Source organism: Puntigrus tetrazona, chromosome 12, assembly GCF_018831695.1.
Source record: "Puntigrus tetrazona isolate hp1 chromosome 12, ASM1883169v1, whole genome shotgun sequence".
In the NCBI taxonomy this organism is placed as follows: domain Eukaryota; kingdom Metazoa; phylum Chordata; class Actinopteri; order Cypriniformes; family Cyprinidae; genus Puntigrus; species Puntigrus tetrazona.
In genome coordinates this window covers 864,394-936,482 of record NC_056710.1, presented here as the reverse complement: position 1 = coordinate 936,482, position 72,089 = coordinate 864,394, and the positions used below count along the sequence as shown (strand labels likewise).

The following is a 72,089-nucleotide window of genomic DNA, read 5'->3' as shown; positions in this document are numbered from 1 at the left end:
CCTGGTTCCTCGGCTCCGCAGTGGGTCTTCAGCCCATCTGGCAGCAAGTCAAGGCCAGCAGATGGGAGTCTTTATCCCTGGTGTTGTGGGTGTCAGGCGGTTGGCCTGTAGAGAGATTGGCCCCTGGTGAGAGACAATGGGCTCCGGTTGTGCCTGTTCAGACACGAGTCCACCAGGTGAGGGGGGTCTCAGCGGCACAGCAGGTATTGAGCCCGACCCTCTGTATGCCTCCTCACATAAAGCCTTCCACCTGGGATGGGAAACAGCGGGTTCCTCGCTCTTCCCACCCTTCTGCTCACAGAAACGTGCGCTCTGGTTCACAGGAACTCCCGCCCTCGCCGGGCACCAGCTGTGTACCTGCTCGCAGTCCTGGGAGTGTCTTGAGGATGAAGACGAGGGACATCTTTCCCACAGTTGTCCTGGTAGATTCGTATGCCGTCGTATTTTGGCAGACCTCTGAGTTGATGCACGAAACCCCGCCATGAGCCAAATGCACTGATCAAACTGAAAGACGTAACTTAGATGAGGCGAATGATACAAATCAAAGACAAACAAACGGTCTGCTGAAGAACACATCTACACTGACTTCGGTGGAAGTTGATCTGAGATGCTCATGTGATGCCACATGTGCACCGACACAAATGCACAAACCACTGCTTCATGTCTTTCTGACGGTTTTGTCAAGAGAGAATCAGACTTTTTATGACGTTTTATCTCATTTTATGTATAATTCTGTGATTTAATACACAAATAATTCAGTTATCATAAAAAGAAACAAATTTAGTAAATAGTAGTACACTACGTATTTATACCATGTTATTTTTATTTTGTAATTTTTTTTTTTGTAATTATGGATTTTTTATTTTTTTATTTTTTTATTTTTTTTACAGATGCCTAAATTATTTTTGTAGCCAATTATTGTTTTTGTTGTGATGAAGTTAACCAAAGGGAACTTTCAATATTTAAAGAATATATACACTAGCATTTACACAACCATGTGTTTTATTTTTTATATTAATGTCAGTTGATGTCGATGTCAATTAATCGCATCCAAAATATTTTTTTTTGTTTGCGTAATATATGTGTGTGTGCTGTGTGTATTTGTTATGTATATGTACAAAATATTTAGTTGTGCTTACATGTATATATTCATATCTATATAATTTATATTTAAATATGTAAATGCCTTTTTCTTAAATATATACATGCATGTGTTTATTATATGTACATAATAAATATACACTGTACACATATACATATGTATATTACATAAACGAAAAAAACCCTTCAAATTGTTTGACAGCAGTAATGTGCGTATATATATAATTATAATATATATATATATATATATATATATATATATATATATATATATATTTTTTTTTTTTTTTTTACAGTTTTAGCTGTTTTAGTACACCAAGTTTACGAAATAAACTGAAATGTTGCATCGATAACTTAATGTTTATTTCATTTGAAGTACCAGCAATGCGTTTATGGTTAACTATAATTGACCAATATATATACAACATTTTTTTTTTTTCAATTCAGCAGAAGTTAGCAGCGACGGCGGCGGCGAAGCTTAGGCAGGTTGAGGAGGAAATGTCTCTGGAGGTCGTTTGGGCTGGGATGATGCTTTTGGCCAGCGTGACTCAGCGGCACATGACATGTCAACATATTTATGAGGCGTTTCCAAAACTCCTGTCTGCTCTGACTCATTCCTCAACAGCTGCATCGCTAGTGTCATGTCAGGCCTCTGTCGTCTTTTTAACTTGAATTACGATAACGTTAAACCCAGGTTTATTACGAACCTTTAGTTGAATGTTTTCCCTGTATTTAGACCGTTGCACCTAAACATTTCCAAAAACCTCAGTGCTTGGCACAGCATTTCTTCTCCTAAATAATGGTGCCCTTGTTTGTGTGCATTGGTTCTTTGCTTGCAGACTCCGCACTAAGTCACCTCCGCTTGTGGTTGTTCGGGGCATCGTTGGCATCCCATGTCAAAGCTGAAGTGTTTGTTGTTTTATATGACTTTTTTTTTAAGACTCTCAAGGATTAGAAGTAAAGAGCTGCTCCCAGTGTGCCGGCAGCCTCAGGCGGGACTGGAGCCTTTACACACACACACCCCAGTCACGCAAGCCGACACAACAGACAAGTACACGCAGTGCCAGAACAGCTCCTCTTGCTAGTTTGTGGTTACTGGCATTCTAATAATATTTGTTGACTGCTATTATAAACTTCTGATCGATAATTGGGTCCTCAGTGACATAATTATATGAACATTACACACATTTATGCTAATTGTTTGTGCTAACATTGCTGTGGCTCCGTGTAACCTTTGATGCTCTTTCTTTTAAAAATAGATTATGTCAGGTTAACCTGACATCAAAATTGACCTATTTACTTATGTAACACATTCCTGATTATAAGTAAGCTCTATTTAAGCACTATAAATAAGCAAATAAAAGTATAGACTTGCTATATATAAATTTTTATCTAGATAAATCTATATATATGTCAAACTTATACATCATGCAAATATATATAATGGTATTAGTTACATATCATATCATATATATATAAAGTGAGCGTGTGTGTGTGTGTTTGTATGTATGTATGTGTATATATAATAATTTTATAATTGTTAGGTTGTGCTGTTTCTATAAAATATTGTGTGTGTATATATTATAAATTATACATTTTTATTATTATTATAAATATGTATTATAAATAATTGTAAAAAAACAATTTTTATTAAATAGTTATATATAATTTAAAAAGTATATATATATGTATATATATATATATATATGTGTGTGTGTGTGTGTGTGTGAATATTTTCAAAATATTAATTGCGTAATGTATTTATAGATACGTAATAAATACACAGAGTACTCATAACCTTTTTTTATTTGATTAATCACATATAGTTATTCGTTAATAGTTTGACAACATATTGCAACAATTAAAGCAATAAATGTTAAAATATTTTAGATAAATAGAGAATATTTTGCATGATTACATAACTGAAATGGTTGTGAATTATGTATATAAAACATATTTATTTATTTAGCACACATTCACACATTACTATTTAAACTACTAATTACTCTCTAAAATGGTAGCCTTTTAGTTTGAATGCTGTATCTGAATCATTCAGTCGGTTGGTTATCAACCCATGCCATCCAAACACTTGTTAAATGCAAACCATATGGATAATATCACATCTGCATTTTTTCCTGGTTAAATTCCCTTTTACTCATGAATAGGTGTCATTACAGAAGTAAAATGAGCTAATATTGACTTGAATGTTGACTTGAAATGAGTGAAAGTTTCGAAAGTGTAGTTTTGTTGTTGGCCTTTTGGCAATGTTTGAGGGGTCTGACCTGTGCCGCCTCATTTAATGGAGTATACTTTGGACACTTTAGATAGATCCACCTAACTGTTGTCTGGTGAAATGATGTTTCTTGTGCTCCAGAATTAGGCTTGTGTTTGTAAACATGTGGGTGGTGCCGCCATAAAAAGAATAAGGGAGTGTTAATGCATTTGTTACTATCCAACAAGTGGCCTGTCAGTTGAAGCAATTACGCTGTCATAGAAACGTATATTCTGTCCAGTTGTGGCACTTACTTACTTTTATATATTGTAGCACTTTTGAAAAATGATATTTTGCAAACAGAATGTAACTGAGCAGGAATGTTTACTCCCATATTTGTGAGTCAATAGAAACTGGGCTGGTCGGGTTCCTGAGACTACAGATCCTAAACGTTCTTTGGAACAGAGCCGGGCTGTGAGTGTGTGCCAGCCGCGCAGTTTGACAGCAAAGAAACAGGCTGGAGGGCATTGCTGAATGAGAAAAATGAAAGGCACCGGCCTTTTCACCACGACTGCCGTGACACGTCGTAGAATAATAAGAGTGTTTCTTCTGTTCTGATCTTGCAGATCTCTCATGCTTGCCACTTTTTCATCTTATTAGCGATTTCAGGAACTGCATAATAACTTTGTGTCTGCTGAAGTCATGGTATGGCAGCATAGTACCTTGATTATTACGCCAGAATGAGAGTATAGTTCCTAGTTATATTGGTCTAGAAAATTGCAACTTTTCAATTTTTATTGGTCTTCGTACACAATGTAAATATGGAAGAGTCCAATTTGAACTCTTTGGTCATTTTTGAGCGTGATGCTAATGGTCTAATTAGATTTAATGTTCTATGCTAAGCTACAGCTAAAAGTGCTTTCGCCAGACATGGAGATTGACTTGGTAAAACTCAACTGTTTAACTCTAGGGGAGTTTGAAAGTGAATCTATTTTCAAAAAAAGTGCAGTGTTTCTTTAATACAGCTTTACTGTAATGATGAGGATATTTTTAATTTCTGACTTAAAATGAATGTTGAAAATAGCAATTATTATTCTTATTATACATCTTATTTTACAGTTGTTTTGCTTGAGAATCATTTTGAAAAAGTTGAAAAAGCAATATTGTTTCATGATTCAGCTGGGAGAGCATTTAGCAACTAAATAAGTGAATTCACATCAGGTCTGTAACATCAGGTCGTCAACACTGCATCACTCATCGCCATGATTCTATCATTGACATTACTAAATGGGCCCAGGAATACTTCCATAAACCACTGTCTGTAAACACAATCTGCTGTGCCATCTGCAGAAGCCAACTAAAGCTCTATCATGCAAAAAAGAAGCCATATGTGATTATGGTCCAGAAGCTCTGTTGTGACCTGTAGGACAAGGCTAATTTAAATAGACTGTTTCAAAGTGTTCCATGATCAGACGAGTCCAAATTTGATGTTCTTGTTGGAAATCTCAGATGTTGTGTCTTCAAGGTTAAAGAGGAGGGGACCCTCCAGTGTGTTATCAAAGTTCAGTTCAAAATCTAGCATCTCTGATGATACGGAGGTGCGTAAGTGCATATGGTTATGGGAAGCTTGCAAAGGTATATAAAGGTTTTAGAGCAACATGTGCTTCCCTCCAGATGATGTTTATTTCACGGAAGGCCTTGTGTATATCAACAGGTCAGTGCAAAACCACATACCGCAGCTATTACTGCAGCATAGCTTCATTGTAGAAGAGTCCGGGTGCTGAATTAGTCTACCTACAGTCCAGATCTTTACAGAGAGATCTTTACAGACAACTCTTAAGCAGCTGGAAACCAATATCAGGCAAGAATCTGTTATCTTTGTTCTATTATGAATAAAAAAAATTATTAGTTTCATTAGTTTTCATTTTATTCAAATTGAAAAACCTCCAAACATTTCCGAAATTTGGCTTGCATTTATTAAACAAACTTGATGCATTTCTTTTAGCAAATTACATACGTCCAAATTAGGCAGAATTTTTTTTTTTTAAGAATAGCCTCCAAATATTGGACGATTGCCATATTTGTTCATCCTAGAACACCCAGAAAGCTGTAATGGGAAACAACAGTTTATGACCCTTGCTAGCAAATGGATTCAGGAACATTCTGTAAATCCTGCCTATGTAAGTCTCGTCACTCACTGAGAAACAAAAGGTTTTCTGTAACACTCATCGGCTACACCCATTGGCTCTAGTGAAGAACATGAGCGCCAACACGCCGTGCCAACTGCCCAGCCATCATCACGCCACTGACAGACTGAATCCTGACCTGAAGTCAAAAGAGCAACAGCGCTATGTGGAATGACATAAGAACTGAGCATAAGGAAGTACAGAGCATAAATCCCCTGAATCGCCGATCCTTCACGGGCGAGCCAACAGGTTGTCCCTGCTTGTGCCTCTCCCAGGTGTGGAGCCAGGTTTATCCCTATTTTAAGGCTTGTGAGAATCTCCTACATGCAATTGGGTTTGCATAGGGTGGTGCCGGTTAACCTGAGGGCTCGAGTTGTATGTAGGGCAGATAGTTCTCCACCGATACCCGAGCGAGACTGTGAGGGGTTGTAAAGACGGCCACTGGCCTCCACTGAGTCACGCTTCCCAGAAACAGCATGTCGCTTGTATGATTGACTGGATTGCCCAGAAAAAAAGTCAAGGTGAGAACCCAACACAGTAGGGGGAGGTTACCCTCAGATCACCTCGAACCTGTCGCGGCATGCACATGCAGTCCTTCCACGGTACTCCATCAGGTTTTATAGTGCTTTGTGAACTTTGGTCTCTATGTGCGCTCAAATAAACGAAGCCTTAGACCAGAGGCGCCTGCAGCCTGAGAAATGTTTTCAATCGTGTGTTCTGTATCATTGACTTAATCTTGCAGACTGAATTAATCCACCTTTTGGAGGCGGTTCTTTATTTCCAGTGGAGTAGCCAAACATCACTTCGCATTCATTCGTCTCTTTATACACCTTCCAAACGTTTTTGTGCGCTGCTTTTCAGTTGTTTACCTGGTCAATAAGGCTGGGTTTTGAGACAAATTTTATGATTCGATTGTGATTCGCAAGCTTGCATTTGCGTTCGATTTACAATTCTTTTAGATTATTTTCTAAGTCTAAAATGTCATTACTCACTTACCCCCATGTCCTTCCAAACCTGTAAAAGCTTTATTCGTAACACTGTTTAAGATATTTTAGATAAAAACAGAGAGGCTTGTGACTATCCCATTGACTGTCAAGTAATAAACACTGTTAAAGACCAGAAAAGACATCATCAGAACAATCCATCTCCCACTAGTGGTTCCATCTGAATATTATGAAGTGACGAGAATACTTTTTGTATACAAAGAAAATGAAACAAACAACTTTATTCAACAATTCATCTCATCCTCATTCTCTCCATGTCACTGTAGTGCCGTTTTTGAGAGTATCTGCACGAACACAAAAAGCGTACACTGTTCTGGATACTCTCCTAATTGATGACACATTATAAGTCAGATCTTTCTTTACAGTAAATTGAACAAAAATTTTGGAATGTTTCCCAACCTTCTTAAAAACTTCTTTTGTGTTCTACAGACGTTGTTAAAGTTGTTGACAATTTAAATCTAGGCCTACATCCTAATTGTTATTGTTTTTTTCAGAAATTAATCTTTACTCTCATCGATTTTTTTTGTCTTACAGACTAGCATAACTACTACTAGTGTGTCAAGAAAAAAAAAAAGTTTAAATAATACGTGCATATTGTGTATATTATGTCTAAATACAAACACATGCATGTATATATATACCTATGAATAATATGTTGTTTAATATGTGTATGTGTGGGTATTTATGTATACTATTTTTAATATGTGCATATATAAAATTTTCACTTTTTAAGTATTGATTTTACCCCAAAATGTCCCTTCTCTGCGTGCCATGCAATAAAATCCTGTAGGCGCCCATGCCTAAGACTGCCATAGAGCAGTAATGTAAAGTTTGGCTCGGGCATCCGTCCGCCCCCATACGGTGAAGTTCCCAGCACTGGAGACGCCAATCGAAGCCAGACAGCAATTAAAGGCTGTCTTGCTCGGTCCTCAGAGATGTTCAGGGAATCAGCCACAACACCCTGAAACCATGGGATTTGTGCACCTTATCGCAGCCTCTATCTAATGACTTGTGGAAGGTAGTGGAGGAGTAACCACATCTAATGGCCTCCCCCTGCTTCCCCTATGTGGCAGTGCAGCAGTTCACGTACAGTGTGCAGGAAGTGATTAAGTGGGCGAGATCAAAGACACTGGACACGATAAACATTCCTCCCCAGGACGAGTCGCTCGGGGCAACAGCTCGCTTCCTCCTCTCGCAGACTTCCACCACAGCGCACACATTGTCACCACATGACCGTAGAGGATGTGTGGAGCGCTGAGTGTTTCAGAGGCAGAGGATGTGTTTTTGTGAATGGGCTTGAATGGAGCGAAAAGGCAAAAATACAGAGCACAGAGAATCTTATCTAAGGGACACGCGTGGGTCATCGATCTCAATACACAACTTATCTGCTAAGAAGATCTAGTGATGCTTAAGAAGACAATATTGTGTCTATTTAATGGTTTACGGTCTTGTAACGAATATACTTCAAGGAAGTATTTCTGTCTGATCGATTACAATTTTTAAAAATGTAACGGGGTGGAAAGCAGTTAAAGTTATATTTATGCTCAAACTCCATTTTATGTTATATTACATTTAAACTACATTGGATTGCTTAGTTTAATCATTTTAATTATTTTTATGGGTATAGGTATTTTGTTGTTATGGTAAAAAAATGGGATTTTGAAGTTTGCGTTTGCAATTTAAATTTCACAAATTTCATATTATTTTTTTCAAGTTACATGTCTTTTTTCTTATTCATATAAATCTTTTTGATGGGTTATCATGAAAACCTTTGTGTTTCTGATATGTATCTTTTTTTGATAATGTCATACAGATTTCTGCAATTGCGTAAAACAGAATGGAATGCTTTAAAGAAAAAAAGGAAAGGCGAGTAATAGCATAGATATCACCGAATATCAGATCCATAATATTTAAGCTGTTATTTCCTGTAAAAAATGTTGCCACTTCCTGGAGAACGATGGCATTAAAGGAACATGCTTCATTCATTAAAACGATTCAGTTGAGGATATCACGAAAGACTAACAGGATGGAAATGAAAATGTCACATTTGAAAAGATTTTGAATTGATTACAAATATATACAATATTCCTATTTTTCCTATCATATTTCTCCATTAAGTTTAGCACCTAGGATATAGCAATAAGTAAATCAAAATAAAGTAAATCAATAAAAAGGCCACTCAAACCAAAGTATTAAAGTCGTTTAAAATTCAACCCTTTTCCTTCTTGCAACTACTTTATTCGTTCAGTATTCAATGATAGCAATGAATGTCCCCTCTAGTCTAAATAAAGCAGACTTGGTCTTGGTTTATAGGGATATGTGTTAGTGTGTGAGTAATGGTCGTGTTAGGCACATAACAGGACCTGTAGCATGCTAATTTCACACATGGTTCTGTTGCTGTTCTACAGCTGGCCTGTTAACGGACTGCCATTGGGAGTTTATTAATCAGACCAGCTGCAGGTGTGTGTGTGTGTGTGTGTGTGTGAGCAGCTGAAGGAATTGCAATGAGGGAAAACCTACCTATTCGGATGACGTCAAACGTTCGGAGGTAAACGTTATCACAAGTTGGAACTGGAATCATTTGTAGGCGCAGTGCCGTTGGTTAGTATGGGTGTTAAACCGTAACTTCTGTGCATTTTTAAAACGATAGGAATATTTATTAACTATATATGGCATAATAAAATTAATAAGTACCATTCATAATTGAATGTACTGTTTTGGTGTATAAAACATCAAAATATATTTTCAAATAAATTCCACTTCTTGTAAAATACTATTATAGTGGTGTAAAATGTTGCAATATGTGGCGCTTAATATTAAATATTTACACCATGCAATTGAATATATTAAAACAACAAATTGTTAAAATAGTAAAAATGCTGCATCCGTAAAACATGCTGTATATAACCTCGAGGCTGAAAAAAACGGTCTGTGATTCCTTATTGGTTTGTGTTATGTGAAGTGGAACTCCATCCATCCACATGCGAAAAGAACCCGTCATTCCTTCAACTTCAATGGATGGAGGATCACACAAGCCCTCGGTGATCTGAAAGAGACAATTATCTACAATTGAGCTCTGTCAGGAAGAACAAACCTGCCCTTAATAAGCTGTGTGTGGGGGTGCTTCGCTGTTTCAGATAGTCGAGTGTCCTGTCCAAAGACAACGGCCCAGGTGAGTGACGAGCTTGCCCCTCGGCTAGGGTCCTGAAGCCCTCCCTCTCTCTCTCTTCTCTCCTCACGCTTGGGTGATCACAGGTAGAGGCTGGTTTTACTGGGCCCAGATCCAGACTGTCATCTCACCTGAGTCTGTTTAATGAAGAAACGCCAACGGAGGACAGTGTCTGTCTGATCTAAATGACCCCCAGCTCTTTGTTGGAGCATCACTTGACCTTTCCGCAGCTTTTCAAAAGCCTCTTTTGTGCTGCACTGATGATCACTGGGAGCTTGTCGGGCCGCAGGATCACTTCATTTGCCTTTTTTATGCATATAAAAGATTTAATGATTCATGAAAGGATAGAAGCAATTTAATATAATTATGGCCCACAAACGTTAATATATTTTACTAAGTTAAAAAAAGGGAAAAAACATTTAAAATAAATAGTTTTTTATTTTCTATTTGTTAAACAAATGCTGAAAAAAAAATACAGTTTCCACAAAAATGATAAACAGTTTTCAGCATTATATGAAAGAATAATATATAAATATATAATGATATAAAAATAATAATATAAATCAGCATATTTTTCGCAAAACTTAAGTGTTGTTTTCTTAAAATTGAGATTTATACATCATCTGAAAGCTGCATAAATAAATAATATTTGGCCGAGATACAACTATTTGAAAATCTGGAATCTGAGGGTGCAAAAAAATTCAAACATAGTCCTTATCAGTTTTGATATAATATTTTCATGGAATCGTTACTTAATATCCTAATCATTTTTGGCATGAAAGAAAAATGTATAATTTGACCCAAACAATGTATTTTTGGCTATTGCTATAAATATACCCGTGCTGTATGACCGGTGTTGTGCTCCAGGTTCACATATTATGATTTCTGGAGGATATGCGACAATGCATAAAACTGTAATAATGCAGAAAATTCACCTTTGAGTGACAGGAATGAATTCATTTAACTCGTAATGTTTAATTCATTGACATCATTCATCACAAATGGTGTTTTTGTACATTTTAAAGTGTGTTAATATTTTACAAATTACTATATTCCGATAAAAAAGAACATAAATGCAGTTTTGCATTATTTTTAAAACCTATACAAGCAATAATAAATCTGTTAATTTTGGAAAACAATAGTATACCTTAACAAGGAATATGATTCATGTCACATAGCACGATCATCTCAAGACTAATTATGTGCTAAAGCGTAATACTTAAGATCAGGGGTTCTTTTGCTTAACAAACATTGCTACTTATACGCAAGAGCCTCTGTTTTTGACTTTGTCTAATAGCATTAACACCTCCATCGGTGCAGACTGGATTTGATATTGTGCAGTACGATTCAGAAAAACCTGGCTGTAGACTTTCCAAAGCAGAACAATTAGTTGTGGACATTGTCTCGCAGGAGACACAAGATTTCAATATTTCATAATAATATATGTCTTTTCGCGAGCTTCCCATTATCAGTCCAGTTTAATTAAGTGTGACGTGATTTGGAGCCTGTAATTCTCACGTGGTCTCTGTTTCTTTTTGGAAGGATAGCACCATGACTTTTGTGTCTTACATCCAGCTTGCCTTTCCTTGACATTTTCAAATGTATTCATTGGCTTCAGATGGAATAAATGACTTGGCCCTGGGCAAAAACACTAAGAGTTGGACTTTGTCTAACACTACAAAGCTCCGCTGTCATTATACACAGTGCATCTGGAGAAACAAACAACACAGATTGCACACGGGGCCCTGTGAGGCAGAGCGGATTACAAATTAGAGCTCATTTTGAATGATTATCAGAACAAATCCACATATGGCTTCTAGCCGGGTCCTCACGGACTTTCTCCGTATGCCATTAAAAAACATTTAATCTGATAGATTCATTTGTCTTTGTGTCTGGGCCGACAAAGTCAAGGGCAGGCCGGAGCGCTCCGATTGGCCGAAGGATGCATTGACATCAGCAGGGGTGAAAGGTTGAGCCAGGACAAGCCTACGGCTTCTGGGGTGCCAAGTTTTGCGTTGAGACTTGCCAGGTGTGAAGGGTTCTCCGTGTTGTTCTTGGGCTTATTTGAACATCTGTGCCGGACTACCGGTCAGGCCCGGCTCTCTGGAACGAATTCAGCCCGAATCTGGCTGCAAATTCCACTTAAACAAGAGGGTAATTTAGAAGAAGAACGTTTGAGGGCGGACATGGAAGGTGATTTAGGGATTGGCTATCGGAGTCCCAAGCGCAGTGGGTTTCCTCTTCACACCCCATCAAACCCTAGATAGAGATCTGGAACCGGGCTTAGAGCATTACGCCTAGAAATCTAGCATAATTGCTATGGAAAAACAAACATACCTACAAGGAGTCATTGTATTTTTGTTTAGAAAATGTTACGTACAGCTTGGTGAGCTCTTAAAATGCAAGTTCCTCTTTGGCTTTTGTGGTTCCAGAACCTTTAAAGAGATCATTCGCTCAAAAATGAAAATGACCCCATGATTTACTCCTCCTCAAGCCATTCTAGGTATATATGACTTTCTTATGTCACAAATACAAATGGATTTATATTACAGTGACCCTATAATGGATAATAAGAGGTTCATATTTAATTTTTTTGAGTCCTAAACAACAGGATGACATGCATACAAGGACAAAAAACACATTTTTTTATAATATGCATTTTTTTTTACTTCATTTGTTCAACGAATGGCAAACAATTAATTCAACAAACATCTCCAGTGATTGGTCAGTTTCATTTAAAGCAGCGTTCAGCTCTTAACGTTCCAAAACGACACCTCGTGGCAAAGAATGAATCAACATTTTCATTCAGACCAAGTGAACGCTTTTATTTCATGTTTTCAACATAAAGCTTCGGAAGGTTTTAAAAACAACTCATTTCAATGATTCAGGGTCAACTCTTTCTTTTGAGAGATAACTTTACAAACAGTGCGCTTTCAGATTTAAACTTTGCAGGATGTTTTCATTCAGGATGTGTTACACTGCATGAAAGCTCATTTCCAAAAATCCATAATAAGGGCACTGTATAAAGATTGGAAGAGCAGTACGGTTTTAATCACAATGGGTAGTGGTCCAGAACAAAAAATAAAGTGCATAAATCCATAAAATGTGCTCTGCACTAGAGGCCTTCTGAAGTGAACTAATATCCATATCCATATTTACTACGTTATAAACTGTAATCTCTAGCTTCTGCTAACTGTACGGTCAATTATGTGTTACGTAGTTGACAAAAATCAGCCACAGAATACAAAATGTGGATTTGTAAATGCAATTGTTGGAGGATTTTGATGTAAACCAAGAGGAGACTGCTTTTCCTTTGCTGTAAACAAAACTTGTGAGACTAGCAAATTCTCACTGGAGTTTATGCTGTGACTGCATGCCGCTTGTGTATGCGAAAAGCTAGAGGTTTATTGTAAATATGGATATTTTATTACAAAAACTAATTTCTTCGCTTACCCCCTGGAGCCATCTGGAAGCTTGGAAGAGCAGTAATTTTTTAGCAGAAATAAGAAAGTCATATATACCTAGGATGACCCGAGAGTGATAAAATTTTCATTTGTGAGTAAACTATCTCTTCAACCCCCATAGAACCTTCTAAAAGTTCTTCATAGCAGAAAAAGGTTATATTACATTTTTTTAAAAGAATGAAGAACTTTTCAATGAAAAGTTATTTGGGAAACCTACATTTTTGGTATATATTTATCTTATCTTTTGACCCATTGTCTGTATTTTCCCCAGGTTTCCAAGGGCAGTTTTTCCTCCTCAAAAGCTTTGATTCTTTATTGGTATCTATAGAGGAACCTTTAACATTCACAATACTTTTCAATAGCAAAAAAATGTGCCCAAACACTAGGTAAAGTGTATTTATATTTATATTAAAATATCCTTCACACTAGGAAAAATGGGTTTTACGAACGGTTCTTAAGGGCAGCAATATTTTGAATTGGAATTGAAACCTTTATTTGTTTTGTAGTGTACAAATTGTGAGGTCTGTTGCGGTGATGTGAATCTTCAGGGTTCGAGGGGATGTGGTTTTGTGCCACGAACGCTACGCTCCATCTGGACATTCAGTTTTGGCCAAGGTCAGAGTTCACGCTCCTGAAATGACAGTCCCCACAGCCCTAAATTGCCCCATTTATTTTTAGTCTAAACAGGGCAATCCAAGCTATTAAAAGAAAGGCCAACATGAGGCAGCGTGCTAATTGCAGCTGGTCAGACAGCGCTTTCTCTCTTCAATTGCTGCCATATGTTCTCATCGAGACGTCTTTTCGCGTTCTCTGTGTCCAATTCACTTTCGCTAGGGATTATTTGAAATATTGTCAAGCTGTAAAAAAGAAAATCTAGATGTAATTCATGAAGTAAATGATATGATGGTAGAGTAAGAAAAAGCCTTTTGAGATGTTTTTTATTATTTATTAGAACTTGATTATTTCAAAAAATAGTCTGGCATTGTCAATATATAATAAAAATTATAATACAGACATTACATTTTGCAATTAAAATTCATAATTAGTTTTGTTAGAATATGAACCCAGCATGTGCGCATTTCTAAGGACTCGGCATGTGTGTTTTTTTCTTTTCTTTCTTAATTTCTATTTCTTTAACTCATTTGCATTTCATTCAGCCTTTTGCTCATTTGGTTTGTACTCGCTCGTCTATGTAAATGAGAAAGCCTTGTTATTTCTACGCTGGCTTTGAAGCGGAACATACAAATAAACCAGTTATCACGGTTTTAGCGCTGGAAAGTATCAAAGGATTGGGACCGTCTGTGTTGGACAAGTAAAGTAATTGGTTCGATTAGAGCCTGGTTTTGGACAGACTAAGTAAGTGGTTTGATTGGTTTTCGATTTGGTCAAAGTTAAAGCGGAGCAGCGTTATCAATAACGGCGGTGGTTGTTCAAACACAAGGTGCGCTCCGTTAAATATGAACTGATTATTAGGAGGTTTTAGGCTTGGAGTTCAAATGGATTTCCACAAAAGTGGAGCTGTTGCTCTTCAAGTTCTAAGCATCGCCCTGTCCCTTTTGTGGTTGTTTATTAAGTGTCTTGACTAATTTGATTGCTGTTTGAGATATTTTCCACAGAAATCAACATAAAAGGACTTTAAATGGAGCTTTTATCAGAAAATTTGAGATCTTCTGACCTGGAGACATGAAAAAGAAAGTTTACACTTGGTTTAGTGGTTTTTGAACTCGCGCAGCTGATGTTATCTTCTGCTTTAACTGCTTAATGACCTTTATTTTACGCAATGTAATCACAGGTTGACTTTAACAGCCAGGCTTTCTTTCAAAACTTGGCTTTCCTCCAGCTGGCCAGACGTCCTCGCTTTTCCGTTTCTGTTCACTTTTCGACCCGTTTTTTTATATGAAACGATAACGTCGGTTGCGTACCATGCTTGCTTCAGGAACATCTATTTTGAGTGTTAGCATGAGAGAGAATGTGACTTAAACTACAAGCTCTGAGGTGCTCTGGTTTGCATCAGGCCGGTGATGGGTGGACACCTCCAGCCCACCCGCCTTGAACCCACCTGATTTGACTGATTTTCCACCTTACTTCCTCATTAGCTGTTTTCATCTGGAAAGCAGCCGTTCCAGACATGATATTTATCATTGCCAAGTTAGCCTGGCCTACGTTTCGTAATGGTTGCCTTCGCACATTCAAAATAAATGGTGCTGGTTTGTTTCACAGATTTTGAGATATACAAAAAGCGCACCTGCAAGAGCTACACCTCTCATTCAAGTGTGCTTAGTCTGTTTTAGTACAAATAATATCTTTAATAATAAAACAAAACGTTCGTATTAGAGATGGCAAGGACTAATGAAGTGTGTACCTTGAATGCAACGAAAATTAATTTCAGCTAACGTGAGAAAACCTCCATTCATCCAGCATGATTTGAAAATGATAACACGGTCAGTGTCACAAATTTGCTTAAATTTGATTGGTGACCTAGAAAAAGTGCAGAACCTAATTTGTATGCTTTTTTTCCAGGTTATTTTAGATTTTAAATGCCGTATTTTCAGTGTAGTCTCATACTCTTGGACTTCACTGTATATGGTGCATTATGGAAATTCTTTCCATCTACGTGCAATGAACTATGGATCACTGAACACTGGACTTACATAATTGCTGAATTGCTTAGTAATTAATTAGTGCTATTAATTCAGAGGCCCGTGGGAATTGCACGGTAGTGTTGCGCAAAGGCATAAAAGTGTGGTGAGTAATGTAATATTTTATGAATAAATATCTAAATATATGTGACCACGGTATACGAAACCAGTCATTTTTTCGTTTTTATTGAGATACGTCATCTGAATGCAAATAAATAAGCTTTCCATTGATGTATGGTTTGTTAGGATAGGACAATATTTGACAAAGAAAAAAAAAAATACTGAGAAAATCACATTTAAGTTTGTCCAAATTAAGTTCTAATGCATATTTCTAATAAGAAATAAGCTTTTAATATATATTTATGGCAGGAAATGTATAGATATCTTCATGCAACACGATTCTTACGATTTTTGGCATAAAATAACAAATTGCTAAATTTGACGCATATAATGTTTAGTTGGCTATTGCTCCAGATATACCCAGTATGACTGGTTTTGTGCTTCAGGGTCACATATTTGATCATTATTATTTCATGTCTTCACTAAAACCAAAAAATATATATAATTTATTCCTTAAAATAAAATGGAAAAAATGTCAAAAAATGTTTTTTTTCCAGCTTTCAATAAAAATGAATAAAAACAAATTTAAAAATAAATAAAAACTTAACGTAACGCATTTTTATTTCAAATGTTTAAGAATTTAAGAATTTGTCATCATAGTCAAATAAACTTGCCACGAATTAATGACGGATATTTTGTACAGCAATACGCAAACTTCAATATTACAAACAATATCTCACTCATCGCCTGTCTAAAATCCTAAATCCAAAAATAGCTCTTGATTCCGGAACCTTTTTCCCTCATTAACCCTTTTCCTGAGAGTATAATATAGGTGTTTCAAGATGGTGGTTTTGGGCAGGGTCAGGTGGGTGGGCTAAGGGTCTGCTATTAAATTGCCAGAGGCTGTGCCCCCACCCGGCTGTCAGTCAGAGTGATAAAGCCCAGACACCCCGTGTGCTCCCTCTCCCTGCACAGCCCTATGACTGTCACATTCAGTCAGGTTATCTCAAAGAAACAGGTTTCTTCTTTCTTGACTGGGATCTAATTTCCTGTTTGTTTATGTGGTCCTCGGTCTACGGAGTCATTTTTGTTGTTTTCTTTTGTTCTTGCTGTTGTTTTGTTATTTCCTCTGTAACACAGTTTGATTTTACTGGAGGGCGATGCTTGAAATGTGGCGTGCACATGTACCTACAGTAAAGACACGGATCCGAGATGCTTTCCCACCAGCTCAGTCTGCACAGTCTCACTTACTTCCCAGTAGAAAATACTTCAAAAAAATACCTTTGAATGATTTTGACTGCTAAAATTCGAATTTTGAAGCCATTGTTCCATGTGCTAAGGTTAGCAGCACACCAAATCTCGGTCTAGAAAGCCACAGTTATGATCACGATGTTATTTTTCAGCACAATGACTTTGTAACTGACAGCTGGACATATAATATCACTGGAATATACATATTTGATTAGAGAAATGCAGCATGAACAATGTTTTAAATCATGTGCATGATTTAAACTACGGTCTACACAACACAATAAACTTATTTGTCTGATTTGTCAAATAATCCTCCAGAAATAATTTAATATGATGATTTGGTACTCAGGTTCTTGCTAATTTAGTGGTATTTTCATAATTTTATTTTGACAAATAAAACAGAAGTCTTTTGTAACATTAAAATATCTTTATTGTCATTTTAAAAATTGAATGCATCCTTGCTGAACAAAAGTATTGTTATTAGTAGTGTTATTACTATTTAAAATGTCTTAGTTGTGCCTATATTTGGAATGGTAGTGTATGAAAAATCTGAAAAATGTATATTAATGGTGAAAATGTCGTATTCAAATGATTAATGATGGATCATGTGATTGCTGATCTATATATATATATATATATATATATATATTTCAGTCCAATAAATGCAAAGAAAAATCCATTTATGAATAAATAAGAAATGAATCAATTGGTCAATTAATTTTTGTTAGATAAAAAATTATAATTTTCCTGTGTAAAATAAATGAATAAATTTTTTTAGCTTATCAAGAGTTCGTTATAGTTAAAAAATATATATTTTAAATAAATAAATATTAATTATTTAAAGTGGATGTCACTAATGAGGGTTTAAATTTGGCTCACCCCTCATATTTACTTAAGAAACAGCTGGAGTGTTTGATAGGAGACTAGCACCCCTCCAGTTTTATAGCTAATCTCCCTGAGAACTCAAGGAGTGGCAAAAACACAAAAATCAGGCGGCTCTTCAAGCATTCCCGAGTCGGCAGGGGTCCACGGGCTGGGTTAGAATGACTGGCAGGCCTAGATTGGTGACTCGGAGGCAGCATTGTTTGAGAAGGGGCGGGTGCACAGGTGGGCAAGCCCCAGTTTTGTTGTCGTCGTCATTGTTGACAAAGCTCAATAAACATTCCAGCCCTCAAAGCTGGAAGGTAACAAGATGGCCGAGCGGGGGAGGAGTGGAAGAAGCGGGAGAAAAAGTCAGGTTTTTCCAATCTTAGAAGCTCAAAAAACAATAGAGGATGAACCTCCGAGCCATGTGACCCCATGGGCCCTCGCACTCATTGATGCATGACAATGAGAAGGCCACTGTGCGGTCCGTTGCCCCGGGCTAAGCCACCGACTGAGGTCCAGGCCAGGTTTCCGTCGAATATTTGAATGCGCTGTACAAAGATTGGCGAGATCTGTGTCATTCGGGCCTATCCCCGTCCCTGGTGTTACTGGAGCATGGCAAGGCCAGTGTACAAACATCTATGATGTCACGGATGCAAAATGATGGAGGGTTATGATACTGAGATTTTAGGGAGTTTATTTGCTTCGGTTGCAGGCCACGGCAACCCCACCCTTCCTGCCCACAGCTCCGAGGCCCGATGGAGATTTTTCTGTAATCCCTAAAGCCTCGTGCTTTGTATCGGATATTTAGTTGAAGGGGCAGATCAGACCTATTCATGTGCTTTACCTGCAGTTGCTGGACTAAAGCCTTACCTGAGGATAGCTGAAGAAAGACGAGCTATTGTTTTTTCAAATCTACCGCTTTAACACCTGCAGGCTGAAAAACACACATCTCGGTTCCTGATTTCCAGTAAAGCAGTTTCTTACCACAAACGATTTTCATTCTGAACTCGCTAGTAAAATCAGCAAGTAACATATGAAAATAAAACTGACAATTTTAAGACCGAAATGAAATAAATGAAATCTAACTCAGCATTAAATGCAATGACAAAATATTTAAACTCAAAAATTGTGTTTTATACTAATTGTTAATAACTCATTCAAAAGTAAAACTACTTAAAAACTCCATGCTGATGAATAGAGATACATTGGATTTGGTATTGTATGTAGTCAGGATCAAAAAAATCCCATTTCATTAGTTGAATCCTGCTAAAATCGGGCATCTGAATGTGAAAGAACATTTTTTTAATCCCAAAAAATTAAGTTAAATAAAAGTACTTTTAATTGGTAACTTACAAGTAAACTGGGAAAACTTGAAGTATGCGGTGTAGTACACAGGCTAAATAAAAAGTCCAGACTCTCAGGCATTTCCTTTGCTCAAGGATCAGCATTTCTCATCAGTTCTTTCAAGGTTTTGAATTTGTGTGATGGATGTATTTGAAACACAGATGCTTATATGGAAGATAGAAAGCTTCAGAATCTCAAAAGAAGCTCATCCGACTCTCGGCAGTTCATTTCTGACAAAGCTCAGACCTGAATTCCTCAGCCTATATTGCCTTGGGCTATACAATGCTCGAGGTTCAAAAGCATTGTTCTTCCTACTACTCTCTAGTGTCATTTATGAACTCTCTCTGGCACAGTCACCTTTATTTGCGTGGGATTTTGAATTATTAAAACTGCTAACATAACTAAACATAACTACTAACGTAACTAAAACATTATGTTTGCGTAATACGCGTTGCATTGCGGCACTCATTGCAGAATACTTTATTATGTTTATTTCTGCAGGGACTTGCTCATTTGGGAGGTACGATCGCTGTAGAATTGAATTTCCAGAGGTCATAATCACCTGCAATGTGGGTTGAAACACAACCGTTCTGCATCATTTAACTCTTTTTTTTCTTCACTCTGCCAAGTTCAAGGTTTTAATGCGTTAAAAAGGCCCCCTTCTCGAATAAGGAACTGCTATAGTAAGGTCAATCAGATAAGAGTTTCCTTGAGAATTATAGACATAGAAGGTTTTTTCCGGCAGATTTTAAGCTACCCCTCTGTTGTTTTCAAGTTCGGCCCTTGGGAGCCGATAATGGGTTACGGGGCCGTGTTAACGTGACCGAGAGCAGACGCCGTCAAAAGGGAAGGCCGAATGCTTATCAAGCAATCTCGCTCTAGCCCGACTCAGAAAGAGGAAAAAGACGAACCCTCCGGTCACATCAGGGATGTATCTAGATGGTAAACACAGGGGACGTTAGGAAAGGGAGCTAAGACCCTGATACCACACACATACTTGTTTATTTGCCATTACAAAGATCTCAGCCCGCACCTCAAAAAACAGAAGCAAAATTGACATTTGCACCTTGAAATAAACCAGCTTACCTGAAAGTACTGATATGAAAACATTACATTCGCAGACCCAGCCGTTGCTGGTCAACTTTTTTCGTTTGCCAGAAGCATCTGTGTTTATTTCTTTGTGTTAACCGCTGAATTAGCCCTCGTGAGATTGAGAGGTGACATATGTCAAGGGGCTAACAGCCTACATGTGGGAGAGGAGAGCAGCAAACAGGTGTTGGGTTTGATTGGAATAATTATCATGGGCAGAACACACCTGTCAACTTCTTTGTTGGGCGTATGGGTAAGCAGTGTACTGTATCTTTGTGTTGAAGACGCGCAGTTGTAAGGGGATAAAAATCTTTCATTCAAAGAAAGAGCGGCAGGACTGTAGGTTGGTTAAAGACTTACCTGGATTCAATACATATTAACATTAGGCAAAGTGTAAATACATTTTTTTAAAAGAAAATGTAAAAAGTATACTACTCGAAGTTTAAATATTACGACTACAAGTATATAAGCATATTAGTACTTTTATAAATTTATAAGGTTCACATATGTGACCCTGGACCACAAAACCAGTCAAAAGGGTCTTGTTGTTTAATTGAGATTTTTGCATCATTTTGAAAGCTGAATAAATGTCCATTGATGTATTTTTTGTTAAGATTGGATGATATTTAGCTGATATACATCTAGTTGAAAATCTGTAAACTGAGAGTGCAAAAGAATTGCCTTTAAAGTAGTCCAAATGAAGTTCTTAGCTATTCTTATTTAATAAGCAAAAATTAAGTTTTGATATATTGGCAGCAGGAAATTTACAAAATATTTTCATTGTACATTATACATAATATCCTAATGATTTCTGGCATAAAAGAAGAATCAATAATTTTGTTCAATACGATGTATATTTGGCTATTGCTACAGGTTGCATTTCTGCTTTAAATCTTCAAAAAAAAATTGTTAATAAAAAGTTAATATTTCATTTTTTAAACAATAGTGATGAGGGACGAGTTGAAATTCTTTTTGTGAAACTCAAGGTTACGCCACAAGTGCTGTCACTTGTGCTTACTTTGCATTCCTTCAAGACTATATATATGTTTATTTTTGTAAGGATGCACAACTAGTTTTTCCATCCCATGCACATGGGAAAAAAATGTGCCAGAAAGTTTGAGCTCTCTTACTGCTACGTTTTTACTTTTACCGTTACTCACACTTACCAGGTGTGCTACCGATCAAGTTTACAGCTTTATAAAAGTCATACATAGTTAGCTAGCTAAACATCTACATTTGTTTGTTTACAAATCATGACATAACATTAAAAAAAAAATGTGAGAAGTAAAATCCGGTAGGGTTTTAAATTCTGCATACGTATCTTTTCCAAGGTAGAGTATGCACATTTTCCTTGGTTTTTCTCAGTCCAAAATTCAGATTAGTGTCTTTCTGATTTGGTAGCTTGTGCCTTTCCATCGTTTTTTAAAACGGCACCCTTGGGATTTTCTTGACGCTTTTTCTCTTCAATCTAGAGAGGACTCAGGTACCTTGTTAGCTAGCAAACGTATTATCTCATTAGTCTTGTTTGTGGTTTGTGGCTCACTCTCTCTCATTGTCTCCACCACATCCTTTTGTGATCTCAACAGATCTTCCCTCTTGGTAGATCATTAAGGCTAATCAAAAGCCACAAAGTCTAGCCGCATTCCTCACATCTTCAGATGTTCAGGATTTGGTTATTGCCGAAGACAATGAAAGACAGCTTCCTTTATTTTGAATATAAAGCATTAGATATATAATCCGGACTGTGCTGGCTTCTGTCCCTCCGTGCTAGACCCATGAGGTTATGTTTATGAATTAAGCGCACTATTGTGTGCGATAATGGTTTCTTGATCTACCACAAATAATTGTGTTGACTCAAGAGGAACAGACAACAACAGGTCCCACAACCCAAGATCATTTGTCTCGCTAGTTTCCCCAGTCGGCATCACAGAGAGACCATTCACAAGAACTTGTGGGAAAAACAGGTGTTGGAATGATGTAAACATATCCCAGTTTGCATTGCTTGTATCGCCGAGCTCTTTAAGAGACAGCCCACTTTGTCTGACTAACAGCAGAGCTGCACGATTATGGCATTAACACTCGGTGGTTGCACAGTAAATACAGCGCAACTATTGAGACCGGGCGAATATGGATCTTTGACGACTTTTTCCCACAGGAAATTAATCCAGCTCAGCGAGATGAGGTCTCAGTGGCTCTTCTGATGTTTGTTTCATACAGTGGACGTTCTCAGGAGAGCCTCTGAGCTATTTTCTCAAAATGCCTCTTTGTTGACTAGGATTATATCCCAGTGCACGTTTGAGGAGCTATTATTCCGAATGAGTGCTTTATCTTTGCCCGCTGAAAGCCGGTGATTGGCAGGCAATGGCGAGGCACACCAAATTATGTTCGTCAGCTTTTGGTTCTGCTAAATGAATCAGACAGTCTACTGAATCTTGGCATAATTCCTCAGCCCAACTCCCTTAGCTGTTATACGGCCAAGGTGGCACCAAAAAAGTTTTGCTTATTCTGCTTAAAATTAGAGCTATTTTTCTTAAATCGCATTTGAAGAAAAACAGGGAACTTTGATTTTTGAATATTCGAAATTTTAAATTCTGTGGGGTTTAGGCCATGTTTGTGACCAAAAAAATTTGTATATCTTAAGTGTCCTCGATGAAGACGAGATGATTGAATCTGAATAGTCGAAATTGTGCATTTTACATGTATATACTATAATTATTCAGTACAACACTAGATACATTCCTGGTTCATGAAGCTTAGGCTAACGTCTTACTAAATGTGAAAACATTACAAACAACAACCTTAAAAAACTTTTTAAAATCAATAACATGAATGAAACAGAAATCTCTTGTTCACACTCTAATTTATCCAGTTGTTACAAATGGAGGCTTTTTCATTTTTTCTTTTTCTTTTTATGCTTTTCAGAGTCTTTTTCATATATGATGCTTCAAATGCAGAATTGTTTTTCAATATTTCTTTAAAGTCTTTTTTTTTTATGTCGGACTGAAATCAAAAATAATTCATCTGTGCTTCTATGTTTTATACTTTAAAATGTTTGCCAAATTGTTGCAATCAACTGCAAGCTTTTTACCAATCAATTTCCTGTCATACTTTTTCCCCTCCTTTCTCCATAATATATTACACTTTGACGAGCATCAAAAATCCTTCATTTCATTTCAGCCTTGTGGTTTTGACCATTGTGTCATTGTGGGCAACTTATTTTTTTGTAAGGTAGGATTTCTAATGCAATCACACCTAAAACCAATAATTACCTAGCGTTCAGATACTAGCTTTTAGTTGTAAGGTGATACTTTAATACTATAGTTGTTATTAATAATTCTTTATTATGCTTTTTTAATTCCAAAAATCGGCAAGCCAATCCTCTCCGGATTAAAGAATCCGTTCTTCATTACAGTAGCTTAATGTGCATTTTGACCGCAGCCATTTTTCATAATGAGTGATCTCAGTGCATGAACGTAATCATATCTACAGCGTTCACCGTGAAACCTGACTCTAGAGGGATACGAGGTTCTCTGCATTCCTGGTGATGTGTGGGACAGTGTATCACCTCAACTGGCTGCATGCCTCAACTTCACCTGAGGTGCAGGCAATAAGAGAAACATGCTTTGATCTGCTGCCCCACCCATGAACAGCCTCCACCGATGGACTAATTCATTACTGGGCCGGTCGATGGCTCTGGCCCACCAGACTTTTAAACGCTTGCCATCCCTTGGGCTATTGGACTGGTATTTAGCGTGAAAGGTTAAAGTGAAACACCTACAGTTCCTCAGGTTGTGGAGTTATTGTTGTAAGAACAGACTTTACGTCGTTCCCACGGGTAATAAACTTCAATCAGCTGACCTTCCAGTTTCAGAACAGCTTTATTTTTATTTTCTGTCGAGCCTGCGTGGCTTATTGGTTGCTCGTTTTTACCCTTGCAAATATGCACTCAATATCTAGATGCATGTGCAACTAAGTGTGAGCTTACATTGAGATTTGCCTCAAATTTTGTGTGGTAAAACATAGTCCAATAGTCCAATAATTACATTGGCATCACTCAATATTGTAGAAACAAGACACCTAACAGGACTTCAGAATGAATAAAAATGGTTATAAATTCAACAAAACAAGCAAAGATTTGCCACAGTACTTGAAAATCTAGTGTTGAGATGTGTCTCCATTTAATAGTGTGTGTATATATACTTCACATCTATGGCTAATTGTTTCTTTTTCATACCTTTTTCAATCCAGTTGCTCACTTTTCAGGCTCTGAAGTTGGATTTCATTCAATATACGTTCAATAGGATTTCTCCAAATTCAAAACCTTTAAAAATTGCAAACCTTTAAAAAACTTAGTAATCATTGATAGTGTTTCCTGCAAATGACAACTAAAACTGAGTTATGTTTGATTCATGAACAAATAATTATTTTTTCAAAACAATTTATGAAACAGTGCTTGCGTCAGGTTGAATCAGACTCTGTCGCTGAATCATTCAAAGACATTACTCACAAATATAAATCAGGAAAATAAAAATATTAAGTTTCAGGGGAACATTCTTACTATAAAGTAACTTTTAACTGTGACTTTTGCCTAAATAAACTTTAATTTGTTGTTTATTAATAGATACTAAAACCTTAGATGCGGAGTAGGATTAAGAGATCTTATATTTGGTCATGCAAAATTAGGCATTACTGTGTGCTTTATAAATCATAAACGGCCAATATGCCAGTAATATGTATTCTGAAGTAATTAGTTAATTGATTTGGTCTATAAACTTAAGTGTTACCAATATTATGAAATAAAGCGCTTTGGAACAGTTCTGTAATATGCCAACTGAATACAGTCATTCGAGTCCACTTTGAACATTTCCACTGCATGAAAGGTTCTTGAAAAAGGTTCTTTAGATTTCTAAATGTTCTTTACACTACGAAAAAGCTGTTCTGTTGCCTGAAATGTTCTTTGGGAAACCAAAATGTGTTGTTCAAATGAGAATGCTGCCTTAACCCCGTTTGGAAACGAGCCAGTGGCACCTTGGTGATTCTTTTACTCTGGAGTGGTGCCATAGTGATACCGCTTTTTCATCTTGCAGTTACTAATAGATCTTGTCTTCTAGTTTTTTGCCCCAATTGCCTATAGGAAGACACAGAACAAATGGTATTCTCAAACATGGATCAAGTTGTGCGGAATGTCTTGACCTCAGGCTTCTGGACCACAATTCGGCACCCCCTCAATCTCACCCACGCAGACCCACATCGCCCATAACACTCGGCAAGTCTGATGTCAACCCGCTGCACACAAGTCCCCAGGCTCATGTTCCATTTCTGTTTTGACACCAGGCCCTAATTACTGATGTAAATGATTGATCACCTAGATTACGCTGCAAGGGTGGATGGAAGTCTTCTGCCTATCAAGTGAGACTGAGTCTGCTGAACTAGTACAGAGGTAAACAGATACCCGGCCCATCCTAAGAGATGGGAGATTAGGTTCTGAGCACCTGCAAATTGGACCAAAGGCTTTTCCCATTAGTAGACACTCCACTGGCCACAGGTGTTGGAGGATATCTGTGGCTCTTTTGTTCACTCTAATCCCACTCCTTTCTGCTCTCTGGTTCTCTCCTCCAGGTCTAAGCCTTCTTTTTGAAACCAGAAGGATTTGACCATTGGCAGGTAAACTCAAGCACTTTTGAAATGTGATTTGGCTAATTGGGTTTGGAGTGGAAGGCTAAAGTGCCTTTGGGGAAATGCTCCAGATGGCTGAATGTCTGCAGACCACAGTGCCTAAAGAAACGTGGGGATTCAAAGTTCACTTCTTCTTACGTGAAATCACTGCCTTAGCTTTAAAAATGCAACATCGCTACACATTTTGATGAAGCTCCTAGCTATCTTTATGAATCGTTTACTAATCATGGCAAGTTAACTGGGTTACTATTCATGTAAAGTTTTGTGATACCTGACATTTGTTAAAGGTTTTGCAGTAAAATGGCTTTCATATATGGTTCCCATTCCTGTAACATTAGTATACGCTTCCCCTTTGGTTACATCTTTTGGAACCAATTCCTAATGCTATGGGAGCATTCTTTTTAAAATCATAAATTAGAAGAATGCTTTGGTAACCAAAATTGTTAACTGGATATGAATGTAAAATTCAGTGCCGTATTTTCCAAAGCATTGTAAGCATAAGTGCAACCTAGGTCCATTAAAACCAATGTAGCTACTATCAACTACGGCTTACCATGCTTTTGGGAAAGCAGCCAACCTCATTGCCTGAAGATATCTTGCATATGAGCTGATCTCATACTTGAATTCAGTATGATTTTTACATTTGGATTTGTCATTATTAATTGAACGAATTGCACAATATGCCAATAAATTAATAAAATAGTGCTTTAATTCACTGGGTGCATTTATAACCAATTACCTCCAAGATCATTCATGTAGTGAGTGAATAAATTATTGAATTTGCAAAAAGTGTCTTTAAAAAAAGTGTCAACACATTCAAGTTTATGTATTTAGCGCACTTTTATTTGGTGCATCCCTTTCGCAAACTATTAAAAAAAAAAAGTAATATATTTTCAAGATAGCGATCTTCATTACTCTTTCCAGCACAGTCAAACATTTACGTGCTTCATAATTTAATAGCCTAATTTTATTGCATAATTTCCATACTTGAGAAGGTAAGGAATAGAACAAATATGAAAAGCTAGCAAATATAATGGCATGTTCTGGATTATGACAAATCTATACTGTACTGACCCACACCCCATCCTTATCCCAACTTATCGCGCACACACACGCCCTTAAGACAGCCGGACTTCAAACCCCCATTCATCTGAAACAGGTATGAAGACAATCTTGCCAGTCTTTCTCCTAGGGGCCAGGCGAGGTTTACCTCAATCTTCTCATTTTCCCAGACACACATGGCCCTTGCAGCTGCAGTCCAATTGATCTAGGTGCTGCGGGGAGATAAATTGGAGGGGAAATGGCTTAATTGACCTCACTCTCACTGCTGGAATGCAATGGCTCTTTGTTATCCACCCGTGAGGCCAAATCTTCGCACGTTTAGGTTGCTCCTGTTATGTAGTCAGCAAGAACTCTAATGCATTTGTGGTTTATTGCTTGCTGACATTCTGCTGTACACTAAATAACTATTTTTGGTTCCCCAAAGAAGTACTGAGTAAGCATTTCTTGAAAGAACCATTATCCTTTATCCATTGTTCTTACTCTTTTTTTGTAATTGAAAGATTAAAGGTTCTTCATGGAACCATAAATGGCAATAAAGAACCTTTATTTTTGATAGTGTTTCCAACAGGTGGATTACCTTCTAAACCTGCTTAATAGCACCACAGCTAGTTGGGTTTTTGTCGAAGAAAGTATGCAGGTGCATCTCTCGGGCTTCCAACAGTGGGCTGTCTAGATAAACAGGCTCGGGTCGTGACTCCCAGAGCTGCGCGAAGATGAAAGAGTTAAACAGGCCAGACGTATGTAACCTGTGCGTCTTTGATCTTCTTCAAAGGTCACTGTTCCATTCACATCAATCTTCGTGTGACCCTGAGCCACTGTAGAGGGCGCTGTCTTTCACTCGAACAATAGGTCAGTTCTTTGTGCGGACATATTAAAAATGTGACAGTGGAGACATGGAGATCACAGTGAAGACACTCACAGAGACATCATAATAGATCATTCGGTGCCAAATTCCTAGTTTTGGAAAATTCCTAGGAACTTTTGACGCACACGTACCTTTGCAATAAACAAAACACTGCGGCTCTGTTCCAAAACCTTGTGAGCATCGTGATGCTTTTTAGCTACTTATGCTTTGTATAAGTAGCTGCCTTCTAAGATAACATCCTAATAAAAACATACATGTACATATATATATATATATATATATATATATATATATATATATGTATATATATATGTATATATGTATGGAACTTAACCTACATACGCTGTCAGACTCTAGTGCTTGATGTTTTAAAGAGTGTATTTACAAGTGTAACGAGACGGATGTCTCTTTGGAGATTGTCTGAAGCGTGTCTCATGATGTTCAGATATGACAGCAGCAAAACTGCAGATCCTTTGAAGTCAGCGGTTGTCCCTCAAATGGCAGACAATCCGACGCTTAGCAGACACAGTAAGAGGAGCAGAGGGAGGGGAATAACACCACCTCTCTCCTTCCTCCTCTTCTTCCGCCCAGGGCCCGGCAAACAAGCTTTCAAATATGACACTCTGTCACAAAGTCGCCTGAGGTCATGGGAGACACCTTTAACATTGCAATTTATTTTCATTGTTCTGTTTGCCTTGTTGAAAGAACATTTTGCCTCTTTATTTAGCTTCATGGTGAACATGCTGTTCTGTGGTTTGCAGAATGTCTTTCCGTGTTGTATGACAAAGCATAATCAGTTTTTTGTTTGTTTTTTTTTTGCTCGTTTCTTTGTTTTTACCACCACCGGTTAATTTAATCAAGAGTTTATTACCCTAAATGTAGTTGCATCTTCCTTCTTATTCATTTGTGCGTGTTTTCCTTTGCCTGTACCATGCTGTCATGTCAAACATTCATTACAAATAATGACAAAATTAGCGTACAGCTTTGAGAATGACTTGATATTACAAGAACATTTGAATTGTCAGCTCCATCTTTATTCTGAGTGCGATATGAAAATATCACATATGAAAATAACCATATTTTGCATATTACACATGTGTTAAACATAGTAGGTCTGGTCATTAGTTTGGTGTTATAGGTGCTACTGGGAATCCAGAAATCCCGAATAATTGCTCATATCATGGTTGTGAAATATAATGTGATTTTCTAAAGCATGATTAAGTAAAATATTGAACTCACAACAGTTTAAATATAGAAAAGGGAACTTTAGAATGAGGTTTCATATTATGTTTCAGTAAATAGCCAATGGTGTAAAGCCAAAGTGCCCAGCTGAACAATTCCAAGTAATATTTTCAATATTTTCAAGTTTACGGTTACTGCAAAAAGCCTCAAAATGATGAAAATGTACTTTATGCAGCAGAGGAGTTAAATGAACATGGCAGTTTTTTAAAAAAAACAAAAAACAATAGGCTCATTTGCCATATTCACTAGAGTTAAATAGTTTTACTATTTTTTTATCCATTCAGCCGATCTCCGGTTTTGGCGGTGGTGGGATGCTTAGCTTAGCATACATTACTGACGTGCATCTCGCTCAAAAATAACCAAAGAGTTTAGATCATTTGCCTATTTAAACCTTGACTCATCTGTATTCACATTGTTTACTTAGACCGACAGAAAATAAAAAGTTAAATATTTCCAAGCCAATGTGGGTAGGAACTATATTCTCATTCCGGCGTAAAAATCATGGTTGCCGTCAGTGCAGGAACAGCGCAGTTGGAAAATGAACCTATTTTCAAAAAAGTTACGTTTTTCTTCAATGAGTGATTAATTAGTTCATTGTACAGTCAGTTTTGTCATTCTGTTTCTAATGTTCACACATTAATAGCAGCACATTACACACTGAAAAATTATATATATTTTTTTTACATATTTGACTCCCTTTACTGAAACAGTCAACAGTAGCCATTGACTTCCACAGTATTTTTTTTACTATTGAAGTCAGTGACCTCCATCAACTGTTTGCTTACCAACATTCTTCAGCATACCTTCTTTGATGTTCAACAGAACTATAAATGTCATACAGGTTTGAGACAACTTGAGGGCCAGTAAATGATGACAGAATTGTCATTTTTGAGTGAACTACCCCTCTAATTTCGCATTCATTTGACAACCCATAAGTAATGATTTATGGGGTTGGATTGCATAATATCTAAACTTGCAGTTATGCAATATGCAATTGAACTTTTTGTGAAGAGCGTTCTAGTAATCACCTCTGATTAATTAGTAAAAATGCTGTTCTTTACAGAACTGGGACAGCTCTTTGGTCAAACATCTCAGTGATCTGATGAGCTGCTCAGATGCAGATGCTCCCGTGTTAATTTATCAGGCAGCAGGGACAGCCCGGGTGCAACGAGGGCCATTGTGTGCTATTGTAGGTCACAATGGAACTTAACACTTGACAGAGCCGGGGACTTCTTGTCAGGAGCTGAACTTGATCCTGGTGGTTTGTTCCTATTGAGGAGCTCTGGAGAGAGGGATTTGACCTTGGGGCAGGCGCTTTCTTAATATTTGATTCGTGGGAGTGAAAGGACGGAAAAATCATATTCGTCGATTGGGTCTCGAGATGTCTAAAGTATCATTCGTCACAGAGAGGTGTTCGCTGTTGAAACTCAAATAAGTGAGAATGTCTTTCTCATATTTCCCGTGCAGGAAGTGCTCTTGTTTTGCTTAGACAGATGTCAGGTTTGCTGAAGCTGGCCGTACAGATGGACTAAGCCGAGATGGTTAATCATAATGCTCTGGGCAGAGTAGACCACAATACCACGGGGCTAGAGGAGGTCACGTTACTGAGGGGTTGGGTAACCCCAGAAGGATAATCCCTGGACCTGGTAAACCGGTCTTTAGAAACTCCCTGTCTATACCTGGAAACCTCAGGCCTTGTCGCATTGTGTGTTGATTGGATGTGCATGTGCTCTGCTCCACTCTCTTGGGATTAGCCTTCCACCGTAGGCTGGACCGTTTCTCCTCCCGTATGCCGTCCTCTTGTCCTTCATCCTGCAATGGACAGCACACTGGTTCAAAAAGAGCCTCTTAAAGGGATAGTTCACCCCAAAATTATGTCATCATACTCACTTTCGTGTTTTTTTCCAAATCTTTGACTTCTTCAACCCAGCACACAAAAAGGAAGAATGTGAAATCTGTTCAAAGTGAAATGTCCAACGATTGGCGCTAAAAGCACTTTCAGTGTCAGCCGGTGGGAATCCGATGATGTTTTATTTGGTTGTTTATTGTAAGGATCGTGGGAGTTTAGAAATGAAATGTCTTGTGAATGGTGCTAAAAAGCTCTATTTAACGTATTAAGCAATATTGTTACCAAAAGCAAACATGGGATAATAGCTGAGAATTTAACATTAATAAAAAATAAAGCATTAAAATTATTAGCGCTTTTAACATTCTAGTGAAACAAGCCTAATGATTCAGTGAACCATTCATAAAGAACCATTTACTTCACTCCTGAATGAATCAGCCATTCAAGTGAATGAATAGATGACTCAGTGTCTAATAACTGGCAGTTTTAGTTTATGATTTACAGTATCATTTCATTTAATAAATAATTTTATATATCCATATTAATAATAATAAAATTAACCAAATAAATATTTAACTTCACACACCCAAAAATGACAATTCACTCCTCGTGGTCCAAAAGAGTATATGTAATAAAATGGATCAAACTGTTATTAAATTATCTTTTGGGAGGAATTTATCATTCAATGTGTGATTAATTACATTAAATAATATCTACATGTATGTAATTATTTTGTTTAAAAAAAGAATTGTATGATGAAAACTTTTTTTACATACAATTCTGACGTTTTTATATCAGTTGTTGTAATAAACTTGCAGTTTTTCACAGAATTGTTTTATCTCAGAATCAAGTTTAATCTCATAGTTATACATTTAAGAAAATATTGAGCTATAAGATGAGAACTGTGAGAAAAATGGCCGCGCTAAAATAAGCATTCAATAAAAAATAAACAGAGTTCGGAATGACATGAAGGTAAATCATTCCAAAAGGGGAAAAAAAACAAACGTTGACTTATTTATATGGGATTGTTTATCGTGATGGTTAAAATGAATTATGAATGAATATTTTAATCTGGGTCATATGACATGCAGTGTATAGCCGGCAGCTCTCACAATGTGCGGTGGGGTTGTGTTTCAATGTAAACCGTAAGCTCTGAAAGGCCACCTCTCGTCTCAGTACGTACCACAACATTCCTGCCGCCCTGTTTTCGGTGACCTCAGCTGAACCGTGCCCATCTCCTCCAGCAGACACATCTCCGAGAAACACCCCCCAGCCTCCGCGAGCCCCACCGCAGCTCGTAGCTGATCCGAGCTCATTTCTGAGCGCTTTGCTTTTTTTGTGGTCCATGGTGACATTTACAGTGGAAAAAAGCCCGGACCCCCTCCCCGCTGTTGTCTCGTCCTCTGGAATGTGTCTTTTGCTCTGAGTGTCAGAAAACGGCTCAGTGGTGCTTCTGCACTCGCTCCACTTCAGCTTTCCTGCAGTCCAGATGTCAATGTTTAGTGAGTGGGAGAAAACTCGCTCTGTCTGTCAATCTCTTTCTACTTCTTTCGGATTTATTTTCTTTCGGTAGTTTATGCTGCTATGTAATTTGATAAAATTACGTTTTTAATAAGATTTAATTTTGTTTATATATATATATATATATATATATATGTGTGTGTGTGTGTGTGTGTTTGTTTTGATAGTAATGATACAAGCATATATGATATCATATCATATGCTTTATCTGATTCACCACTTAGCAGCCAAATGCAAGCTATACATTACACCTGGTTGTCTTTTTTGTTGTTGTCAGATTTCGGAAAGTGCGGTCACACACAGACAGTCGTTTAACCGTTGGTCAAGTCGTTCTTGCAGAGAGATTCCAGCTCCTTCCTTCGCATTTCTGTCTGGCAACAATTACTCTGGTGATGAATTCAGAGCCCAAGCCAAAAACCAGACACACACACATTTGCAATTCCCACAAAAAAAACCCCAGAGAGGCTACTTTTCAATGGTTTCTCAATGCCTGGGAGATTTCCTTCTGTTTTTTGTTACCCTTTTGCCTATTTCTGCAGGTGCCCGCTGGATTTCCTTCACTCCAATCAATGAAATGAAAATATGCATTTAAGAAACTTGTTCGGGTCTATTCTTTCATATTAGATCATTCATTTGCCTTTACAAGTCTAAAGTCTGCATGTATTTGGTACAGTATACCAGTAATATTGTGAAATATTAAGAATATTATTTCTATTTTGAAATGTTATTTAATTCAGTGATGCAAAGCTGAATTTTCAGCAACGTTACTCCAGTCTTCAGTGACACATGATCTTTCAGAAACATTGCAGCGTGCTAAATTGCTGCTCAAGGAACATTTATTATTATTATATTTTTTCATTATTTATTTTTGGTGGCTAAAATTCCCAAAAGAGCATACTTTATGTCAAATATTAAATCTTTTGTAAAATTTTAAATGACACTTTTGATCAATTTAATGCATCATCGCTGAATAAAAAGATTAATTAAATTAACAATTAAATAAATAATACTTTTAAAATGCAATACATCACGCTTTCCAGAAAACATGACAGCAGCGTCTGTTTTATTTCTGTAGCAAAACCGAACGACTTAGTATCATATTTGAGTAATGTCATGAATTTTTTTATGTAGGTCTGCAAGAGTAAAATGACAACAAAACAGAAACGTGCGGTTATTCAGTAATGAACATACTGTTCGCATTAAACGGTCTTTCCCTTGTCAACAAAACAATTAAAATTCGCTATTATTCGTCCTTCTGCGCATCATTAGCTTTTCCTCATTTCACAAAGGTATTAGACATGTTTCATAATTACACTTTAGCTTCTTCTCTCTCATCGTCTCCCTGTCATTCTTAACTGTTTAATCCGTTTTTAGTCACTTGCGTCTCTTGCGTCCCCGTCGGTGCTGAGTGATGCTTGTACGAGGAGTGGCGGCAGACAGTTCTTTGATGATTCCAGCTAATTATCTCAGGGTGTGCTGGCAGCTAAACCTGCGTGTTTTTCGCGACTCGTGATTTCTAACGCGATTTTTAAAACGGTAATCTCCGAGATCCCCACGTGAATGGTCACCAATGCGTGCCAAAAGGGCCCTGCCAACACGCAAACACACACACACACACACACGCCATAATGAAACGACGAGGTGCTATAGACTTTAAACATGAGGAATGAGAGCCGAGAGCCGGGTCTTCCAGCAGCCCGGAGCACAGATTAAGTCTTTATCTTACAAAGCACACCTACCTCTTCCTCTGACCCAGAATGCCCCTCGGCCAAAACATGAGTGGGAAAGGACAAATCCTGTTGTAAACATTGCTGCTTGCGAGGCCCGAGCACGTACACTACCTGTCAAGCGATTGTTTAATGCTTTCGAAAAAAGGCTGCGTTTATTCGATCGAAATGTAGTGCGGTAAAGGCAGTAATACTGTAAAAATACCGTTTTCTATTTGAATCTATGTCATTTATTTACTCTATTTTTAAATAATAGCGGTTGTGCAGCTTAATATTTAGATAAAGTCTTGGACAAATTAGCAACAATATATACAAATTGCTCATGAGACTGTGTTGGGATCAAATTTTGTATTTTTAATATGCGCCTATGATACAAATACACAATACTGTGAGTTTTTTGTTTTTATTTGGCGTACTATTTATATGCATTTTCTTGAGACCAGGATCAATTTTTATATATGATAAATACATATTTAGGTATGTTTTGGTAGTGTATCACAGTTTACACCGAAATATTAAGCAGCGAGGTCACTGATAATAAGAAGCATTTGCATATTAGAATGATTTCTGAAGGATCGCTGAAGACTGGAGTCGTTCAGCTTCGCATCACAGGAATAAATGACATTTCGAAAATGTATTTCATAGGAAAATAGTCACTTAATAAGTAAATAATAATCAAGTAAATAAAGGCTTGGTGAGCATAAGAGACTGCTTTAAAAAAACATTAATATATATATATATATATATATATATATATATATATATATATATATATATATATATATATATATATATATATTTTTTTTTACTTTTAAACAGTACTGTAGAGAGCCACTGGGAATTTTGAAGCAAACTTCTGATTTTAAAAAGTAGCATACTAAGAAATAGATACAACTATATATATATATATATATATATATATATATATATATATATATATATATATATATATATATATATTATATATATATATATATATATATAATAGAAATTCCAAGAGCAATCTGTTGCCAGTGAAAGACCCACTACTGTGATGTAACACATTTACAAAAGGTGACGTGAGAAGTGGTGTAACGATGGAGCCAAGCGTTCTGAATAAAAAGGAATGCTGTCGCTCCACGTCACTGGACAACGATGGACTTAACAGGACTTTAGCGCGGCCCGGTATTCACACGCACGCTTCCACCCTTACCCAGGAAGGGTTCCCATCTTTTCTGGTCCTCCACACGCACATTCACAAAGACGTACGTGTGCAGGGCAGCAGACGCCAGCCAGTCTGGGCCACGTTCTGGTGTATTGTTATTAACATTCAGTCTCGTGTGTATTAAGGCACGGTGAGGACACATCCCTGCACTATGACTCCAGGGCTCCGCTTTGTTCTTCTCCGTAACACAGGCATAATTACAGCCTTAAAGAGCGTCTACCTTTCCTTCTCACCCTCTCCACTCTATCCCACACCCCAGACCGTAACAACAGGTATTCACAGGGATCTGCTCTGGCTACAACTTTGCTCTCAAGTTCACTTCGCTGCATTGTGCTCACGCATGTGATTCGTGAAATACAGTCAGTTCACCAAAAACCGCTCTTGTTTACCATTCACAGTGCCTGAAAAGTGCTTGGATATTGACGAAACAAACCAAATGTATGAATGTCGTGGCATGAACTAATTCAATCTCAAGCCAAACGGCACGTTTTAGTTGATAATTACGATTATTTGGACGTGAAGATTTTTTTAAATTTTATTTTATTGTGAGTGGATACAAAATGAGCTGATTTCAACTTGCGTTTGTTTTTATATAAATATATGCATTACCATTTGAAGGTTTAAAATATTTGTTATGCTCACTAAAACTGCATATTTGATCAAAAATGCTGAAAAAAATTAGTAATATCGCTACATTTTAGTAATAATCATATATACATTATATATATTTAGTAATAATATTGTTAAAAAAATGATTAGTTTAAAAATATTTCTGTTATAAAATATATGGTCTATACATATATATATATATATATATATATATATATATATATATATATATATATATATATATATATATTGCTAACTTTTGATTGGTAGTGAATTGTCCTTTTTTGTTTTTTATACTTTAAACATTAATAATAAGTATTTTTAGGATGATTTCTGAAGGATCATGTGACACAGAACTGCAGTAATGTTGCTGAAATTTCAGCTTTGAATTGGAGGAATAAATTACGTTTTAAAATATTTTTAATTTAATTTAATTTAGTTTTACTGTTATAATATTGTTATTAAAAACCTGTCAAAAATAGCAATCATTCCAGCCGTTTGACTGGTAGTTTGTAAAACCTTTTACTTGCAACCGAACCGATAAAACGCTTCTTCCAATGAAATTATGATGTTGCATCCTCACTGTAATTTCCAAGAATGCGGTTTAACCATGACAATCATTTGTGGCTGTGTTTTGGTCCATCGGCCTTGGAGACCACGAGCTGCCATGGCTTGGTTCTCAGCCCGCTGTGGTCCCCGACGGCCCCCGGACGAGATGAGAAACACGACCAAAATGAACAAGTGGCACACCAGCAACTTGAGCAACATGTGGAAGTTGCTCCGCTTTAATGATCATACTCTGAGACAGATGCAGAGGGAGGCATCGCTGCAGTCTCTTGCTCGCGATGGCTGGGATTTTCAGGGTGTGATCAAAAATCACACGTACTGCAGGTTTTTCTAGAAAGCTGAGCAATACAGTAATTATGTCAAAACTGGCAGGTTTACAAGACAACGGCAAAGCGGAAAGATTACAGAACGATTTTGCTCATTTGCATCTCTTTTTTTGCTTAATCTGCTTACGCTGGACACGCTCGTTTGGGACAGATGCATATCTTCTTAACTCATTTTGCAGGGTGCATGGTTTTTAGGCAATTTGATCATTTGCTAATGTTACATTAAAGAGTTATTTCTAAAATGTTTGACCTATGAAATTAAGTTGTTTCAGCCGTATTAAATCATATTATATCTTATATCTTACCGTTTAAGGATTCAGGGAATTTTTTTTTTCAGTTTAGAGAGAAATGTACAATTCTCAAATACTTTTTGGATGCTAAATATTAAAATAAATCTGCTAGTTATCACTAAATTGTGATAAACATGTTCTAAATATGTTTGTTGTGGTAGTCAAAGGTTTGTTGTTACAATAACTATATGACTTCTCTTTTCTATTTTTAATTCAAAATGGTATAGGAGATCTTTTAAGAGAAAAAACATGCTAGCGTGTTTGTTTATGCGCGCATGGGTCCAGCAGCAGGACGTGTAACAAGCCTGGTGATAGTTGATATTTCTATTAAGTTGGTGTGCATACGTTTGGCTACGTATCAAATTAAACAGGTTCTGTCATTTAACACCCAATCCGGGCATGAGATTTTAATTTCTTTTTAATTTTTATTAATATTATTATTTTTTTTTTTACACAGGCACATCAGACACCTCATGTTGCCATAATTGGTAATTATCTCACCCCCACGCTTCGTTTAAAACGGGTTAAGATGACATTTACGCCAAAACAAAAACAAAATCAAAACATGTAAAAATAATAATAACACTAATAATATCGTATGAAAGGTATCTTACAAAGAGCATAAAAATATACCGGCGAATCATGCGCGTGAGTTGTTCACTGTTTCCGGTGTGTGTGTGTCCTGTCACGCGCTCAAAGGCTCGTCAAACTCTGACCGGATTACAAAGCGCTTTCATCCTCGCGCAGAAAACACCGGCTCCTCTTTTACCTAATGTTCCAAAAAAATACATCGCGCTAAAAAGCGATTAGGGAGCTCCTTATAACGATTTTATTATTCGTTGTGTTCGTATTTTGCAAACAGTACAGGCTTCTTCGCGGACAGGCCTATCTTAATTGAACTGTAGCGTTTCCGCCTGCAATTATAGTAGCCTTAATCAATATTCGGCTAATTTTGTGGTCTTGGTTATTAAAATTAGATTAAAAACTTGCATGCCGACGTGATCGAAAGCATACGGGAGATCATCTATATTTAGGCCCCGCTATAATTTTTAATAGCTAATAAACCCGATAAAAACGGGTTAGGCTGAGAGGTCACGGGTTTACTTCTTATGGTTAAACGCTTCTTTTTTTAAATACGCTTTTAATAAACTTGTAATATTTGCAGCTGTACGCCAGTTATTTTATAGCAGCAGAATTTCTTTGTGATTTCACGGTCAGACGAACGAAAACCAGCTGCTTGCAGGACTGCTCTTCTTCTGCCAGCTCGCGTGATTTTAAACGCGTTAGAAAAAGCGGCTGATCGATTTTTAATTGAACGAGCGTTACGCATTTGAAATATTTATGCTGTGCCTATTTGTTCAAAAAAAGGTGATTTTTATTTTTCTTGTTTAACTTATATTTAGCGTTAATAAATTATGAATTCTTACGTAAGCAATATTATAAACGTTTTGTTTCCTGTAAAGCACACCCACTTCGAGCTCACTCGCTGTTTGTGCAGGCCTGTATATATTCGCATATTTTAATGCGAATAATCGCTGTGCTTTTATTACCTGTGCATTTAAAGCTACTTTCTCCTGCTGGAACAAACCAAAAAATGCAGCCGATTAACAAACAATATCCCAATCTTTTTTTTTTTTTTTGGTTTGTTTGTTTTGAACGGAGGATTTTTAGAAAGTTTTTTTTTTCTAAGCAATCACTGCCAGCAGCTACAAACTGATTTCAATAAACACGAAGAAAGATCGCGTAATCATTTCAACAAGACATGCCATAATTCAAGGATGCATTAATATATACGTGCGTTAATTTTTTGAATAGACGTTTTGTGTTTGTGGTCGTTAAATTTCACGTTGAATGTCATTTTTACATAATTCATTTATTTATATTATTAATATAATATTTAACGATCAAGCCGTACAGTGAGACGCCATGCTCCTGTCATTTTGTGACAAATGTACTCATTTTTCTAATCTTTCTAATGACTAATAATTGTGAAAAGGCCCAATGTCTTTTTAATTACAGATATTTCGATTAAAAAGAGCAATAACTAGCCCGCACCGCATGCAGGCGACCGGCTGTAAAAGTTGCACCGCGTTGAGAGATTTTTTTTTTTTGCCTGTAAATGTGTCGCAGATCTCTTCGCGGGCGGTTAGCTCCGAATCGTTTACGCAAAGGTCGCGTTAAAATTCGAAGATCGTTATTACGCGACGTGATCGATATCAGAGCTCGGCATAATTCGATAGCAAATGCTCATCAACTTCATTTAGCTCTCCCCGGTGTCGAGTGACACACCAATCAGCGCGCGCTCTCGCGGAGCGCGAGTCAGTCAGAAGCACGCAGGACCGCGAGCCCGAGGTGACTCCGATATTGCGCGGTTTAAAATCGCGTTGGTCTGTGAGATTCGATGCGGTGCGGCTTTTTTTAGGAAATACCTATTCGATCCCTATCTCGCGGCCGTTTCTTTTATCCCTGATTATTTTGGGATGGATCCGGTTCGAGCTCTTTTCGGTGCGCGGTGAACGTTCAATGCAGCACTCGGACCATCATCGGGCTTTATGGACTTGACCGTTAATGATGTCTATGGGTTTCATGTCTGATACGCTGAATAGTCCAGATCCTTCCAAATCGGCGTTTTTAGAGTTCGGCCACGGGCTTGCGAGCAACCAGCAGCATTTATCCGGATTCGCGCACAACCTTTACCCGGTTCATGGATTGCACTCCGGCGGACACCTCCAGCACGACGCTCCCTATCCTTCCAGCGCGTCCCATTACAGCCGGCCGCTGGGATACGCCTACCCCGGGCCGGTGAGCGCTCCCGCTGCGGGCGCCTACGTGCCTTACCAGCCAAACAACCACAGCAGCGCTCTGGCGCACGCGAGGGCCGAGGAGACGAGTGAGTATCTACCTCGCGATTCTGTTTCGGCATTTCTAATCAAGTTGGACGGTGCGCTTTTAATATAGCTGCAGAACGCAATAGTAACGCTTTACGCATGCACGTTTCGTTATTTGATTAATACCTCTCTATTGCTTAATGGCTAATGCGTATTGCATTCGTATCGAAAGGTGATTCAATGCACGCTGCGTTTTAGTAAATTTAGTTTAAGAAATAAGTTGAATAAATTGAACTTTCCATTCGCTTTTAAGCTTAATTAACCTCGTTTTTCCTGGCAGGCCTCGAACTTGATTTAAAAACTTCTTTGGATCGCACATTGTTCACCGGTGGGTTAAAAATACACGCTCGTAAAGATATAGCTGCTGTAATATTTTGTACGCGCTCCAGAGGTCGAGCGCGGGTCAGTTCTGTCACACAGCAAAAGAGCTTTTTAAATATGCTGTTTGCAATAGCCTAATGTTATGGATGTCGTTTTAATTCCTCCGAAATGACGCTGTTATAAATAACACGACTCGTAGCCATCGTTTGCTTTCGGGATCAAGTTTAGGCCTGTAAACCCGACTTTAAAGCGACGTTAATTATGGTTTACTGATCTTAAAAACGATGACCCATTAATGTTCCCCCTAAAACACCTGATAAATCTCCCATTTGTCTGCTGTAAATCAACCAGACACTTACAGCTCTTTAGTGCGTCGTAATTTACGATTTTTCTCGTTTACCCTTAACGTTTATGTGTCATAACGCTGTCGTTTTGTTTCGTCTGCATGCCTGAAGACCACGAAAAGCCAGCGGTCATTGAGAATGGTGAAATTCGCCTTAATGGCAAGGGGAAGAAGATCCGCAAACCGCGAACCATTTACTCCAGCGTTCAGCTGCAGGCGCTGCACCAGCGCTTCCAGCAGACCCAGTACCTCGCGCTGCCCGAGCGCGCGGACCTCGCCGCGAAACTGGGCCTGACGCAGACGCAGGTAAAACCTTCTGTTCGGGACCGGGTTTGTTTGGGGCCTTGTGACGCGGCAGGACGCGGAAAAGGACCACGGGGTCGCGTCGTGTTACGTTATGTACAGTGTGGTCTTTCGAAGGACCTCGTTAGGGTGACGTCGGCGTTACGCCGTTTGTCGGTTGCCCTGCTGACGTAAATAGAACGTTAATGTAACGTTTTTTCAACGCTTTAGTTTCGGGCCCGTTTTACGTTTGTCCGAAGAGCGTTCCAAAGTGACGTTCACTTTGCAAAACGATAATAGAAAAATAAGCCGTTTTAGCATTTTAAGAATTGGGACGTTTTGAATATTTAGAGAATATTCATGAATTCAATTTTCTGTTAGCGGAATGGAACATATTTTGTCTTGGATGAGCACCAACAGCAAAACGGAATTTTTTTAGCACTTTATGTGATTATAAGGTTGTTTCCAAAATATTAAAAACACTCGAGCATAAGTTTAAAGTATTATTATTATTATTATTATTATTATTATTATTAACTGAAAAGTGCTTTAACCCCCTTAACTGTCACCCCCAAGTTTACTCTACTATATCGAATCCAATTATGACAAAATATATATCATTTGAAAGACTCCTAAATAGATATTTTACCACTTTTTTGTTAAAGTAATAGATTCATTTATGACAAGAGCACCCATAAAAATCGACATCACTTCAGAAATCATAAGAAAATATGTAAGTTTAAAAATGTATCTTTCGAAACCCGTTTTAAAATCAGGCATTGCATTACCATGAAAGTGATACATCAAAATGATATTACGAAATGTTTTCATTGAAAATCGTTTCATTGACAGTTTTATCAAAACGAGTGGCGTTTATGAAGAAATATAGCTTTGATATTGTTTGGGAATTATTTGCTCATTAAAAAGCACTCGTACGCTTTGCGTAGTGGAATATGTTCGTAGTTAATAGTTAATGGCGAGCTGTGCTTGTAGTTACTCTGACAGGATGTCTGCGTGAGCTTGAGAGGAACTGTCTTCATGCATCCGTCATTTTGAAGGTCACTGCTGTGATAGAGCTCTAGCGTAACGCCAATTTGGTTCTGTATTCTAATGCGCTAATATTCATGCATTTTTAAGTGAGGCTCGAGTGGCCAAATAGCCGCAAATCTGCCTGAAAGTAATTACGCTGAGGTGAGGCTTTAAGTCAGTATCATACTGGATGAACATTCAGATGAGGCCACGATGAGTCAGTCAGCACCGGTTTCTGAGCATTTATGTGCTTTGTGTCATGTATACGCAAGTAGGCCGATTTGTTTCACTATTGTTGAAGCTAAGTGAGGATTTCGTCTAATCCGACCTCTACTTTCATTTTTCAGTTAGCACGCCGGTTTTGTGTTCTTAGTCTTTAAGGTACGAGAGAATATTTTATCCCGAGAATGATTTACTCTTGATTGCTTAAGCCTTGTGCTAAATAATAGCTATCCAAGCGCTCGCCCGCCTGTGATTGATTTCGCGAAATACGGTCATTTCTGGGCCAGCCGAGGAGACGAATGAGTGCTGATGAGTTTTAGGGCCATTACACCTTTTGTATAGGTTCTCTTAGGGAAGGCTAATTGATTTATATGCCATGTGCCTCTGCTTGTTATGTTGATGTCACGCCCGTTAATGAGTTCCTGTTGGGTGGTGTTACGGACGTTGATTTATTTTTATAAAAATCCCTCTTGTTGACACACACACGAACAGTGAAATATTAAAGCGTGCAAATATGGAAACCAAACGTAAGCCTGGGTGCAGCCATGTTGCCTTCCCATTATTCTTGCACCGTTCGCAGTCTCCTGTATCTACGTTATGCACTTGCCGCCCTTCGTTTGACAGTTGAGTTCTGAGCTTTCCTTCTCGGTATTCCTCAGGAACGCTTCTTGCTGGTTGCAAATGCGAGCCCACCACGAGTGATACGGAACGCGTGCGGTATCGGCGATGGCGATTTGAAGTCGAGAGCATCGCTGGAAGTTTCCATTTGATCCATAAACGTGATTGAAGGCACATAAACAAGTGCCACGCAGAGCACAGGCCTGGAATCCATCACGTCACCGTAAAAGCTGTTTGGCAAAGCCGATCTTTGGGAATACAAAAAAAGAAAATACTTTTTACACGTGTTTATTAAATCTGTTGACAGCCAAACTAATAACATCGCGTAAAAAAAAAAAACCCCAGCGCGTAGATTTTGATTGTCTGAGGTTATGGAAACTCCGTTAGGTGGGCTCTCTGGCTCAGCCCTTCGGTGCGGCTGGTGTTTTTCACGCAGGCGTTCGGCTGGATTCTTCCGAAGGCGCAATTTGGGATCTCGCTCTTCGAGGGGTTTCTAAATCGAGTTCTGGCAAAGGAACCGTAAACTCCCACATCGTTAAGGACGCTTCCCAAACATCGTGTGCGAGGGTATTTGCAGGGAAAGAAATTGATTTAAGGCGGTACGTTACGAATCAACAGGTTTTAAAACCTGAAAGGGGATAAAAAATGTAACTTGATTAGTAACAATACATCGAATGAAGTGTTTAGGCATTATTTAATTCAATATGCATTCATTTTGTTGAGTGGGATTTGGGATATCACTCCGGGAAATGCTGTGAACGTCTGAATATAGATTGGAACATGCATCAGTTGGTATACGCAAGTGATGACAGAATGGAAACCATATCAAGAATTCTGCCATCATTCTCAACCTGTATGAGTTCCTTGGAAACAATATTGGCGAGCAAACAGTTGACAGCAGCCCTTGACTTCCATTGTATTTTTTGTGGTTGCCGACAACTGTTTGGTTACCAACACGTTTCCAAATATCTTGTTTTGTGTCCGGCAGCAGAAAGAAACTAGTACACGCTTGAGGGGGTTTTTTTTGAGTAAAACGTCCCTTGAACTTTCGGTGGGTGGCTTCGGCTTCAATGTGTACCATCTCCACGGTAAATAAATTCCTGATCAAAATCTGCCAAGCGAATTCTCTGGAAGTCATTTCGGTTGAACCAAATCTAAGCATATTTTTACGCCGTGATTGTTGTTGTCAGACACATGCTTCGCTGCCTCCATAAAAATGGCAGAGTGGAACATTTGCTGAGTGAGTGTGTAATGAAACGCAGCGATGTCACTGAGTCCATCTCGACAGAGATCATTAAAGCTGTCTGGCAAGTGTCGATATCGTCATAAAAAAAGGGTGCCGCGAAAATAGACCTCCGATGCTTGGCCTCCATTCTCGTTTTTTAATGTTGGTTTTTTCTCTTCTGTTTGCCGAAGGTGAAAATATGGTTTCAAAACAAGCGCTCCAAGTATAAGAAGATCATGAAGCACGGCTCCAGTGGACCTGAAGGGGAGCTGCTTCACACCACCTCCTCGTCCTCTCCATGCTCTCCGGGTCTCTCTCAGCTCTGGGAGGTCTCTATGGCCAACAAAGTGCCACCCATGCATCCCAGCAGTTATATGAACAATTACGGGCACTGGTATCCCCCGCACCACCAGGATCCTGCGCCCAGACCTCAGATGATGTGATTAAAATCGGAAACGCAGAGCCAGAGAGACTCTAACCCGTGAAGGTTTTTTTTCCTTTACGGTCTTCATATGTGTTTTATTGCTTAGTGTGTTTGAAAGGACTGTGTTTTCCTCCCCCTGACTCCCCCCATATTACACTTCAGTAGCTTTTCGACCTTTTCAGATCTTTTACAATGTGCTTGAAATAAAGGATTTATGAAAGGACGAAAATGTTATGAATGATTTATAGAAATTTTGATATTTATTTTTTTTTACGTAAATTGTAAGGTCCTGGCGCGTTCGCGTGGTGTGTATAGCCTATTTAAAACGATCTTGTTTTACAATAATATTGTTATTAATAAACGCGAGTGAAATAGATCTATAAAGGCCCCTAAATTAGCCTTCTGGAATACATTTTTGAGATTAAACGAAGCTGCCAAAATACGTTATTACGCCAATGTTATGAATTCATCATTAATAAATTAATCCACAGATGTTCACTCAGCGTCCGACTTCTAGACATTTTCGTTTTTGTTTTTTTGGGGGGGGGTTTTTACGTTGTCAAAGTGTGGGAAAACTAGGTTGAGATTTATGAATTATTTATGATCAAGGCACACGGATGTAAGATGATCTGCTTTTCTATTCGACTATATTTTTTTTAGATACAGGCTATAGGCAGGCCTATATATATTTATATATATATAAAAAAAGAAAAAGTAAAGCACGCTATTTGTCGAGTTCTGTTCTTATTTTAATTTAAATATGAATGAAATTGTGACTTGTTATAAATAAATCTAGATTTCTGATGTTACCTACTAAAAATAGCGTTACGTAAAACGCTGCATCCATAAGCGAAAGTACACACACACACACACACACACATCCTTCAAATCAACAGGGTCCGACTTAAATAAATGTCATTTTGAAAATATTTAGAAATGTTGCCAATGTAATCGTTCGCGCGCGCAGCTGCTAGATTAACCAGCGATTGAATTATGAATAACCGACAACAATTACATGCTCAGTGATGCAGAAAGGTTCGATTTTTAAGTCAAATACCCGTAATATCTTATTGAGTCAGAATCATACAAATATATAAATACGCGGCTAGTTATCGAATCTCAAGACGCTTGTAACAAATTAGTAAACATCTGCTTTTGTTCTCCTGCTTTCTTTCTGAAGTAATGATAAAATAATTCAAAGCACTGATTGAGTTGATGTCGTGATGCCACCATGATAAATCACCGCAGTATATAATCAAATGCAGGAGAGAAAACATAATTAAACGTGCATTTCGGCGCTTAAACTGTCTAAATACCGCGAACAAGATGTTTGTGTTGCATACGCATCCCAAATTACGCTGATGCTCATTTAATGCGATTCACCATGATTTATGGCGTGCTTATTCCCGCCGTGGTTATTTACCAGGAGATGTTCGTATGCATGCATTTTGAGGCCAAAAAAAAAAAAACAACAAAAAACGCGACGCGTCTTTTTGTTATTTAGGGTTCTCGCGTAGAAGTTCCATTTTTGGTTCCTCAAAGAGTGAACGGTTTTTAAAAATAGCTATTTTTTAGGCTATGCGAGTCTACATGCGAGCTTTAAGCCTTTTTGCGAAGCGAAAACCCATGGTGTCACAAACGGTCTCAAAATAAAGGGTGCAGATGTTGCTCTGGTAACAAGATGCCACCTGGAGAATGCAGGGTCCACTTGACCTGACTTTGACCCAGCTCACTCAACAGGGTCTTGTCTAAACAGCCTTGTTCAAACAGGCATATTACAAAGCATCTCTGTCGTTTCAAACTCCTCGCATCCAACGCCATCCAGCACAGTGTGGGCCTTTTTCCTTCATTTTAATCGTTCACATTAGATCGCCGAGTGGGTTTTATTATACAGCCTGTCATAAGATAAAATAATGCCTGCCACATGCCACTCTCATGCACGGAACAATAATGACAAAATTCTCCCGAAACCTTTTCGCTGCATGAAACTTTTAATATCATGTGCAATAATGCACGTTTATGAGCCTCCACGACATTTGTGGGAGATTTACTGCGATGACTCCGCGGTCCCACGATCCTTTTTTTTCTTACTCGTTTAGTCTAGCGCAAAGTCACTTACCTGTTCTCCCTCGACAGCCGCCAAACCACGCTTAAAAATCCACCACGCTTCTGTAAACAGAAAGCACCTCTCTGCGCTTTAAAAGTACGGAATGATTTTAACACGCACCTCTTTATATACTCCCATCCCAGAGTTTGATTTGTGGAGTTCACGCCGCTCCGTTGAGATGACAGTCATGGGAAGAGAAGACAAGTGTTTTTCGAATGAAGTGGCGAACCCTCGCAAGGGAAATTATGGGCAATTTTACATCTCGAGATTAGAATAATGGGTGCTCAAGTCGGACGAGCGGAGAAAAGGGGCTTTCAAACAGGGCAATTACGTGGGAAGCTGATTTGGGAGAGCGCTAAAGGGTGATGGGTCGGGTTGATAGCGGTTCGAAGAGATTTCCAGCGCTTTGAGGCGCCTAAATGTGGCGCATCGGCGTTTTGCGGAAGCGAATCTTCGGCCTGGAGGAGAGTTGACGAGGACGGGTTCCCGGGTTTGGGGGGTGAAAGAGAGTTCAGTGGTTCACAGCTGTCAAGAAAACCTCTCTCATTTGATCTTATTTACATTTGGAGCAGAACGATGCTGCTGAGTGAAGCCCGCGGACCCGGGCTTTGAGCGGGTGTCAGGCAGCTGCCCTCCGTCTTTACATGGCAACACATGCATGTCCCAACCGCAGTTGACCTCCTGTTCAACCACCCCTGAGGCCTCCGGTGCCATTTTTTGGATACGGTTTCTCGTCAAACACGTAAAGATTGGCCCTGCCTATCTCTATTTAGGTGTTGCGGCGCACTGAATCTTAGTATCGTGTTCGAGTTCAACAGTTCAGGCGCGGACGGAGCACACGGGGGCCGAGGTGACCATGTCGGCCCACACACCCAGCTTGGCTACGGGTCTCTCTGAGTGAGCGATGCATCCCAAGACGACGCCACCTAGATCATAGCCAGTAATTGAAGGCCACACACCACGAACGAGCCCAACGGAAAACAGATACGTTACATATGGCCCAACTACAACTGCAAATATTGCATCAAACAGATAGCAGCCGTTTCTTTATGGACCCTATGGCATAACTACCTCAGATGAAAGTGGTAAACACATTAGAGGGGATAAAATGTCTTAGGGTTTGAGCTATGGCCATTGTACACAGATGACGGGATTATCATGTTTTAAGGAGAACTAAGTGGCCTGACAGGTTTTAGGTGTGAATATGACTCTTTCTTCTCTATTGGAGGTAGGAAAGTAACTCAATCGCATGCAACGGCGAGGCGGGTATTATAAGATCTTCGTGACTAATTCCACAGCTATGAAATGCCCAGAAATGACTCGCAGTTGACCAAGCAACCATCTCAGCCATCTCCATTCATCATGCCATTAATCTAACTACGGCGGCAGCTCACGTTTTTGGTTTTTTCTTCTTTTCATCCCTGTCAGCATCAGCACCCACATCCACCTACGCTTTGGATATCGCAACGGTATTTTTGGATGCAAGATTTACAGAGCCGGTCACGCAGATGGACTCTTGTTACTAAACGGTTGCCGCTAAACAGAATGGAGTTTCCCGTGTCGAACATCTCTAAATATATATCAAAAAGCACTTTATTTCCTTAAAACTCCAAATGGGGGTTTCGAAGAATGGTTTAGTGAAGTCCTGAACATTTAAAAAAAGCCCTTTTCCACTATAGAGAACCCTTTGTGGAATGGAAAAGTTAAAGGTTCTATACGCGGACCCATCGATGCCAGCAAACAACCTTTATTTTTAAGATAAAATCTGTCTTCTCCCAATATTTTGTCCTTGAGGTCCCATGCGAGTTCCCACAAATTACCCATCTCCATTTTCCCATCCCCAAGAGAACGGTGGAACGCATTGCTATTTTAACATCACAGCCTACTTTATAAAATAAAAGTACATTTTAATAACCAACCAATGCACGTAAAACCAAACGAGAAGTCTTAAAAACAAACATTGTAAATACTGCATTCAAAATAAAAGTACAGGCCCTTTTGAGTATATGAACGTTGTTCTAGATAATATTTCAGTCTTTTATGTTGGATCGCGGTTTAGTCACAGTCTGCATAAATGCATTAGAGGTTATTCCGCGTATGATTTCTGCATGAAACCGGATTATTTATGGTTTCTGTGGTTCAAATTATGGTTTTGCGCCCATTCCGCGTAAAACCAAAGGGCACGTCGCACGACCTACTTGGATGAAGTCTGTTTTCTGTTTATCACAGTCGTGATGCAAGACGTTTTATATTTCTCGTTTTCTTTCATCGTGCATTTAGGAGACCGTCCCTTTTTTCTGTTAAGTGGCTACTCGGTTAATTAGTTAAACTACCTAAGCACAAGGTGTTCAGGCAACACCTAACAATTACGGTTCGTCTGAAGGTTTGATATGCACGGTGTCTGTTTTTGATTATATTTAATTGACGGTTTTGGTTACAAACACAAAAAAAAAAAAAAAAAAAAACAGACAGTAAACAAACTGCCTGAAACATTAAAAGCACAACATAAGAGTAATGAATCATCTTTACGGAACGCTACGTGCGATTAATTAGTCCACGCTTAAAAATACAGGCATTTATAATTATTATAATCTCTGATTTTAATCGGTGTAAGACTTTGCACTAAAATATCTTCAAAACATCACCTATCATTTTTACACTATGCAACGGTTAACAGATCATTAACGTACACTAAAATAATTATAAAATAAAATAAAACCAATTATTAGTTTTCAAGTCTTTGCGTTGCTATAAATGATTGCCCAATTTTTATCGTTTTACTCGTATTGTTCCTTCTCATTTTTGGCCTTTGTAATAAATCCTCGCGAGGGATAATATAATTTTTTCGCACCTAATTTCTGCGTAATGCTTTGGCACCGGCTGAACGATTTCTAGCCAACTTCATTGAATAAGCGCCGACAACACATGTTTTCAGTAGGACCTGCAGGAAATAAATTCTTCCGGAAAACATCTGACGCTGGTAAACTCAAGACCACCGGAAGACGCACCTGATATACCTCGCGTTCTAATTAAAGTTGCCGTCTAAGCGTAAAATAAACCAAACACGCAACGGTATCGATATGGACGCGTACCGTCGCTTCCTTTGGCACGTGAGCGTTCGTATAAAAGTCGAGCAAAAAAAAAAAAAATAAGCTGCCCAGAATTCGGATGCTCGCTAGCATTTAAAATGCCTTAGCCTTTATCTCTAGGCTGTCTGATACACATTCATGCGGATATTCCACATACATAATTAGAAAGCCATTACTCGCGGTCTTAAAAAACGATAACGCGTGTTGGTTTGAAAAAGAAACCAAAACCGCGGGGAAGGCGGAATCTGGGCGGGAAACGCCGCTTTGAAATACCGCCGCTCTGTAATTTGCATATACCTGTAGGAACCTCTTGGGGTTTTTCTTCGCCTTTGTTTTCCCTGTCGATTCTTGTTGTGACCGACTATCCCTAAAGCTCAAGGCTTTATTTCAGTAGCCACCCCCTCCTTCGCTGTAGTCTATCTTGTTATCTGCCAACAGAATACTAATAAAATCCAGCGACTCCAACATGTCTGCTCGCCTGTCGCCTCCTACAGCCTCTTTGCACGCATGCAAACACATCACGGAATAACATCTGTCCGACTTAACCCTTTCCAGAGAGACCAAACAGCTCGATTTGTAAATCTGTTCAAGCGGAATCCTGCCATTTGTAAAAAAAAAAAAAAATTATAATAATAATAAAAAACTACAAAACGTGGGCCGTTACGGCAAGCGAACAGAGCAAACGGCGAAACATTTTCAATTCGCATTTATTCATGTTTGACAGAACAACAATAAAGCTACTTACAGGAATATAAAACGGTCCGAGCACCAGCGTGCAGTCTCTGTCTTTCCAAGTAACACGAATTTAGTGGTTCTGCTTTTATTTAAACACATATGTACAGCTTTCGACATTTTGTACAAGTCTACATATAACTTATGTCCTGAGTCTCTGACGCGCGCCAAAACCAGCCCACATTGTGGGTGGCGAGGCTGATAACGACACAGTTTGGGGTTCAATCGTACTTTAAAGCATTTTTAATATTCACCTGTCAATGAACAAAACGTGACAACAAAGGAAGTCGTTAAAACGCAATAATTTAAAACCACTCTAAACTTCCTTGACATTGTTTAACCTACACCCGTGTGCATATGAAATAGGTCTGAGTAGCCGGGACACATTGAAACATTGATATTATTAATATTACACTACTGATATTTCAACACAAAGCATTCATATCGACATATATGGTATAAACAGTCCACAAAATGCCAACACAGGTGCGCTGTTCCACTCCAGATACTCACGGAGCATCTCTCAGCTTATTAATGTAGAGTTTTTTTCCAAAAAGTCTTTTCCCTCTTATATTAAACTCTTCTGTCAGTGTCTGTTAATACACGGCCCCCACGCTCTGCGGTGGTCCTGGGTGGTGCACTGGATGCTGTAAATGTGATCCCTGCTGGTACCAGTGATTGCTGTAATCTTCCATGTAGGGGGGTGTGGAACTGAGGGGTGGCTGGGGGATCTGCCCCCGGTTGACCTGGCTGGAGTGCGCGTTATTGTCCCAGACAGCCGGGGATGGGGGCGAGTTGCAGGCCATGGAGTCGCTGGCGTTCGGGCTGTGCTCCAGCGGAACCTCGCCGTTCTTGTAAAGTTTCTTGAACTTGGATCTCCGGTTCTGGAACCAGATTTTAACCTGTTCGGGAAAAAGAAAAAAAAACGGTTTCTTTAGGACGCTGCAAACGACATGCGATCAAATTAAGCACTTGGATTTAATTGCTGGATTGCATTTTGAAAAATAAAACTGAAGCGGTGTTAAAGGGAGAAATATCTATGCTTTGTAGTGGTTACAAAAAGACTTTCGCAAATAAACTAAATATTGAGAGATCTTGGAACATACAGATTATTATTATTATTCATATGTGCAAATAATAACATGGCCTAATAGAACATTTACAGTGAACAGACGTCCACGATGTAATCGTTTTAACAATATTTTTTTATTTACCATTTATTATGTATGTAACGCAATTATATTTGTACGGAACGCTAATAAATGACAAACACTTGTCACAGTGTTTAAAAGTTCTTATATGCGACTTTTGCCTTGACAGACCACGCTGCGGAACTGCTTTTAAGCTATTTCTATATAATGAACAGAATTTAAAAATCCTTAACAAACAAAAGTTATGTTTTGATTTAAACCATTTATGGAGAAAACGGAGATGAAATTAGGCCTATTCTTAAACGAATAAGCTGTTATTAGAACGTAATGGTAACTTCTTTTCTTTCTTTTTTTCTTTTTTTACGATGCGCGTATTGTTTATATAAATATGTCGATTTGTAATATAACACTTTCCACGGCCGTATCTTTTAACCGATTGTATTTTCGTCGTAAGCGCTACAAATAAATAGCAGTTATTAATTTATTAATGACTGCGGTAAAACTGTGAGCAATAACATTTCAACACATCTGACGTGAACAAATTTTTTTATGACCCGATAAGCTCGCTACACTCATCCTTATCTCAGTGTGCTCGGCGTCAGCGATAGAGGTTTGAGAAATAACTCTAACTGTAAACTCAACGTCGAGCGGCAGTCCAGCAATTAATGATGTTGACAGAATCGCAAAACGCGTTCGAGCTCGAGTGTTACCTGTGTCTGCGTGAGCCCCAGCTGTGCCGCGAGCTCGGCTCTCTCCGGGAGCGCGAGGTACTGCGCCTTCTGGAAGCGGCGCTGGAGCGCGGCGAGCTGGTAACTCGAGTAAATGGTGCGCGGTTTGCGGATTTTCTTGGGTTTTCCGTTTACCATCCGAACCTCGGTCTCTGGTTCCTCTTTGACTGCAAATGATAACATTATTAGATGGATAAGTTCGGTATAGGATCCAAAAGCAAAACGAAAACCTGGTTTCATTTTGAAGCAAATGTAAAAAAAAAAAAAAATTAAATGATACAAGCGACATTCTACGGGTATAAAAATGTATTCCAGCGGTAATATAAAGTATCAAAGAAACGCCAACTTGAGAAATAAAAAAGCTGTAGTTAAAGCATCTTTATGTTTGTTATAAAGTCTGTATGGTGAAATCCGCAGGCCTACTTCGACGATATAACAGTGACATCTAGCCTAGACTAAGCAGCGAGTAATAATGATTAATCGCGTTACAGATGCAATAAAAATGTCATAATTGTTTTACAGCGACCGCAAGTCTCTCGCGATAAAGTAGAGGCAACTTTCCACCCCGCTTAATATATTTAGCCTGGGCTACGGCGATCCTTTAAATAAACGCGTTTGTGGGAAAATAATCAAAACAATTTAAGAGCGCTAAATCGTTTCGGTTTTTATTATTATTATTAATATATCATATAAAAGCGAATTTAGGATTCTCAGGAATCGAGCGGCCCAGAACAATTATAGACAACCGCCTCTTTCATTTTCTACTTTAAAAAGATATATTTATTTAAACAAAATACGTATAATATGTATATTTCGAGACCTCACCTGCGCTTTGCGGCGGCGTCTGCAGGTCTCTGTTGTAATGTCCGTATTGTCTGTAAGTATTGTAAGGATACTCGGTCTTGGCGGGGTAAGGTCCGGCGGATGCCCCCATCCCAGACAGATTAAACTGATGATATGAATTCATCTGCTGAGGGTATGGAGGACTCTGGTAGTATTCGTGATGGCTGCTGTAATAACCCATGTCTGTAGCCGACGACTCTGGAAGAGTCGGAGAGTCCTTAGAAGTCGGGTGGCAACTCATAGAGCCTGAAAGATCGGTCGAAATACCGGGTATCTTCCTGTCGTACGTCGGTCCACTCATCCTTTAGAGGTGAACAAAAACAACAACGATCGTCCACTTTATTTCCAAGGCGGACTCGAACAAAACATGCGGACGCTGTCTGTAGAAAATCCTCGACGGGCTGCTTTCTCTGACTCCCTCGGTTGAAGCTCTGAAGGTAATGGCAGAGATCTGGTATGAGAAACTCTGAATTATAGGGCGCATGGGTGGACGCTCGGCTCCTATTGGCTGGTCGCTTCTGCGTTTTTTTCGACAGCCCCGAGGGCGACGCGAAGACGGTTCTCCGCCTCGATCGCGCCTTAACGTCTCCAAACTTCAGCATTCGGGGATTTCGGCTGTTATAGCGATAATGAAGACGCGAAACGCCGCGGACGCTTTAACAGAGCTGAAAAGCATCCGTGCGAGTTAGTATTGCGACGGAATTGCATTAAAAAATATATATATATATCAATATCGCGGAGCTATAAATATATTTTATGGGTTGCATTCTAATAAATAGAAATTGTATGTTAAATTACATCGCCTTAATATAAACGAATCAACGCTAGGTTGCATTTCACACAGTCGTAGCTATGAATGAAATATGAGTGTATGACACATTAAGGTTAAAATTATAAACATTGCATGATAGCACGATTGCATGACACAGACTGCTTTGCAGACCCAAGAAACCAACGCACTTGGCAATGCAGCGAGGTTTAAACCACTAACTTGAGAAGGAACCAAAGCCGCTTCAAAGAAGCGTTTAATAATTTTGCAACGGGCCTAAACAATCGTGCGCGTGGAAGGCCAGGCGCGGGTAAATTATAATCGATTCGCGCGGTTCGAAGACGACTGGAGACATTCCGATCCCATCAGCTCGCTCTTTTCTGATTCAGAGCGCGTTCGGTGAAAGAGACCGGAGGAGTTTATCTGCCCCGCCGATCACCCCCGCGGCTCTCGCTTGTGTGCCCTCTTTATTAGGGCAAGGCGTGGTAGCACAAGCAGCCCGCGTCTTAACCTCCAGCGCTCAAATAAGCTTTATCAGCCGCTGGACTGTGAGGACGAGCAGACCTGTTCGCTTCTGCTCGTCACGTCTTGTAGGTAGAATATGCAAATGCCGCGCACCTCGGAGGCGCAGGCTGACGGTAAACGCGCTCCTCTCCGCGCGCGCGCTTCAGCCGCGAGACATCGGTTCGTCGCATACCTGGTGTGCAAGGTCGTGGCATGTAGTCAAATTCCATAAAGTCTTTCGAGAGACGTGCAAACCGTTCTTGAGATCTGGGACGTTCTGTCCGACGTCAGCGTCAGTTTTATTCAAATTAAATGAAATTAAATGCATTTTTTTATTTAGTCAGTAAAGCATATAATCGGTTTTATTTTATTTATGTTTTAAATACTTTTTTTTTTATTTGAAATGGGTAGCCTTTGCATACAGTCTCATTTAACGGTGAAATATAAATGTATTAGATACATAATATGACATTAATATTGTTTTGTAGCAGCAGTGTTGTAATTTTTGGTGTGATGCTGCCTCCTTGTGGTTCATTACTGTTCCAGATGGTAATTAATTCTATATTTCACATTAAATAACGTCTGTATTATTTTAAGAAAGATCCAATTTAAGGCCTTTACTTTATTGGGCTGGTGAGTCCTAATTTTAAAATCAACAATTCATATTTGAATTTCTTATGTTTAATATACATTTATTATTTTATTAGCCTATTTTTTATTTATTGTTCTTTGTTAAGACTTATCTTTATTAATAGTTAATGATACATTGAAATCTAGTTTAAAATCTAATCGATTTATTTTATCAATTCTACCTCAATACACAGTAAAAAAAAAAAATCAGGGTTATCACAGAAAAACAAAAATAATAATATTTGGATAGTATTAATAATAAATATATATATATATATATATATATATATATATATATATATATATATATATATATATATAATGCTTTTAGTTTTACTGTATATATTATAAATGTTAAGGAAATGATAAAAATACATGGTAAATTTATGCATACAACAATTAATAAAAATGACAAAAATGCACAACAAAATTACTAAAACTAAAATTAAAATGAATATGGATAATACAAAAATAAAAATGATGCAATGATAATACAGTAAAAAGTTCCTTTTACACGAAAATACTATTTATTTATTTTTTGCATGGCAAAATGTCTTGTTTAATGTAATGTACATCTATCATTACTCAGTAAACAGTTTTTTGAATTACAGTTGTTCAAATCAAATTGTTTTCATTTAAACTGGGTCTCAAGGGCGTTTTTGACCCCTGATGTGTAGATCCTGGTGATGCCGGTGTCCTGCAGAGTTTTGCTCCAACCCTAAAACGCCTCTGAAGCAGCTTATCAAGGTCTTAGGTATGTTTGAAACTTCCAGGCAGGGTGTGATGAGGACAGTTAGAGATAAGCTCTGCAGGACAGCAGGACAAGCCTGGTTTAATGACGCCTGATGTAGATGTAGAAAATGTGATGAAACGCTCTAAATCAGCAGGTGGCGCCAGGAACACAGTTTCTCTGTAATCTCACCTGGAATGAGTTTCCCAAAAACTTCTAACTGATTTGAACTCCACTGGTTTCAGCGGGTCTGCGACGTACTTAAGGTTGCGATGTCTATTGTAAGCATTGTTCAGTTTAAATTCAGTATCAATACATTTGTGCTTTACTTAATAAAGAAAATTTTATATAGAGCAAAAAAATAAATAAAATAAAATAAATATATTTCATTTTATTTTATACAAATATTAATATAAAAATATATATATATATATATATATATATATATATATATATATATATATATATATATATATATATATATATATATATATTTTTTTTTTTTTTTTTTTTTTTTTTTTTTTAGCTCAGTACATTAATACAAAATGGTTGTTTCTGTTGTTTGACATTTGTTCCACTACATGTAAGACCATGTATTTCAAAGGTTCATTGTGGCTGTTCAGAGGAAACTGTAGTGAATACCACACGCACGCAAACACACGCACGCACGCACGCACGCGCACGCAAACACACACACACGCGCGCCTGGAAGACTAGATTAAAGATGCATTGTTCGCACTTTCTCCTTCTCAGGAAGTCCGCGCTGGACGTTTCTCTGATAGATCCCGAGTTATGACAGTCAGCGTGTTAAAAACGACACAGACTCCTTTGAAAGTCCTTGCAGACCTTCTTTGTTTGATGCTGGAAGTGTTCAAACCTCTCATTTGTGGTCCGGCCGAAAGGATTTGAAGTTCTGCAATTACAGGATGAGTGTACAGTTCCACTGGTCAGCCAGCTTTAGCGCAGTCTTTTGTTGTGACGATTACAAACGCTTCAGTCTTTCCTCAAAGCGCGTAATTTCCATTAAGTCCGCCGGAAAATGCGCGCAGCTGCGGCTTAACGCGCCGCCTTTGGCGGTTAATAGGTGTAAAATCGCCGATGAATTAAGCAGTGATATTCAGATGAAAAAACTGTAACGCTGTCTGGGTGTTTTAGAAATACAAAACTTCCTCCAAAGCACATAATGCATGCATGAAATGTATTAGATTGCAATAACAATACGTCTCACTTAGGCTAATGTTTTCTGCATTTCTATATGTTTATGCATGGCTTTTCGAAATTTCCCTGTATAATACGTTAAAAGGTGTGTGAAAAGTAGAGGCGCGCGTACTCGTTCTTCCTTACGTCAAGCGCGCGCGCGCACACGCACGAAGGGAGGATGAGAGGAAGTTTGGAATTTCATTAAGTTCACAAAGGTGGGCAACAATAGCCCTCCCACTTGTGTTTCTCTCTCCTCTTTGCACTCTGGGATAATGAAGTGTTCTCTACACAGACTGCATGTCTTACGATGAAGGAATCTTTCAGTCTTAAAAGCTATCTCTGAGAAATGTACACAACGTACAATATCTTTTACTCGAATCAGTCCAGTAGGAAACGACCTATATGGGTCAAAGGCTTTAAGATGTAGTCCGCATCAAATGAAATTCATAAACGTTCAGTTAAAGTAAAAATTCAAACAACATGCTTATTCTTACTTGTACATATTAAGAGAATAAGAAGCATAGTAAATGTCATTGTGTTTTAAATGAGTAGAATCTTACAAATAAAACATAGAATAGTGGCAAAAAAATCTGGATGACCACTAAACTAATTATAACTCAATTAGTATTTAGTGTGGAAGTAATTGGTCTTTTAATGTGTCATAAATGTTTGATATTTATTTTTTACTCAGAAAAGCAAAACAAAATTGCAATTAATTAAATGTTAACTTTTTTTATTTTAATTATAAATATAATTTAATTAATTTTTCTTCATATATATATATATATATATATATATATATATATATATGTGTGTGTGTGTATATATATATAATATATATGTATATATATAATATATATATATATATATGTATATATATATATATATATATATATATATATATATATATATATATATATATATATATATATATATATATGTATAATGTACAAAAGATATACTATGGCCTATTTATTTTAAATATATATTCAAAATAGATTGGACGGTTTTTCACAAAAAATTATTACATGTTCCATTTGTTAAATTACTGTTAGTAGATATTTAATAACTCAAACTATATACAGTACACACACACACACACACACACAAGATTCTTATATAAGAATATATAAGATATATATATAAGAATCTCTATTGAAGGGACAAACTGTTCTTCAGAAGAGTGCGGGAGCCCAATTTTTTTGTGTTTGACATGCTTCCAAATATAAATAATATCAGTATGTTTTCTGTTTCCTTTCACTGACATCTTTGTTTCATGCTGTAAGGTAGAGTAGTCCCAGCATGTTTTAGGGCTGCTTTGGGAGTCGGCGTCGGGGTTATGAGCTCAGTGCATGGGGTGTTAAAGGAAAAGCCCCCAGTAATTCACCCCCAGAGGACCACAGCTGTCAAAGGAGTCAGTTAGCAAATGACTGCCAGCTGCGGCTCTGGATGCTGTGAATGAAGACTTTGCTTGATGACGCAAAAATTGCTTCCAACTTTCTATCCTAACCCTCATTTTTTACCCACAAGCACGTTTATGTGTAGAAAAACATGTAGCGTTTACCATCCGTTTACAGTGAGCTAATGATTTCTGGGGATATTTCCGCATCTCGTGCGCTAACCTTTACCCCTTCAGAAATACAGCTGACCTCTGACCTTTAGTCTCACATCCTCTCCACCGGTTCACAGCAGGTGCAACTCTACTTCTGCAACAATAAATCACTCCGCTAGAGTATACATTCACTTTAAGATCATACACTTTTTCATAAAATATCGTTTTTAACTTCTAATTTCTGGTTCTAAGACATCATTTAGAAACACCGTAGAAAGAATGTGCTTCCGTGGTTGCGCTTGTTTGTTTAATGTAATAGCTAAGAAAAATATTTTAATAGAAAATGTACTTTGATTTGGAGAAATTTGGCATTCCATCTGCAGTGAATGGGTGCCGTCAGAATGAAAGACCAAACAGCTGATAAAAACCACATCGCTCCTGATTCCTGACCATCTTGTGAAGGGAAAAACTGCATGATTGGAGTGAAAAAAAAAATGCATCAAGACATTTGTAAATTCAAACTGTCCTCTGTGATATTGCTTTCTCCAAATGGTCTCATCTGACTCAGGAGAGAAATATGCACAGATCAGCACTGTTTTTAAAAAACGTTTGTAACTTTTGTGACGGAGTTACAGACAATACTATACAGTGAAAGCAGCTATATATCATATCAAATAATAAAAAGAGAATTCTTAAAGCTCATATTAAGATCTCAAGAGTATTTCATATAAAAAATATAAAATCTGAGCAGAGTTTGGGTGACTAATGTGAGATAGAAAATATATCAGATATAAAATATGTGATATTCCTTTTCCTTTCTTGTTCTTTTTTTTGGCTTTAATAACTACAGAAGCTACGAATGCCACTGCCCACACGCTCTCAAAATTTTATTTAAAGATATCTGATATGCATCCAATCTGAAAGCCTATTTATTAATAAAATATCGCATTTCCTCTCCTCAGCAAGAATAGGATCTGTTGTGTTTTCTCTGAAGCTGTTGCATTCTCTGGTTTTCTAGCTGGTGTCTGAAGGAATGAGCAGCTGGTTTCTCTGGGCGACAGGAGAGGGCTTCGCAGGAATGTGTTCATTTCGACTTATTTTAAACTGCTGGACAAAACAGCTGTGGTGGGAGTGAAGGGGGTCCCTCTTCTCTTAATGAACTCCATCGTTGCACTCAGTCTCTTGTCATTCTTCGGCGCCTCTCGAGCCTCTCAGCGGCTACCACGGTGGCATTTCGCGCAGCAGGCGCTAGATTGAAAATGCGTTTTTAAAAAATGAATTAATTGCCAAAACAAATGTGAACATGACTCGAACGATGTGAGAGATACGTTCTGATAGCTCAACAGAAGTTCCAATGGCAATCAGTAAATAAAATAAAATAAAATAAAATAAAATAAAATAAAATAAAATAAAATGTAATTTAATTTAATTTAATTTAATTTAATTTAATTTAATTTAATTTAATTTATAAAAAGTGCCAGAAATATTAATGCATTTTTGAATGTTAATAATAATATTAATAATAATAGTAGTAGTAAATTAATTAACTTATTGATTAATTAACAAATGAATGTGAATATTTGGTAAAGATTAATATTAATGTTAATAATAACAACAACAACAATAATAATAAGTATTATTATAGCCAATATGTTAGTAATGGGCATGCTAGTTAATAGTGAAAGAAAAATCACTAAACTAGCGATTTTTCCTTTTTTTTTGAGCACATTTAGATATTTATAGACATATAATTTGCGCTGAAGGGGAAGTATTACATATAGTCTAAAGAACTGTGTGTTTCCTACTAAAGATAAAAAAGTGTGTTCTGTCGTCCCAGACCACTCGGTTAAGTTTGCTTTAGTGCCTGGCTTTGGCCCGTCCTCCAGTGTTAATGAACGGAAATAATGATCTGAATGAGGGATTCAATTGAGTGTGAAACATGCAGGATTGTGGAGCACTGTTCTTTCCGTTCAGAGGAAACAAAGGCCCGTTCTAATACTCGGCTCTTTCCTCCCTCCTTTGTTAAACGCACCTCAAAATCCTCGGGATTTGTCAAACCTTAAATCTGCTTTTGAATGTGCAATCGCTCCGTTTCGAAACGTGCCACAGATGTTCTTTAAACTCCCGCCTATAGCGTTTTCTTTAGCACAAACAAGCAGAAGTGTAAACTTTCTACTCCATCCACGACGCGCTGCAGTGAACATTTAAGAAACGCATATAGCGTACATCATATAACCCAGTAGTGCATGCATGGATCACCTGTAGCACATCTACACAGGTGGAGCTGGGGAAGGTGGAGGGCTTCTGAAGCGAGCGCTAGTCATTTGAATGTTGAAGAGCAACAGCTGCGTAATAATGACCTCCTGTCCTCCTGACTCCATCTAGAGAGTTTCACGACAGAACTTTACATTTGAGATGTACAGTAGCTTTCCCATGTAAAGGATAAATAACATACTGCTGTAGATCGGCATCTTTGGTTCATTTGAGGATCAGTCAGGGAAGAATAAATAGTTTTTACCACATAATTACATTTTTTTTCTCCAAACTGTAAGATGTAAACACTATAAAAGCCTATAAATTCAGAAATATTATATTTTTATTATATTTATTATATTATTTATATTTTGAGTTGTTGCTTCTCACGATTCAGATTTTTAATCTAATAAAACGTCTGTTTATTTAAATGTTTGTGCCACTTAAAAGGTCATTCAAACTTTTTTCTTCACAAACAACTACAATTTTGACAGCGTTCCTCAATGGCTTTTGCCATTAAACAGTCCCAAGCACATAAAATGTAAACCTACATTTAATAAATGAAAACAATATGCACACAGAATATCAACCGTGCTAAACTAGAAACTCGAAAAAAGCGTTCTTATGAATCTGAGACTGCGAGGATACCAACAATAAATCTCTTTGGGGTTTTTTTTTTTATATGAAGGTCAGACAAAGTCAGCTCAGTTGGCTTTGTTATCAACATAACATGAGATAAAGTAGATCAAGGTTATATTATTTTGCCCCGGTGCAAAAAAGTGGTAACCTGATTGCCGTTTCTGATAAGTAGACCCATAAGATGTTTTTTTTTTTTGCTTGTTTGAAAGAATATATTTATGCTGATTCAGTGTATTATAAACTTGAGTTAAGTCTTGAATTTAGATTGAATCATATAAATTCAATAATGATATATATATTATAAATAATGATACATTTGAAAAGTTTTGCACATGGCTAAAATAAATAGAATAAGTCGATCCTAAACGGTAATGGCTATAACTCATTGTGAATGTGCTGAAAAAAATCATTTCGCTTCTTTGAGGCTTTAGCAGATTAGATCAAAGTACGCATGAGATCATGTCTTTCGCAGCGCCTGCATTCCTCTCTGAGGGAAGACCCTGATTGCGCGGAGAGATGGGGGTTGAGTGGTGAATGTAAAGAAAGTGATTTTCTCACACGGTTCTTACAGCATGTATCACGTAACGAGCCCCTATTGTCCAGTATCTGATATGTTAAACACATGTAGCGCACACCCAGTGCTGAGAGCCGGTGGGAAACGAAAATGATCAAAGTGCATCCTGAGATGTGACTACGGTTAACGTGATTTATGATATTTATGAGTCTATATGGGCACATGTATTCATGCAATGGGGCTGTATTTGCATGGCATTAATTCAAACTAAATTACAATTTATTTCAGGGTAAACACACACACACACACATACAGTGCAGACACACAAAAGCACAGAAACCTTTTGGTTATATAGCTCACAATTGTAAAGTTAGATGGTTTTTCTCAATGTGGATATAGCGATGTAATATGTTCTTGAAGCAGATAAACTTACAATTTCACTATTAGTAAATATGCATAGACTTCACATAGAATTCACATAGAATTCACATAGAATGATAATTAAGGTACACATATACACCCACAAATAAATACACACACACACACACACACTGCCAGTGAAGTTTGGCATAAGTCATTTTTCATTTTTTGAATCATTTTTTTTTTTTTTATCTCTTATGCTTACAAAGGCAGCATTTATTTTGGACAATGTTTCCAACACTGATTCAGAACAAATCAGCACATTGCTATACATTAAAATATTCTATTTGGTCAAAGAGGAACTTTTGATTGCCTTAAAAACCTTCTGATGAAGACAGTTTTCCAAACGGAGTATTATCTTCCCCACGCAGATCCCTGAAAGCCTCTAAGCTTTAAAAACACTGCTGACATTTTTGCGGTCTGTATTTTGCCATTGCTCCACTGCCTTTTTTGTTCCCAAATAAATGCATGAATTAAACCGGAAGATATGGATTAGACGTGTCAGAACAAGAGCTGTGCCGTCAACAAAACCTTGTGCGCTCATAATAAATGATGCTCGTGCACGTGGATTAATTGAGAGGTATCAGATTCTCAGTTCCTGTAAAGCTGCTGTAAAGGACTGTTTGACTGGCAGACCCGTATAAGACCGAATGAATATTCAGGAAGCCATCATTTTTTTGGAACTGAAAATGTAAAAATAAACAAGTAAATAAATAACCATTGAACTGAAATGATAAAAATGTAAAACCTCCGCTAAGTCTTTCATTTTGAAAATGCAAGTTAAAACCAAAATAATAACAATACTAATAATCAAAGAACAAGCGTCATCTGTAAACTATTTAACGTATTAAATACTTATTTAATGTGTCAATGTACAATTTATGAGGTAATATTTTTGAGCTTAAATTGAGGACATCAAAAGTAAAAATTGATCTTTTAATTGAGAGCAACCGCAACGTTTAATTTTTTTTTTTTTTAAGTTGTTGTTTATAATATTTCTACACTGCCTACATGCATTTTCTCATAAGAAAATAAGAGTAGCGTTCAGTAAAAAGTCTTTGTCTTTAATTCATTGTACTTACTAGATTCGAAACCACTTTTAGACTTTAAAAGCGGCCAACAATCTTAAAGCAACGAATTTAGGCCGCTCAAAAAAATATTATTAACAGATGATACTGTGTATCATGAACTTTAACATATTGTGTATTCTTATATGTTATCCGTAAGCTGCCATGCTGTTTCTGTGAAGCAGTAAAGGTCGCACTAGAGCTGGAAAACTTGGCAGAGCTTTAAAAGAGCTCAGTGTCGTCCTCCCTTGACACACATTTGGAGAGCATTGCGCACATAGCAACCAGGGTCTCCATGACAACGGCAGGCCTCGTCATCTAGGTGCGGACAGGAGTGAAGCCTCTGACCGGGATCCCCAAAGCGTTATGCACAGTAATAGATTATAGTCTCTCCGGCGCTTCATCGCCGATTCGCCTTTGAAAGATCTGGACTAAAGTCAAGTAGATGTCGGCGTTATTTGCTCTTCCAGACTTTGTTTGCTTCGTTATTGTTTGAGAAAGCCGCAATCTGCCTTTCTTTTACTAGACATCATACAAATATTTGCCGTGGCGAAGAATAAGTCTCGAGTGCTTTTGTCGGTATTCATACTGTTTTGTTTGTGCAGCCTGACAAAGTCTGAAACGGATTTACCACCGATAACCCTTAAAGACCCGAAGAAACAGACAGAGGCCACGGGGTTCGGGAACCGGCGGGACTGTGCCGCTGAGGAACAAGTGACCCCAGATCAGATTTCTCCCTCGCACGTTCATTTATCTTAAGTGCGTGAGCTGATCTGTTCGACGAAAGCCCTGAGGCGGAGCATGCATTGTCTTTCGTCCTGTGAATTCCTCACGTCGTGTCTCTCTCTCGTTTGTAGCATTTAAAGGATTCATTTGCCACAAAGCCCTCATGTTGTTCCAACTTAAATCATTTAGTTTTGTCTTTACGAAAGAGCTAGCTGACTAAAGATACTTCCATTTAATTTTGCTTCTTGTTTTCATGCTTTTTAATTTACAAAAACTGGGCAGTATATGAGTATGTGGTTTGCAAAGGGGTGGAAATTTTTACAAATATTGCCCTTTTGCAACTCTATGTTTTAGTTTTTATATACGATTCCACAGTTCAGTGAAGGGGAAAAATCTTGAATTTATATTTATTTATTTATTTACATAATAATATTTAGGTTAGTGTTCAATAACTAATACTAATTAAATACTAATAAAAATATAATTAATACTATAAAAATTACTTAAATTATATATATATATATATATATATATATATATACTATATATACTATAAATACTATATATACATAGTATATATAGTATATAATATATATTATATATAATTACTAATAAAATTATTATTAATAATCAACACGCTCACACAGCAATTTGGAAATGCTTTCGCAAATTCGTAAAAATATAACATATTTTTTTTGTATGATCTCATGTTCTACTGACAGTTTTAAATTGTTGTGGAATTAAAGTTAAATTGTTTTCAGTAAGAATCACATTTGACAAATTTATTCAAATGCCTTGTGAAATAGTAACATTATAGCAATCATTTAGTAATCATTTTAGCACTGTAGACCTTCCAATATTGGAACATAATGTTAGGTCCCTGTTCCCTTGTTTGAGAACCACGTGCACACATGTATGCATTCAGACAAACATCTGATAGCATGCACAAAAGCCGAAAGTTGATGTTATCTCATAACCCTCTCATACACGCACTGTTGTCTCTGATATTGTTGTTGTTTTGTCTCTTTAGTTTCTTTTATACTGTGAAAGTTCAGTGCTATTCTGAACTTTTATGCATCAGCGTATATATATATATATATATATATATATATATATATATATATATATATATATATATATATATATATATATATACACATACATATATTATATAAACAAAAACGTTTATTTTGGATGCATGTGATTAATCGCGATTAATCATTTCACAGCACTGGTTAAATTGTTTTATTAAATGCATAGATATTTTTTTTGAATAATTAAAAAAATTACTTTTGTGTACCCTTTGCACGTATATGTTGACAATATATTGTAATATATTGTAGGTGTAAAACGGATTTATTAATTTGTTTGAAAATAGCATTTACATAGAAGTCGTTTTTAATTCAAAAGCGGTTTAAAAGAGTAGTTAAATACGAAATTAGTTCGCTTTAGGGCATATCACACATTACATGCGAGTACGTACTGTGGTTCTTTCCACACTACAAAAATCCTTAATCTTAAAATCATTTTTAGCACCCCTTTTTGAACCTTGTTTCCCAGAAGTCAGAGCGGTGTTGGTTTACAACTGACACATCTTTTCTTACATTGTCACAGCGCCGTTAATACACCGAATAAAGAGAAACAGATCTACATAATTAACATATATCCCGGTTTTTATCTCTCCCGACAACTGATTCACGAGTCATTTGTGTCGCTGGGACTCATTTGCTGAGTACTATTCACAGTCACGCATCCAGCCCCTTCATGCATATGTAAAAATGTTCTCGTCATGTACAAGAGTAATATCCGTGTCCACAGAGAGGACGGATCCTGACTAGATTTACAGAGCTCACGGTATCGTCTGTCAGCTTGAATAGACGCAGATATCTACGTGTGGTTGCTTCAGGTGCGCTGAGGAGCCGGAGGGGGTGTACCGAGACACTTTTACAAGCCCCGATGCTTCCCTGACAAAGACACTGGAAATGCAAAGCCGAAGCGCGGAGGGGAAATCCCACACGGAGCAAAACATTCATTAAAACCAGATCTAAATGCGATTTTCGGAGCAAGATGTTCGTTCGTTAATGATAAGGCAGCTGCCCAGGCGTTGCTAGGGTGGTTTCTAGGGTGTTGCTAGGTTACAGCTGGATATTTAACTCTCAATTTCACAGCGATTCATAACTATTTTACGTTGGGTGGCTAAGTTGCGGACTCCAATTTGTTTGTTTTAGTAGTTCGGTGAACTATTTAAGCGTCCCTTAGACATCAACGTGACGTCAAGGACCTTTACGAGAATACTTTAAACGAAAAACGATAACTCCATTCAACAACTTGCCTCCTCCGTTTCACCATAGCGGCCGAAGAGCTGTCAGAATGCATAACCAATATCTTAATTTGTGTCCTGAAGATGAAGGAAGCTTTTATGGGTTTGCAACAGTGATTAATGACCAAATGTTCATTTCGTGGTGGAGTAATACGCCTTTTTGTCTCAATCCTAATTTGCTGCTTATTAATGGTCGGCGAGGTAGTTGTTAAGTTTAGGTTCGAGGATTACGGATCTAGAATACGATCATACGTGAACATGTGCTTCTTAAACAGCATGCCAGAAATATGCATGCTATAAGCAGCTTATTAATAGTGAGAATTGTTTAGTTAGTTTACCTATTATGCTTACTTTTGTTATTGATATCGTATGAATTCATAATAAATCGGCACCTTGTAAAATATGCTTTCCTGTGAGATACTTTTTTATTGTCTAACAGAAATCATAAGCCCAGTCGCTTTGACAAGACCTCTGCTTTACCACTTTTAGCTGTCAAGTAATATTTAGTCTATAGAAAAGGTTTTGTTTGTTAGATATGGAAATTTCTGCAGCCGAACAGTATCTAGTACGACTGAGTCCGCTTTTGCCATTTCTAAGGCTCTGAATGTGCTTTGCCATGTCCATTTTTGCCCAAAATATTGTAGTGTTTTCATTGCATTGCCCTAAATAGATCGTTCTAAAATAGTGTAATGATTTTTATGGGCATGCAGTCCAAGGCTTAAGGAAAACCCGGCCAAAAGCACACCTATAGGGAATAGGAATTTAGCAGCAAATACGAAAAGCGTCCAAGCCTCTTTTTTTTACAGATTGAGATCTGCTTGGAGACTCTGCTTCTGTATTTTCCCATGAGTTGGAGTCTTACAGAAGCCGGGGCAGTCTGTCATTTTCCTGTGATCTGCTATCTACAGAGCTATTATTTTAGTTGAGTGGGTGCATCACCCCCCACCTCTCCTGGAAAAAGGGAGGAGAAACTCCAAGGCATGACAGGGCAGATCGGAGCGGGAGGGTGCTGGCGTTAAGCTTCGGTGACTCAAGCCTCGACCCAAATGCACAAACTGGACAAGTGAATGGCGAAGCTAATATAAAATTAGCTCTGGTAGTGTTATTTGAAAGTTAAAAAGAGTTCGTGTGAGGTCGCTGATTCATTTTTGACCTGGGGTCAGTCGTTTGCTGGAGATCTGCCGCCCTTATCAGGACTTGTGTGATGGCAGTTCTGCTCCAATCAGCTCGTCCGAGGGAGTCAGCGAGTCTTGATTCTCACGAGGAGCTGAACAAACGCTTTTACTGACATTTAATGAGGATTTGCACAGAGTACTAGCAAAGCTTTTCAGACGGTTTTAAAAAGGTGTTTTTAGGGGGGAATGGATACTTTTTACCAAGTTTGTTGGTAAATAGCTAAATCGCAAAAGCATAAAAAACTAATTATACTATTTGTGCATCATTTGCATCAATCGGCCTGTTTTTTATTTGAAAATACGGTTTCGATTGAAAATAACAGCACGGTAGCTACTTTACTGACAGTTAAGCATATTTCCGCCCATTTCAATCAAATAATGGCTTCTTTATTATTGTAGGCCTAATTTAAAAAAAAAAAAAAATCTACACTAAATGCTTGTGCGTCATGATAGCATTTATTTTGTGAAACGTCTTAACAGAAGGACACTAACTTTAAAATAATCATTAAATTAATATAATATTTGTTTTCCTGTAGGTGTTGTGAAATGTGACCTGGACGCATGTTCCCAAGCACTCCATGTTATCAGAGTAACAAAACCTTGAAAAATAAAGTCTTATGTGAAGCACACAGCAACAAGTGAGTTTGTGTGTGTGTGTGTGTGAGAGAGAGAGAGAGAGAGAGAGAGAGAGAGAGAGAGAGAGAGAGCGCACTACTGCATTTAAGGTCTCTCTCTCTCTCTCTCTCTCTTTCTTATCAGACTTGTGGGACATATCTAGTCCTCTATTTGGGGAAGCAGGGCTGGTGAAGTGTGGCGGACAGCGGCAGGTTGGAATTCGCTGCGGGTGCGTGGAGGCGGGGAACCGAGAACAGTAAAGAAACACCTTACAGCTCGGTGCCAGACAGCGAAAGAAGACGCTTTCATATGGCGTGTGATTGATCAATTCAATCTCATTGGCTTTGGTTGTGCAAGCGGGAGAGAGAGAGAGAGAGAGAGAGAGAGAGAGAGAGAGAGAGAGAGAGAGAGAGAGAGAGAGCGAGAGAGGGAATATCAAATATGGCTGGAAAGTCTCTGCACTTGTGCGTATTCGTGATTTGCGCGATTCAAACGAACACCGGATTTAACATTGACGTGCAGTTCCCGGTCATCAAAGAAGGAAAAACCAAGGGCAGCCTGTTTGGATTTTCCGTTGCATTGCACAAACAGACCGAAAAGACAAAGAAGAACTTGTAAGTACCAGAATCTCATTACACGTATCAAAAGTTGTTTGCTTCTCTTTCTTTTTCTGCGATATAATCCGACGCAGGACTAGAACGTGGAAAACAAACGACGGTCGCATATTCAACGTCGCAAACCTTTACATATTGACGTTCCTTGGATGCAATCGTTCACGCGAATTAATATCTAATTTTGAGCATCCAAATGAACTTAACATCTATTTCGCACCTGCAGCGCCGGTGATGTCAGATTCGCGAATCGTTTAGACTACGCTGAACCGATTCTGTGAAGTGATTCGACTGTTTGAGACGCGTTTGTAGCCTATAAAGAATGGTTCAAGGGTAAATCTTGCATGTATGAACGTCTAGAGTTGGCTAATATTATTAGGTTAGCTTATTATTAGTTAGTGCAAGCTAGCAGACCGTCTTGGACCAGCAACGGATCAGCCACCAGCTGTTAATACAAAAGCATCAGTATATCGGTTCATTGAAACGGACCGAATTGACTAAAACGAATCTCAGCGCTAACCTGTTCATTGGGAGTCCTTTACTTTCAAAAACTGCGCAGGCTCCACAATTTAGCTATTAATCTGCAGTATTTATGCTTTTATATTAATCTGAGTTGTTGTGCTTTATATTATGGCCTAACAAACGTTCTCTTGAAGTAAATGCTACACTAACAAAAACAGGCTACCCATTACCTGATACTTGATACTAGCTTGATACTGCCGTGGCAAAATCACAACTTTTTGGTCAATGTCATATTTTTAATAAAAAATGTATTATGCTAACCTACATGTCAAAATCTGGTTAATCTGCCGTGTTTACTTTTAACGTAAGTAGCTACAGTTGTTATAGCTATACTTTAACGTGACTATAAATGGCGCTATTTTAGTACTGTAAAGGTTATGCTAGCTGTTTTTATGGTCTATATCAGTTTACGGTTTCTACAGTCTTCTAGTTACCCTCTGAGGTCACACGAATACAAATCTGGCGAAACAGTACATGTGTTAACACGCCAACAAATGCCAGGAACAGTCAAAACAATAGGACTGTGTTCAGACCGCGTAGCCGAAGAAGACAAGACTGTAGCATTCTTCACATCACCGCATTATTTTTCTCCCCGTACGAGAAATGAGACATAGATGAACCTGCATTCTTTTGTGCTAAAGAAAATTACACCTTGGGACATGGATTTATAGCTGAAAGCGGGCCTTGGTTTAATTTCAAAGACAGGAAACAATCGGATATAAACACAATCCGTTCTTTATGCTTTCGCATCTGTTAAAGCATTGACTTGTCAGAAGCGCACAGATTTATTTTCTGGCTTTAAAATAGATGTCTTCAAAGATATGCAGGTTTTGTCTTATAGAGCTTTGTCGTGCCCTCATATCCTGTGCCGGTATAACCTGTTGCCTGCAGACTGTTCATGCTCCTGATAAACCCATTACCCTCTCGGTGGCTGCTTTCGAAAGAAAAACTCGCTGCTGTTCATCAAAGCATGCAGCACCGGTATTAGCAGGACAAATATGGGTCAGCACCTCACGATGTGATGTGTATCATAAGGTCGCTGATATATTTTGTGAAGCTGTCAGCTACTCCTCTGTTGTGGGATTGTAGGGAGTTCCCCCAAATTGCTCTTTCCTTATTTGTGATTTCCTGCTAATTAAGAGCCTATCGTTTAGTTTCGTCTACAGGCCCCGAAGGCACTTCAAAGAAGCGAGGAATCTCCTTGGCGCATGTTTTAGTCGATGACGCCGCTTTGAAAGCAATCACTTAAATCGCTTCGCCCCTCTGCTTCATCAGGCCGTTATAAATTCGGCACTTAACGCGGCGTTATTGTTAAGGACTGGATGGATGCAGTGCCCTCTGGGCAACGTGATATTGTCCAGGCACTGAAACATGAAACGGGCCACATGTTCACGGTGAGTGTGTCCATCGCTCATGGGCGGATGGGGACACTGGTACAGAAATGGCATTTAGGATCTGTGTCTAAGATGGCTAGACGGGGAGATGCACGGTTGAAGAAGACCCAGCTGTGCTAACTTCAACAATGTGCCACTTAAATACACCCTTTAAGATGCTTTATGTTTGCCGTAAAACTTACTACATGTCAGTTTGAGAAAGGCCAGCTAATAAAGTGGATCTTAAAAAAAAAAAAAAAAAAAAAAAAAAAAAAAAAAAAATATATATATATATATATATATATATATATAGTTACAATTAAGTTTCTAAATGACACTATATAAAATATGTAAATGATGTAATATATATATATATATATATATATATATTATAATTATATTTTAATAAATATAATTATAATTATATCAAATTTTGTTGAATAATTATACACATAAATAAATTAAGTTGATTATTTTTATTTATTATAGAATTTTGCCCAGAATGGATGATTTTCATTTCTGTGCTAGTAAAGAGTTTAACGTTTATTAATTTATCAACATTATTTGCAGTATTTTGGGGGGTAAAATGTGCTTATGGAGGAGGATGAAGCTGCAGTAAAACACCAATATTTCTAAATATGAGATTTTGGCAAGAAATATACATTGAAAACCTTTTTTCATCTTTGGGAAGAAAAAAATCATTTCTTTGTGGTTGATTCTTCTCAGTTGTGTGTTAGTGGGGTGCTTTAGAGCTGAATGGAAGTTGGGCCGCGTGAGGGCATTTTATTGAAGCATCTTATGATCTAATCAAATCTCTCTTTACTGTAGGCCATGTTTGTCTAAGCAGGACACTGCACAGACCCCTCTCTTCCCTCCAAATATCCTGAGAGATGGAATGTGCTGGCTCAAACCTGCGTGTTTTCAATGAAAAGAGAAATACTATGCTTTATGTTTTCACTGCTTTTGTGCATTTTTCAACCAAAAACCAAAAGTCTGCACTGTCTCATTTCAGAGACAGGAATTAGATCTTGTTTAGTTGAGCATGAGGAGTGTGAACTTTTAAATAACGCAGAAGTGCCGGGGATCGCCCGTTCACAACATTGATCAACGCTGCTTTAGTGCTTTTAGTGTAAAATGAAGACGTGT

At 38.0% G+C, this 72,089-nt stretch overlaps 3 protein-coding genes and 1 long non-coding RNA gene across 6 annotated transcripts in view; 2 read left to right on the top strand and 2 right to left on the bottom strand.

The window, feature by feature from the left end:
• Nucleotides 1-29,441: 29,441 nt before the first annotated feature.
• Nucleotides 29,442-47,009, bottom strand: LOC122355066. Of its 2 annotated transcripts, none has more exons than XR_006252164.1 (2): nucleotides 46,901-47,009; nucleotides 29,442-32,555 (listed from the first exon to the last, which is right to left on the bottom strand). It is a non-coding gene; the product is annotated as an uncharacterized LOC122355066 (long non-coding RNA). The 2 variants fall into 2 exon arrangements; XR_006252163.1 differs by lacking the exon at nucleotides 46,901-47,009 and adding an exon at nucleotides 46,793-46,866.
• Nucleotides 38,966-46,773, top strand: dlx4b (distal-less homeobox 4b). Its single transcript, XM_043253023.1, has 3 exons — nucleotides 38,966-40,211; nucleotides 40,986-41,179; nucleotides 44,441-46,773. Exons 1-3 carry the CDS (start codon nucleotides 39,890-39,892, stop codon nucleotides 44,690-44,692), a joined length of 768 nt encoding a protein of 255 aa, XP_043108958.1. The 5' UTR covers nucleotides 38,966-39,889; the 3' UTR covers nucleotides 44,693-46,773.
• A 3,551-nt stretch (nucleotides 47,010-50,560) lies between the features above and the next one.
• Nucleotides 50,561-53,762, bottom strand: dlx3b (distal-less homeobox 3b). The gene is made up of 3 exons (XM_043253217.1): nucleotides 53,306-53,762; nucleotides 52,463-52,647; nucleotides 50,561-51,503 (listed from the first exon to the last, which is right to left on the bottom strand). The coding sequence occupies exons 1-3, from the start codon at nucleotides 53,622-53,624 to the stop codon at nucleotides 51,198-51,200; spliced, it is 810 nt and encodes a 269-aa protein (XP_043109152.1). The 5' UTR covers nucleotides 53,625-53,762; the 3' UTR covers nucleotides 50,561-51,197.
• A 14,843-nt stretch (nucleotides 53,763-68,605) lies between these two features.
• itga3b (integrin, alpha 3b) overlaps nucleotides 68,606-72,089 on the top strand; it is a 30,064-nt gene continuing 26,580 nt past the window's right edge. Inside the window, exon 1 of one of the 2 annotated variants that reach the window (XM_043253100.1) lies at nucleotides 68,606-69,051. In XM_043253100.1, the coding sequence (XP_043109035.1) occupies nucleotides 68,879-69,051 (173 nt within the window). In that variant the 5' untranslated portion in view covers nucleotides 68,606-68,878. The remainder of the gene's footprint in view (nucleotides 69,052-72,089) is intronic. The other variant, XM_043253101.1, reaches the window with a different exon arrangement.

Coding starts and splice junctions, on each gene's coding strand:
- dlx4b (XM_043253023.1), top strand. CDS start 39,890: ATGATGTCTATGGGTTTCATGTCTGATACGCTGAATAGTCCAGATCCT. Junction 40,212..40,985: donor CGCGAGGGCCGAGGAGACGA/GTGAGTATCTAC, acceptor GCATGCCTGAAG/ACCACGAAAAGCCAGCGGTC. Junction 41,180..44,440: donor TGGGCCTGACGCAGACGCAG/GTAAAACCTTCT, acceptor TGTTTGCCGAAG/GTGAAAATATGGTTTCAAAA.
- dlx3b (XM_043253217.1), bottom strand. CDS start 53,624: ATGAGTGGACCGACGTACGACAGGAAGATACCCGGTATTTCGACCGAT. Junction 52,648..53,305: donor GACGCCGCCGCAAAGCGCAG/GTGAGGTCTCGA, acceptor TATCATTTGCAG/TCAAAGAGGAACCAGAGACC. Junction 51,504..52,462: donor TGGGGCTCACGCAGACACAG/GTAACACTCGAG, acceptor TTTCCCGAACAG/GTTAAAATCTGGTTCCAGAA.